This window comes from Microtus oregoni, unplaced genomic scaffold (genome assembly GCF_018167655.1).
Source record: "Microtus oregoni isolate MIOR12 unplaced genomic scaffold, Mior012 000041F_ref0000270, whole genome shotgun sequence".
Classification (NCBI taxonomy): Eukaryota; Metazoa; Chordata; class Mammalia; order Rodentia; family Cricetidae; genus Microtus; species Microtus oregoni.
The window spans coordinates 20,574,325-20,646,413 of record NW_024543208.1 but is presented as its reverse complement, the minus strand read 5'-3'; the positions used below and the strand labels follow the sequence as shown (position 1 = coordinate 20,646,413).

The 72,089-nt window shown below is 38.3% G+C and overlaps 1 protein-coding gene and 2 pseudogenes across 1 annotated transcript; 1 reads left to right on the top strand and 2 right to left on the bottom strand.

Moving 5' to 3' along the window:
• Nucleotides 1-6,417: 6,417 nt before the first annotated feature.
• On the bottom strand, nt 6,418-8,625 carry LOC121433806 (disintegrin and metalloproteinase domain-containing protein 26A-like). The gene has a single exon (XM_041632370.1). The coding sequence runs from the start codon at nt 8,590-8,592 to the stop codon at nt 6,418-6,420; it is 2,175 nt and encodes a 724-aa protein (XP_041488304.1). The 5' UTR covers nt 8,593-8,625.
• Nucleotides 8,626-42,359: 33,734 nt separating this feature from the next.
• On the bottom strand, nt 42,360-45,126 carry LOC121433805 (annotated as a pseudogene).
• Nucleotides 45,127-47,275: 2,149 nt separating this feature from the next.
• LOC121433804 lies at nt 47,276-61,788 on the top strand (annotated as a pseudogene).
• Nucleotides 61,789-72,089: the final 10,301 nt, after the last annotated feature.

Sequence of the window (72,089 nt, the reverse complement as noted above, 5' to 3'; positions counted from 1 at the left end):
ACTTGAATTCTCTGACCTTTGGTTCAGGTAGAGCGTATCCACCTCTATAGTGAAAATACTAATTAACCACACCCTAGGTTAAAAACCATACCTGTTTTTTAACAACTTTAAAAGAACAAAAATAAGCTTGACCTCTCTGACCTCCAGTCAAGGTGGAATAGGTGAATATCTACAGGCCCTTATAATTAGGTTTATTCCTAGATGTTATATTTTCTTTAAGGCTAATGTGAAAAAAAGTGTCTGTTCCAGGAGCCATGGAACATAGTCTCAGATCAGCATCTGACTACCTGTCCAGTGGGTTTCCTTGAGCAAGGAAGCTGTGGAAACAGACTCTCACTTGGTAAGGAGGACTAGTCCACAGAACAGTGTAGGAATTTGCAAAACTGATGCAACTTGCTGGCTCTCTTCTGTCTCATTGTGTTGGTGATTCTTTGGGCAGTTTTTAGTGTTGCTTTGATAGTCACACAAGCAACAGCTGTAATTCGGTTCCTTTTCAAACACTTTCCCCTAAAATTCAGCAGTAGAGGGTTAAGGCTTCTCAAATCTTTTATTTGGAATTACTAACTTCAACATCCAATCCAGGTAACTTTTCTGACCCAAAGGAGGTAGGTAGGTACCTGTGAGAAAGCAACACTTGGAGCATTAACCACACTTCACAGTTCTATAGGGGAGAGTAGGGCATGCATGCACAGAAGAGGGAAAAGGCTTAGGGAATTCACATAGTGCCAACTGTTGAGCGTTAAGTTCCTTGGACACCAAGCATAGAATCATGATGTATTCCTTAAATTAGGATATATTTCTTTTTTTTTGATTTTTCGAGACAGGGTTTCTCCGTAGCTTTTGGTTCCTGTCCTGGAACTAGCTCTTGTAGACCAGGCTGGCCTCGAACTCACAGGAGATCCGCCTACCTCTGCCTCCCGAGTGCTGGGATTAAAGGCGTGCGCCACCACCGCCCGGCTAGGATATACTTCTTAAAGTGAAAGATAGAAGGCAGTTCCTTGCCCAAAGGCCATTTGTGCCAAGAAGAAAACAAACTCAAAGTGGAGTGTCCTCAGTGCTCGACACTTCTTGGGAATAAGTCGGTGCTGACAGTAGGAGTCATGTCTCACATCAACAAAATCCTCAGTTATTTAAAGCCATGTTCTACAGCTCTTTGAAGTGTCCTATCTATGCAAAATACAGTCTTTATGTACCCAAAGAACCTAAGTAGTATGACTAAAAGCATAACAAATATAAATGATTATTGACCTATAAAACTTAATACCTGTATAACTTAATAATTAAGACTTCATATCAGATTATTCAACAATCTGTAAACAACTGTGCAGTAAAGGAGGACAATGACCTCAAAATGTAAACAATATATAAGTATCTTGATCAGAGGTAGAAATGTATAATTCAATATGATAAACATATCCTAAAATCATATCAATATACAAAATGTCTTAAACAGAGGTAGAAACAAGCATGTAGGGGACTGGAGAGATGGCTCAGCAGTTAAGAGCACTGACTGCTCTTCCAGAGGTCCTGAGTTCAATTCCCAGCAACCACATGGTGGTTCACAACCACCTATAATGAGACCTGGTGCCCTTATAGGCAGGATACTGTATAAATAAATAAATAAATCTAAAGAAAAGAAACATGCATGTATATGATTTGACAAAAAACTTGCATAGGTGTGCAAATACTGTAGACAGAAACAGGAGCATATTCAATATAACAATTATAATTTGAACTTGTGTCAATATACAAAAATCTATACCTGTGTAAATTATCCATAAATAATAACTCGCATATATTCACTTTATTGTTCACTATTATTATTAGTGTGAGTAAGTTCACACTAATCTATCTATTATTCCATTCAGTTTTCCCCCGTTTTGACTTTTTAAAAAATGAGACCTCTGGGCCTATATAATTTCCACACACTAACATGGTCTGAAACGTTTGGGGTTGATGTTTGCCATCGACTTTTGGTCCAGATACTTATGTGCCCACACGGGGATAGCAGGGAAATAGCTGAGACCATGCACATGGCTCAGTGTTCCTCCCCACCCCCAGGCAAATGGCAGGATTGGATCTGCTAGGCATGCATAGGTAGAAAACTATGACAGATTCCCACTGCTGTATAAAAAGATACTTCCAGGTTACACAGTGTGGTGCATGACAGATTTAGCTATTACTCAGATAAAAAGGGTTTATTATGTGCTGCATGCTCCTTGTCAGAATTAAAGTGTTGAGTATGGCTTCTACTTGGTGGTCCCAGAGCTGGTGGTAATGGTACCTCTACCATATTGAAAGGTGGAGAGAGGCAGAGCCAGTATCCAGAGCTGCTGCAACCACAGTGCTTACCTTTTTAAAGTGCTTCTGGTCAGACAATAATTACAGATACACAATGAAGACAGATTCAGACACATATAGACCTCTAAATGGGTCACAGTGTTGGATAAATGTACATAGGCTTGGAAGAGAGAAGAAAAAGAGTACTGAGAGTTATAAAAATAAGTAAATCATTTTTTTAAAAAAAGCAAAGTCTTTAAAGAAACAGAGTACAGTCATTGATTAAAAAGGGTAGAGTCTCTTTCCACAGGTGCTTTGCCTTGAAGAAACCCATTGTACAGGTAGTCAAATGCTGATCCAAGACTAGGCTGCCCAACCCCCAAAAGTTTGTGATCTCTTTCTCTGTAAGTTTGACTTTAGTTCATCGGAATGCTGTTGATTTGTACAAAGTGACTCTCTGTCCTACCACAGTGTTGTATTTGTTTATATTCCTAGAAGTATTGAGGTAGAGTTGTTGGTATTTCGAATTATAGTTTATGGCATCAGCAAATACTGCTTGATTTCATATTTCCTCTTTTGTATCCCCTTTAGTTTTCTTCTCTTGCCTTATTGCCCCAGCTTGCACTTTTGTCTATCTTTTTACTCTAAGGCAGTGTCAATCATTAAAACTAAGACTCATTTCTGGTAGGCACAAGATAAGTTGATTTGCTTCTCCAGGAATCCTGTGCTGTATGTGTTAACTGTGGTTATTGTGCTGTTTACTTTGGATGTTAATTGTGTTCTCAATGATACTTTGTGTTATATTTATATCCATAGTCCCAATGCTATGCTCATTCCCTTCTTTTGTCCAAAATATTATTTCTTATATTTTTTTTAAGTTTGGTTTGATGACTATACCTTTCTCTGTTTGTGTCATGGAAAAATTTTCTTTCTCTTTCAATCACAGAATATCACTTCCTAGATATATTATTCAAGATTGTCAGTCATAATATTTTAGGAATTTGAATGCATTGTTCTCAGCACTTCTAATTTTCAGAGTTTCTATTTAGAAATCACCTGTTATTGTTGGATTTTTCTTCATATATGACTTGTTTTTTTTTCTCTTGCAGCTTTCACTACACTTTATTCTTTATAATGTCAGTATTTTAACTAGATATGTCATGGGGATTTTCTTTTCTGCTCTTTTCTATTTTATGTTCAGTATACTTCCTGTAACTGGGTGTGCATTTTCTGACTTTGGGGAAGTTCCCTTCTAAGATTTTCTTAAAGCTCTGGACCATGACATTGACTAGGATTCTACTCCCTCATCTATTCCTGCACTTCAAAGGTTTGGTGTTGTTTTTCTGGTCTCTCATATTTAAAGGCTTTGCATGGCATCTCTCATTTCTTGTGTGTTCCTTTCTTGTATTATGAAATTATGTTTCTTGCTTATTTGGCCTACATCCTCTGCTTTATCTTCAAACTCTGATCATCTCTCCTCTGCTTGATTCATTCTCTCATTTCTTTGAGTTTTGTGGTTGAGTTATTGGGTTTTTCAAAGATACCTTCTTTTCTGCGAATGTCCTCTTTAATGTTTCTATTTCTCAACTGAATTCTCTTTTCAAGTCCTGAATTGTCTTCTTTATATCTGTTAATCTTATGGTTGTGTTTTCTTGGGCATCACTTAAGGGTTTAGTCTCCTTATGTTCTTTCTCTGTAATTTGATTGAGCTGTTTATTCTTGTCTTTTTTTAAAAAAAATCCTCATGTTTTTTAAATGAATTTTATGACTTTTCATTTATATTCTTTATCACAGACTTTATCTAGCCATTTCACATTTACAAAGACTTCTTCAGGGCCTCTAGGATTTGGAGAGACAACAGTGACTTGATCTTTAATGCTGTTGATTCTGTGCCAGTATGATCTGGGCATGTGGACTTCTTTTGTTAGTGTTGAGTTTGTTGTGGCATACTGGTTGAATCTAGATATTGGAAATGGCTTGTAAGGAATGAAATGAGATGGGTAATGGGCTAGTTTCTAGGATGTGCTTTCTCTTCCAAGCTTTGAGTTTGAGATTATTTCTGGCTTCGGGGCAAGTTTAAAAATGTCATGGGAGAGTCATGAAGATTGTAGGATAGGCAGGGAGGTTCCAGGCCAAACTCTAGAGGTTCTTTGCATTTGCTGTGGAACCTAGACAAATCTGATGTGTTGCAGAAAAGGCTTTGATGGGAAATTAGGTGAACTAGCCTAGGCTACAGTCTGGGTAACTTGTGTGGTATTGAGAGTTGGCTCAGATGGGACCAAAGGTTGATTGCAGTAGAGGAGAAGGTCTTTTAAGAAGCCTCAACCTTAAACATAAGGCAGGCTTGTTTGGTCAGATTATGTTGGGCACACAACACGAAATATTGTACTAGGCAGAAATCTAGACACCATCTATTGCATAAGCAGAGGTGTCCAGACTGGGTTTGGCAACTGCTAATGGCACCAGGGCTAGATAAAGCATAATGAAGAAAAATACAAATAGCACAGCCTGAAAGAGTAATTAGGCTAGACTCTTGCTATGGAGTTGTGTTTTGGAGGCAGCCTAGAAAGGGACCTATGGGTAGATGCACATAGGATGGTATTTGGAGAAGCCTAGAGCATGGTTATAGTGCAGGAAGAGTAGTTAGATTAGTCTGCAAACCAGAAACTGGTTTGAGGGCATGCTTTTCTCTGCATGTCATTTAAAAAAAACATTTAATAAGGAATTTTAATTTTATCTCCAAAGAACACAAGATTTGCTTCAATTTATTCAACTGAACACAAATTTGTCAATATCTTCATGACTTTATTTTGTAATGAAGGTGATTAATTGTTGAGCATCAAGATTTACTATTTTTAGTTATAGATTTAAAGGAAATAATAGCCAAGTTTAAATTATCTTTCCATTTTAGTAAAGGGAAATGATAAGAGTCAGCTCTCAACATAGGAATAAAGTGTGGTACCTTTCCATCATTAAAAATAATTATCCTTGTGTTGACAGCACTCTAACTGGATTGTGTGGCTCTCTACACAAGGACTAATGATCAAGTGGAAGTAGATGTGATAGTCATTCATAGTTTTGAATGCTTTCCTTGGCAGTAATTGGCTCAGAAACCAGAATTCTAGGTGTGTTTTTCATAGTTGTGCTAACTCTCTAGAACTGACAATGGCTTTGAGCTGGCTAGATTTATACTAATCTGACACAAGGTATAGTTATCTGAGCAGGAAAACTTGACCGAGAAAATGCCCCCCATAAGATCAAGCTGTAGACAGGTCTGCAGAATATTTTCACATTTACTGATGAATGAAACTGCTCCTTCCCTTTTTTTGGTGGTGCCACTTCTGGGCTGTTGGTACTTGTTTGTATAAGAAAGCTGGCAGTACAAGGCGGGAGGACTAAGCCAGTAAACAACACCCCTCCATGGCTTCTGTCTCAATTCCTGCCTCCAGGATCCTGCCCCTTTAGAGTTCCTGTCCTGACCTCTTCAGATGATGGATAATGATAAGGAAATAAGAGTCAAATGAATCCTTTTTAAACCTGACTTGCTTTGGTAATGGTGTTTCATAATAGCAATAGTAACCTTAACTAGAACAGGACTGTTGGTGAGTTTTCAAACCCGTGTTAACAATCATCTGCCGAATGAGGGCTAATGATACCATCCAGGTGAGAGCTGAGACACCAGCAACCATGCTGAGAACCTCAAACCACTTTCTCAACTTTCAGGTCTCACTCTGGTTCTCCGAAGGGTAGATTCTAGCAGATAGGAATTGCCATGAAAAAAACTGTATTTGGAGATTAGTTCTCTCTAAGTGACAGAGCAGAATGAAAAGGGGAAGGGGTTTAGACCTGACAGAAAGCAAATGCAGAGAAATATATACAGAGGACCTTGGTTGAACATATAATAATCACCAACAGATATTAATTCTATTAAAAATAAGGCAAATATTGATTATAATAAAGAAAAGTATAAGTGTGGTAGATTCTCCTTTTATTTGATGGTGGATTGTTTTGATATTCAAACAAGGAGGTCTCCAGGATTTCTGGTCTGGGAATTTTTACACACAGAGTGATATTTCTATGTTCAGAAGTCAACAAACTAATACATGATAGATTTTCGATAGAGTAAATATTTTGTTATTATTTCTTTTCCTTGGTATCTTTGCTTTTGTCATCAATGCCAGGTTCAGTATTTGAGTATAACATTTCCTTGAGTTTATGGCGGGATTTCTTTGTTGTAATTAGGAAAATCAAGGAAAATAAAACCAAAAAGAAAATCATTAAACCTAGTATGAGCATACCTATGTTGGACTTACGTATCCTCGGAGGTGGTCCACTGTCTATACTACCTCCAAAGCCACTTAGTTGACAGTGTGGTGGCTCCCAGTTGACATCACAATGGCAGTGATGTTTACTGTTACAGACTCCTTTCATATTGCATCGGGATTCTGAACAGTTACTTAACAAATAAGACTTATGGATGCACTTCCTGTTAACACATATAAGATCTTGACCACAACCTGTGCCATCTGTCACTGCTCCACTGTCTGCTAATGTCATTCCAAAATGATAGTCTATACTCCAGCAGTTGACGTTATTGAAGTGAGTCCAATGCACTGTTTCATGGCTTCTCCTACGTGGAATCTGTCTTACATTTTCACACTGAATTCGTCCACAGAGTACATCAGCATTATCGCATCTTCTGTAGTTAGAGCTATCGTTACCACAGTTACCAAAACGGTCACCCTGTTTGTTCATTTTCACGTAGCAATTCTTATTTGCACTCCTGGCTGTTTTGCCAAACAGCCTCTGACAGTGTTCTTCACGTTTAGGACATTTCATTTTATAGCAATAACCATCACCCCTGCAAGGGCTCCCATCTTTCTTGTATACGTCTTCTGGACACTCAGCAGAATTCCCATTGCACCACTCTGGAAGGTCACATTCATTTTTCGGCCTTCTACACACTGTTCCTGGTGGTTTGAACTTGCAGTCTTTGCAGCAAAGCCCTTGAGCACATTCAGCATTGGGTTTGAACACACAGTCTTCACTACAGCATGGATCATGTAGACAGGATGCCAAGGATCCACAGTCACACTGCTCTCCTTCCTCAACCACATAATTCCCACACAAGGTGAGGTTGATGGTTACGACTATATCTGGATCATTATTCAAACAATTTCTCCTGGTAATCGTGGAATACATCTGATTATAACTGCAGTTGCTGAACTTAGGGGAATTAGATTTTGCTGGGGCCATTATACAATTTGATAACCCACATGTACAGTAATTCTCATCATGATTCATACCCAAATTATGACCCATCTCATGTGCTATAATGAATGACAGGTCTGATAATCTATCAGAACTGAAACTGTTAACTGCACAATTAGTTCTTGTGCAAACTGTACCTACAAAAGCTAGCCCTAAAGTTCCACCATATCCTTGCCTGGGTAAAAGATGTGCAAGATCATGTCTAATGCGATTGTGAAAGTGTCTATTCTTCCAATTGCAGAAATCACCTAGGACTTGGCCTATACCTCGTGTTACATTGACTTCGTTTATTTGGGTCCAAACTTGCAGTGTAGTTATAATCACACTAATATCTATTTGAAGATAATAAGCATTTAGTCCGTTGACGATTTCAAACGTTTCTAGCATGCAGGTTGTGACATTATTTGCTCTATAAACATATCGTTGATTATCTATCACCACAAAATATTCAAGATACTTGTGATGGGTCCACCAATTCTCATATTGGCTTTGCATAAGAGTGGAGTCTTTGCTTTCTTGAATCTTCATTTGTCGCGCTATTTCTTCATCGGTTAACCCGCATCTCATAGAATGTAATTCTGAGTCCTCCCTGTCTATTTTGTATATGAGATGTTCAAATGTGGAAGTCTGATTCTTTGGCATGATTTCATAAGCTGTGCCATTTATCTCTAGTATGCCTTGCAAACTCCCTAAACAGGTGTTAATAATGACAGTGGACTCTGGGTCTCCATCTACATGGCCGTGGTAGTAGCAGTCAGTCTGCACAAAAGGCTGCTCTCCACGGAGATCACCTTGCTCAGTGTAAGTGAGCAGTAAGAAGTTTCTGGATATAAAGTATTTCGTGCGTTTCATGGTGATAACGTGTCTCTCTCCTCCAAAGCGCAGGCCATAGGACAGCCACCCTAGAGAACTCTTATGTCTCCCAGTATCAGTGACCCTCATGGGTATCACTACTTCAGGAGGGCAACTGTACTTAGCATGTACAGTTGGTGACCATGCAGGAAGAAATTGCAGCATCCACAGGCAGAACTGAAGGACCATAATCTTATCATGGACCAGGACTTCATCCACAGTCACTATGTTCTATTGGAGAACAAAGGAGGAACAAGAGAAAACCCTGCTCTCCTAGTCCTCAGTTGGTCTGGTTGTGTGCAGCATTGGCCCTTTGTGGTATGTCTTCTGGCAGAGTTGATCCAACAGACCAGCAGGACTAAAAGAAACAGAAAAGAAGGGCAGCCACAGCTGTATGTAAATCAGGATAAAGTCAATAGAGAACAATGGAGTAGAGAACTTGCTAAAATCAATTAGTCTTTGTTCTAAGGTCTTTCAACATTTGCTTGGATTTTTTTCTTTAATTGTGGTAGAATACACTTTGCCCCCGTACAAATATGTTTCTAATACTCTCCTAGCTCTTAGTAATATATTCACAATTTTGAATAACTTGCTCTCATTTTCACATTGTTTCTGAATGTTCTAATTTTTAACCTTTCCTCAACAGCAACTGTGGATTTCCTTAGCTGAACAAATAAGATTGTCTTTGCTTTCATATATATATATATATATATATATATATATATATATATGCCATCTTTCAACACTGTCCTGCTTGTTGAGTACATTTATAAGCTTCTTTCCTTCCTTGCTTTGTCATTCCTGTGGGTGGCAGAAACTTCTTAGGCTAAAAGTTACTCTCATTTGTATTTTCCATTTTTAAAAAATACTGTTGCACATGAGTGTGTACAAAAGTGTGAATAAGAATCCCGTGTGGACGCCAATATATGTTTGGATAGCATAGTTCATCCTGGCTAGTGAGACCTCAGAAAATATTTATCTTCTTTGTGCAGTTCATTCTAATGTTTAGTATTTTTTATTGGATCATTATTTGCTTGCTTGTATTTATTTAAGCATGTGTGTATATATGAATATGTGTTGTGTGTTTGTGTGTGCATGTGTGTCTGTGCTTATAGAAGCTGAGAACTGGCCTTGGATATTATTCCTAGGGCCTTATACATCTTGACTTTTGACACAGAGTTGATCACAGATATGGTACTCATTACAGAGGGAAAATGACTGGCCAGAGAGCCTTAACAGCTTGCATGTTTCTGCCTCCTCATTGCTGGCACTGCAAGCAGAGACCACTGACCTGCCTTTTTATAGAGGCTTCAGGGCTTCATTATCATGCCTATATGCTCTTGGGTCATTGATTTTGCCAAATGTGCAATTTCTCTTCTCAAGGACCATCATCTTTAGTATATGGTTATTTTGAAAATTTAGTTAAGAAATAATATGCATGAACATAGAGTGCTAAGAGCCTATGTAAGTAAAAGCATCCATAAAAGACATTTAAGGACAGTATCATGAAACCATGATTAAAACCCTGACATGTTGGTCACTACCCAAAAATGCTTTGATTTTTATTTGATAATTATTATAGAAAATGTATTTCTCGTGTAGAGAAAAGAGTTATATATTAAAAATGCACCATTGTTGTGATTGTACCAAGAAAAATACATCAGAATTAATGACTAAAACTATAATTGTAGGCAGGTCAAGAAACAAAACTTATAGAAAAAGTGAGCAAGCTGAATCTTGCATTTTTTAAATTGCTGTTTTAAATGTTCTAATATCCAGAACTCTAAAAATGATACAAATTTTTCCTTCAAAATTTGGTACGGGCCCTTTGTTCGCGAGCTAACCAAGCAGCGTGGAGTTTCGATCTGGGCACCAAGTGAAACATCATTGTGGTGAGTGAGTGCTGCGGCAGCTGGGAACATACCTCAGCCTGCCCACACTTCCTGCCCATCCTACAGGGGCTATACTGCCCATACCTGCTCTCTCTTCCTATCCCATTCAGCTTACATCCAGATCCCCCCCACCCCCTGTCTCCCTCCCTCCCTCCCTTCTTGGGCGGCATAGCGCCTCCCTGCTCAGCCTGCTAGGGCGCTGGGACCGAACCCGAACTGTGAGGACAAAGGGGTGGCCGGTAGCTCCGTTGTTCCCATAGCCTGCCCGCACCGAGCAGGGTGGGCCCTTTGTTCGCGAGCCAACCAAGCAGCACAGAGTTTCGATCTGGGCACCAAGTGAAACATCATTGTGGTGAGTGAGTGCTGCGGCAGCTGGGAACATACCTCAGCCCGCCCACACTTCCTGCCCATCCTACAGGGGCTATACTGCCCATACCTGCTCTCTCTTCCTATCCCATTCAGCTTACATCCAGATCCCCCCCACCCCCTGTCTCCCTCCCTCCCTCCCTTCTTGGGTGGCATAGCGCCTCCCTGCTCAGCCTGCTAGGGCGCTGGGACCAAACCCTAACCGGGAGGACAAAGGGGTGGCCGGTAACTCCTTTGTTCCCATAGCCTGCCCGCACCGAGCAGGGTGGGCCCTTTGTTCGCAAGCTAACCAAGCAGCGCGGAGTTTCGATCTGGGCACCAAGTGAAACATCATTGTGGAGAAACATCTCTGGGGAGTGACATCACTGGGCAGGTACATCAGTGGCCAAGAAGACCTGATCCTGTAAAAGAAGATCCAAAGGGGAGTATTGGGAGGAAGAGATGGGCAGACGCCAATGCAGGAATTCTCCCAACAATCTGAAAAACAACACAAAACCACCAGAAGCCAGTGACTTCACAACAGGAGGACATGAACACCTTAATCAAGAAGAAGTAGAAAAAACTGACTTCATGAAAGTGATTGACACCCTTAAACAGCATGTAAAAAAATGCCCTTATAGAAATGGATGAGAAGTATAACAGAAAGTTCGAGGAATTGAGTAAATCAGTGAATGATACCCTAGGAAACCAAGGAAAAACAATCAAGCAGATAATGGAAACAGTTCATGACTTGAAAACTGAAATGGAGGCAAAGAAGAAAACACAAACAGAGGGCCGGCTGGACATGGAAAATCTAGGTAAACGAATAGAGACTACAGAAACAAGCATAACCAGCAGAATACAAGAGATAGAAGAAAGAATCTCAGATTCTGAGGATAACATAGAGAAAATAAACACACTGATCAAAGAAAACAGCAAGTCCAACAAACTCTCATCACAAAACATTCAGGAAATATGGGACACAATAAAAAGACCAAACCTAAGAATAATTGGAGTAGAAGAAGGAGAAGAAGTGCAGCTCAATGGTCCAGAAAATATACTTAATAAAATTATAGAAGAAAACTTTCCCAACCTGAAGAAAGATGTACCTATGAAGGTTCAAGAAGCATACAGAACACCAAATAGGCTGGATCAAAAAAAAAAAAAAAACATCCCCTTGCCATATAATAATCAAAACACAAAGCATACAGAATAAAGAAAGAATATTAAGAGCCGCAAAGGAAAAAGGCCAAGTTACTTATAAAGGTAAACCTATCAGACTTACACCTGACTTCTCTATGGAAACCATGAAAGCCAGAAGGTCCTGGATAGATGTACTCCAAAAACTAGGAGACCATGGATGCAAACCCAGACTACTATATCCAGCCAAGCTTTCGTTCACTATAAATGGAGAAAACAAAATTTTCCAGGATAAAAACAAATTTAAACAATACGTAGCCACAAATCCAGCCTTACAGAAAATAATAGAAGGAAAATCACTAACCAAGGAGTCCAACAATGACCACAATAACTCAGACACCTAGAGACCCTTCACCAGCACAACTCAAAGAAGGGAAACACACAAACCCTGCTACTAAAAAAGTGACCGGAGTTAACAACCAATGGTCATTAATATCACTTAATGTCAATTGGCTCAACTCACCTATAAAAAGGAACAGGCTAAGAGATTGGATACGAAAACAGGATCCAACATTCTGCTGTTTACAAGAAACACACCTCAACCACAAAGACAGGCACCTACTCAGAGTAAAGGGCTGGGAAAAGGCTTATCAAGCAAATGGACCTAAGAAACAAGCAGGTGTGGCCATACTAATTTCTAACAAAGTTGACTTCAAACTTAAATCAATCAGAAGAGATGGAGAGGGGCATTTTATACTCATAACAGGAACAATTCATCAGGAAGAAGTCTCAATCCTGAACATCTATGCCCCTAATATAAAAGCACCCATGTACGTAAAAGAAACATTACTAAAACTCAAGGCAGCCATCAAACCGCACACAGTAATAGTAAGCCATCAAACCACACACAGTAATAGTAAGAGACTTCAACACTCCTCTCTCACCAATGGACAGGTCAATCAGACAGAAACCTAACAGAGAAATTAGAGAATTAATGGAGGTAATCAATCAAATGGACTTAACAGACATCTATAGATTATTCCACCCAAAGAGGAAAGAATATACCTTCTTCTCTGCAGCTCATGGAACCTTCTCGAAAATTGACCACATACTCGGTAACAAAGCTAACTTGCACAGTTACAAAAAAATATTAGTAATCACCTGTGTCTTATCAGATCACCACGGATTAAAGTTAGAATTCAACAACAATGCTACCCCCAGAAAGCCTACAAACTCATGGAAACTGAACAGTCGACTGCTGAACCATACCTGGATTAAGGAAGAAATAAAGAAAGAAATTAAAGTCTTCCTTGAATTCAATGAAAATAAAGAAACAACATACTCGAACTTATGGGACACTATGAAAGCAGTCCTAAGAGGAAAGTTCATAGCACTAAGTGTCCACTTAAAGAAAACAGAGAAAGCACATATTGGAGACTTAACAGCCCACCTGAAAGGTCTAGAAAAAAAAGAAGCAGACTCACCTAGGAGGAGTAGAAGACTGGAAATAATCAAACTGAGGGCTGAAATCAACAAAATAGAAACACAGAAAACAATCCAAGGAATCAATGAAACAAAAAGCTGTTTCCTGGAGAAAATCAACAATATTGATAAACCCCTATCCAAACTAATCAAATGACAGAGAGAGAACACGCAAATTAATAAGATCAGAAATGAAAAGGGGGACATAACCACAGATACAGAGGAAATTCAGAGAGTCATTAGATCTTACTACAAAAGCCTGAATGCCACAAAACTGGAAAATGTAAAAGAAATGGACATTTTCTTAGATAAATACCATTTACCAAAATTAAACCAGGACCAGGTGAACAATCTAAACAGACCTGTCAGTTGCGAAGAATTAGAAGCTGTTATCAAAAACCTCCCTACCACAAAAAGCCCAGGACCAGATGGTTTCAATGCGGAATTCTACCAGAACTTCCAAGAAGACCTAATACCTATACTCCTTAATGTATTCCACAATATAGAATCAGAAGGGTCATTACCAAATTCCTTTTATGAAGCTACAGTTACTCTGATACCAAAACCACACAAAGACTCAACCAGGAGAGAGAATTACAGGCCAATCTCACTCATGAATATCGACGCAAAAATCCTCAACAAAATACTGGCAAACTGAATCCAAGAACACATCCGAAAAATTATCCATTATGATCAAGTAGGCTTCATTCCTCAGATGCAGGGCTGGTTCAACATACGAAAATCTATCAATGTAATCCACCATATAAATAAACTGAAAGAAAAAAACCATATGATCATTTCATTAGATGCTGAAAAAGCATTTGACAAAATTCAACATCCATTTATGTTAAAAGTCTTGGAGAGAATATGGATACAAGGGTCATACCTAAATATAATAAAAGCTATTTACAGCAAGCCGACAGCTAACATCAAATTAAACGGAGAGAAACTCAAAGCCATCCCACTTAACGCAGGAACACGACAAGGCTGTCCACTCTCGCCATACCTCTTCAATATAGTGATTGAAGTTCTAGCAATAGCAATAAGACAACATAATGGGATCAAGGGGATTCGAATTGGAAAGGAAGAAGTTAAACTTTCGTTATTTGCAGATGATATGATAGTGTACATAAGCGACCCCCAAAACTCCACCAAAGAACTTATACAGCTGATAAACAGCTTTAGTAATGTGGCAGGATACAAGATCAACTCCAAAAAATCAGTCACCCTCTTATACACAAAGGATATGGAAGTAGAGAGGGAAATCAGAGAAGCTTCACCATTCACGATAGCCACAAACAGCATAAAATATCTTGGGGTAAATCTAACCAAGGAAGTGAAAGATCTATTTGACAAGAACTTTAAGGCATTAAAGAAAGAAATTGAAGAGGATACAAAAAAATGGATGGACCTCCCTTGCTCTTGGATTGGGAGGATCAACATAGTAAAAATGGCAATTCTACCAAAGGCAATTTATAGATTCAATGCAATCCCCATCAAGATCCCATCAAAATTCTTCACAGATCTGGAGAGGACAATAATCAACTTTATATGGAAAAACAAAAAACCCAGGATAGCCAAAACAATCCTATACAATAAAGAATCTTCTGGAGGCATTACCATCCCTGACTTCAAACTCTATTACAGAGCTACACTAATGAAAACAGTGTGGTACTGGCATAAAAACAGAGACGTCGACCAATGGAATCGTATAGAAGCCCAGGATTTTATCCCACAAACCTATGAACATCTCATTTTCGATACAGGAGCTAAAAATATACAATGGAAGAAAGAAAGCATCTTCAACAAATGGTGCTGGCATAACTGGATGTCAACGTGTAGAAGAATGAAAATAGATCCATATCTATCACCATGCACAAAACTCAAGTCCAAATGCATTAAAGACCTCAATATCAGCCCGTACACAGTGAACCTGATAGAAGAGAAAGTGGGAAGTACCCTACAACAGATGGGCACAGGAGATCGCTTCCTTTGTATAACCCCAGAAGCACAGACATTAAAGGCAACATTGAATAAATGGGACCTACTTAAACTGAGAAGCTTCTGTAAAGCAAAGGACATTGTCACTAAGACACAAAGGCAACCTACTGACTGGGAGAAGATCTTCACCAACCCCGCAACAGACAAAGGTCTGATCTCCAAAATATATAGAGAACTCAAGAAACTAGACTTTAAAATGCTAATTAACCCAATTAAAAAATGGGGCACTGAGCTGAACAGAGAATTCTCAACAGAAGAAGTTCAAATGGCCAAAAGACACTTAAGGTCGTGCTCAACTTCCTTAGCAATCAGGGAAATGCAAATCAAAACAACCTGAGATATCATCTTACACCTGTCAGAATGGCTAAAGTCAAAAACACCAAGGATAACCTTTGCTGGAGAGGCTGTGGAGGAACAGGTACCCTCATCCATTGCTGGTGGGAATGCAATCTTGTGCAACCACTGTGGAAGTCAGTGTTTCGGTTTCTCAGGAAATTCGGGATCATCTTACCCCTGGACCCAGCAATACCACTCTTGGGAATATACCCAAGAGATGCTCTATCATATGACAAAAGCCATTTGTTCAACTATGTTCATAGCAGTATTATTTGTAATAGCCAGAACCTGGAAACAACCTAGATGCCCTTCAATGGAAGAATGGATGAAGATAGTATGGAATATATACACGCTAGAGTACTACGCTGCGGTAAAAAACAATGACTTCTCGAATTATGCATGCAAATGGTTGGAAATAGAAAACACTATCCTGAGTGAGGTGTCTCAGACCCAAAAAGATGAATATGGGATGTGCTCACTCATAATTGGTTTCTAGCCATAAATAAGGGCCACGGAGTCTACAATAGGTGAACCTAAAGATGCTAAGTAAGAAGGTGAACCCAAGGAAAAACATACAGTTATCCTCTTGGCTAAGGGAAGTAGACCAAATTGCCGGGGAGAAAATGGGATCTTGGGGGTGGGGTGGGATGGGGGTAAGGGGAGATAGGGAGAGAAAAGGTAGAAGGGAAGGAGGGGGGACCTGGGGAAACAGGAGAATTGGGATAAAGGAAAGGTGGATAGGGGAGCACGGAACCACAATTCTTAGTTAAGGGAGCCACTTTAGGGTGGGCAAGAGACTTGACCCTAGAGGGGCTCCCAAGTGCCCAAGATGAGGTTCCCAGTTAGTTCCTTGGGCACCTGAGGATTGGTAACCTGAAATGACCCTATCCTAGAGCAATACTGACGAATATCTTGCATATCATCATAGAATCTTCATCTGGTGATGGATAGAGATAGAGACAGAGACCCACACAGGAGCACTGGACTGAGCTCCCAAGGTCCCAATGAGGAGCAGAAGGAGGGAGAACATGAGCAAAGAAGTCGGGACCACGAGGGGTGCATCCACCCACTGAGACAGTGGGGCTGATCTACTGGGAGCTCACCAAGGCCAGCTGGACTGTGACCGAAAAAGCATGGGATAAAACTGGACTCTCTGAACATGGCGAACAATGAGGGCTGATGAGAAGCCAAGGACAATGGCACGGGGTTGTGATCCTACGTAATGTGATGGCTTTGTGGGAGCCTAGCCAGTTTGGATGTTCACCTTCCTAGATATGGACGGAGGGGGGAGGACCTAGGACTTACCACAGGCAGGGAACCCGGTCTGCTCTGTGAACTGGAGAGGGAGGGAGAGAGGAGTGGGGGGAGGGGGAGAGGGTGGGAGGAGGGAGAGAAAGGTGGGAGGAGGGGGAGGGAAATGGGAAAAAAATAAGAAAAAAAATGAAGAAAAAAAAAGAAGAAAAGTAGAGTGATACAGACATTTATGTCTGCTATGTTGGCTTCAGATCAAATACTATATTTATGGTGGCCTGTCACTTTTTTTGTTGTTCACTCCTCCCTGAGGAGTGTGTAACAGTGTGGCCTGATCTGATGGTCTCCATTGTTTAATATCTAAAGTCTCCTATCACCTCAAGGAAATATTTCATTTTATTTATAGCACAGGGACTGTCACATCAATCTTAAATTCAAAGAATTATCCTTTGTGATGCAGATTTTACTTACTTTCAAGGCAATTAGATACAGTCATTACTGGTGGTTTTCTGCCTGCATGTGAAGGTGTGCCTATACTCAAGACATTTGAAGATTATTGAAAACAACAGTGGATTTAAGGAAAGAAGTTTATTGACAGGCAGCCTGTCTGCCAGAAGCCTGTAATCTTGAAGATACCTGGCAATCTATAGTACCTAAGTCATTCATCCTGCAATGATCACTTTCTCACAAAGGAAAGCACCTAGAGAAGTTTGGAAATGGCACAGATTTATCAAAACCAAGCCCAACAAGAAGATGGGAATTTGCCATGTCGACAAGAATTAAATGGAAAGACTGACTTCTTGAAGTCCTTTGTGTACTGCTCCAATCTTTTAAGTCAACAACTTAACAAAACAGTTGGAAATCCTTTGGACTAATCAAGTAAATAAAGCTATGCAAAACTGAAAAAAAAATTTGGTACGGCAATAACAATCTAGATTTTATGTTATCTTCTTTTTCTTCCCTAAGCCTCAAATCGTCACTAGCTAAGCAATTTACTACCATAGCTCTATAATTTAACATGTATTAATCACACTAAAAACTCTAGAATCTTTATAATGAAGTAGAAGAAATTTGAAAATATCTAAAGGACATTCCATATCCAATTATGAATAGTTGCCTAGAAATTATGGGAGGTATGCATTCACCTCTTAAATATTTGTGCTTCTGTCCCTTGAAAAATCTTCTGAAGACTCACCATCAGGTGAAGAGATGCCCGTGTTCCTTCCCGGTTATGGTCTTTTTCACAAAACATTTAAAAAACCCATCTTAGGAACAAAGGTTTTTGTTTGAGAATGAACAAGGGAACATACATCCATTATTTGTTAGAATAAGTTCTAGATTCATGAACCTAGCAACAGGAGTCTCTCATTTAACAGAACCTGGCAACTGATGAGATTCTTCCCAACAGTTCCTCATCCACTTCAACCAAGGTTATTTGGATTTTCTCTTCCACATCAGTTTCACTTCCTTAACATCATTTGTTATGGTCCAGTATCTCCAGGGTGAGTAAACTCCTTTTCCTAACTTACAGGTTTTCCCACACACTGTAAAATCAGCTGAACACTCCTATTTTTGTTCATATTGTAATCATGTTTCCATTTATTTACTCTAACAAGGAATACTCAAAACACAACAAATTCCAGAAAATAATTCCACTCATTTGAAAAACGCTCCTAGGAAAAGAGTGTCTGCTATAAGTTGTTCTATGGTCAATGAGTATTTCAGATACATAAACCACCTCACGTGTGGATTTATTATATATTTTATACAACAGTTATTAAACTAACACCTGAAATTAATTTAGGAGGAATGAAGAACAGTGTATGGTAAATTTCTATAGCAGTGAACTAGCTGTTAATTGATAAAACATCAATCTGAAAGCCATGCACTTCATATTTGATGAGGGAAAACGGGGAACATGTTTATTTGCTAATTAAGGTTAATATTTGGTGGACAATTTTTCTGATGTGTTCTTGGATTTGAGTTACACTATCTACACTGTGCTCCTCTTTGGATTTTTACATCATTTTAATCTAGACATCCTAACAACTTGTTTCTCAGCAGCACAAATTTGATCTGCTGTTTTCTGCTCTTGGATATTTTTCTAAGATATTCATAATTAGTAATACAAAGTGACTGCATTAAATAACATAAATGTATTGCCTGGCATATTTGGAGTACAGAAACTCGATAACATGATTTCTTCATAACCACCCTTCCTTGTTGCTAAGGAATGATTAACTTCAGCAGGCTTCTTCCTTCTGGTGGTTCTCTGAGCTGAGAATCATTGTGTTATTTGTTACCTACCATTGTATTTGTGCAAATTTTACTTCAATTAACGCACTGTGAATTATAGTGTAAAATGTGGTTACCATTCAAAAATATCTATTTTTAGAGCAAAAGTTGTGCATGTCAGTTTCATCATTATTGATTGAGCAGTTGTTGCTGTACGTAGTTGCTGTATCTAATTGCTGGCTACTATGAATAGAGTAGCAAAAGACATGGGTTAGCAAGTATCTCTGCAGGATAAAGGAGAGTCCTTTGGGTATCTGCCCAAGAGTGGTATAGAGAGATATTGCTATTAATTGATTCTCAGATGTTTAGAAACATTGGCTTCTTTAGTGATGTATACTCTGTCTTTCTTAGATTGCCCCTGCTGGGAAAACACACCTTGATCAAGGCAATTTCATGATAGAAGGCTTATTTCTGCTTATAGACTTAAGTCCCAGACCATCACAGAGGGAAGTCGGGAAAAGAACTGCCATGGGGTAAAAAGCTGGAGGCAGGAACTGAAGCAGGAACCATGGAAAGCGTTGTTTAGAGGCTTGCACCTCATGGCTTGTTCATCCTAAATTCTTACAGCATGCAGGACCACCACCTGTCAGGTAGGACTGCCCAGGTGAGTTGTGTCTTTCCTCGTCAATCTTTAATCATCCCCATGAAGCAAAAATCATCTGTACAACAAAGAAAGCCATCATTTTTAAGCAAAAGAGGCATCAACAGAAAAGGCAAAAACTCTTTTTCAATTGTATATCTGTCAAAAAAAAAAAAATACTGACTATCCAAAAAACTCATCTCCCAAGTAAAAATGGGTTACAGGACTAAAAAGAGAATTCTCAAAAGATGAAACAAAACTGGTTGTGAAATTTAAGCCACATAGCCACCAGGGAAATGCAAATGAGGTCTACTTAGACAATTCGTCTTACTAATATCAGTATGGCCAAGTTTAATAAAGCAGCAGCATGTGCTATGGAGGGTTCTGGGTAAATTCTAGCTCTTATTCACTACTAGTTGGAGCACAAACTGATAGATGCGCTATGGAAACCAGTATGAAGGTTTCTCAGTCCCAAAAATGATTAACTATAAGATCCAGATCTACCAAATGTCAACATCTACCCGAAAGCACAAGGCATCTCTCTACAGAATTACATGATTTTTCCATATCCATTGACATATTCTATTTATAATAGCCAGAAAGTATAAAAAGTCAAGATGTCCTCTGACTGAGGAATAGATGATGAAAATGTGGTATATGTCTGTGTGTAATATTGTTCAACTCCAAAAAATGAAAGTTTGAAATTTTCAAGTAGTTCTAGGTAGAGACAACCATCCTGACTGAAGAGTCACCAAAGCAAACATTGTTTCTTCATCCTTGTGGTTGGTGTCTTTTAAACTTTAGCAGTAGTTGTTTTATTTGGTCTATCCACGTAAGTTAGGTGGTTAGTAATGGCTTAGTAAGGAGGAGGAAGGTATCTTCCATGAAGCAAGGAATGGAACACATTGTTATGAAAGGATAAAGATGAATTCTGAATGGATGGAATAATTGGAGTGAGTATGGGAGAATCTTGGAAGGGATAACTAATAATAAAGGCCTTTTAAAAACGTATGCAGAAACTAACTATAGACATGTCCTAAATTTGTACATACACAAATGGAATTTAAGTAGACTTACTATATAAATAGGAATTTAGTGCCTGAAATAGACATTATATTTTTCTAAATTACACTCCCAGCATCAAGGAAGGATTACACCCTTTTGAACTAATGTCTAAAAGCCTCTCCTCCCTCCTCCCCGTATTATCAGCTATTGGGTTTGAAGTCTGTTTTGTCAGATATTAAAATGCCTACACTAGCTTGATTCTTAGATCCACTGGGTTGGAGTAATGTTTTTTTTTTCCCATTCTTTTACCCTAAGGTGATTTCTATCCTTGATGTGAAGGTGTGTTTCTTGGAGGTAGTAGAAGGAAGAATCGTGTTCACATCTATTGTTTCAGTCTGTGTTTTTCCTGGGGAGTCGAAAGCCTTGATCCTGAGACGTGTCTAAAGAGCAGCGCTTGGTGATTTGTGTTTTTCCTGGGGAGTCGAAAGCCTTGATCCTGAGACGTGTCTAAAGAGCAGCGTTTGGTGATTTGTGTTATTTTGCTGTTGTCATGTATGTGTGCATTTCTTTCTTCTGATTTGATGGTCTGGGGTTATTTATTTCCTGGGTCTTCTTGGGTGTGGTTTACCTCTTTAAGTGGGAGGTTTTCTTCTAATTCCTTCTATAGGGCTCGGTTTATACATAAATGTTGCTTAAACTTGGTTTTGTCTTTGAATCTTTTATTTTCTCCATCTACTGTGTTTGAAAGTCTTTCTGGGAATAGCAGTCTGGACTAATGTCTGTAATTTCTTAAAGTCTATAGAAGGGATTTTTAAGTCAAAGAGAAATTGCAGTACTATAGTCTCCACAACAGGCCTGTGTCAACGAAAGACTGATATAATTAATCCAATAAGGAGTCTTGAAAATGCAGTTTACTGAAATAAAACAGTACTTGAAGGAAACAAATAAGCAAGCAAGCAAGCAAACAACAAACAAAAACAAAACAAAACTGTAACTGAGAAGGTCATAGGCCATAGGGAAACATCTACTTCTGGTTTTTTGCTAATTGTAAGTGTAAACAAGCTACATGTTTATCTTTCTACACGCAAATTCGTGCTGTTCATTATCTTCTTCAATAAATTCCCTTTGCAGTGGGTGGCAGTTAACACAGGCTCACAACTGGTCAAAGTGAGAATAAGGAACATTTTTAGTGTTTATACACAATGAGACATATCTATCCTCTCCTCCCAGTCTTAGGGAACATAAAGAATATCCTAATAAAGTGAATGTGAAAAATAAGAACCTAAGAATGGGAGTGAACACTCTTTTGTAGACTACTTGGCATGTAATCATCCCACACTATGTCTGTAGTTTGTAAGCAACACTTACAAACAGTTCAGGCCATCATCATTTCATTGTGGATGGTGTGTGTGGGGGGGTGGTCTCAGTAATCCATGCTCTTTCCTAAGGAGATACTGACAGTCAACGGATGTTAGTAGAGGAGAAGTCCTTTTCTTCATTAGCGTAGACATCAGTAAGTTTCCTGTCATTTAGCAACTAACACTCAACTCTTGCTCATGTATTCAACACGAATGAAACTCAGAGGGCCACAGAAACACAGAAACACATGAATGCAAGATGGGTATTCATGCCTTAGAAGAACTGAGTCTGTGTGAGAGGATAAAGGAGGGTATTTAGAGAGGAAATATGATCAAATTACTTTGGATATATGAATTAAATTATCTTCGCATACCTAATCTACAAACCTAGTCTCGTGTGGGACGTAGAGAACTAATTTTCTCTCCAAAGTAGAGGTCCACTTTGATTGATGGAACGCTCATCCTCAGCTCGCATGCAGTGCTCATCTAGTGCTACAGAGGAAAGAATGCAGGGTACTTCATTTTATTTCTTTATTTGAAATATTTGTTATTTCATAATTGCCTTGCTCATTGGTTCTCCGTTACCTTTTAAATCTTATTTTTAAAGTTTAATTGAAGTTTGTTTTTATTTTCAAAGAAAACATGATTAGCTAAAGTGTATTCTTTTTTTTTTTTTTAATTTATTTATTTATTAAGGATTTCTGCCTCGTCCCCACAACCGCTTCCCATTTCCCTCCCCCTCCCCCCGATCAAGTCCCCCTCCCTCATCTGCTCGAAGAGCAATCAGGGTTCCCTGACCTGTGGGAAGCCCAAGGACTGCCCACCTCTATCCAGGTCTCGTAAGGTGAGCATTCAAACTGCCTAGGCTCCCACAAAGCCAGTACGTGCAGTAGGATCAAAAACCCACTGCAATTGTTCTTGAATTCTCAGTATTCCTCATTGTCCGCTATGTTCAGCTAGTCCGGATTTATCCCATGCTTTTTCAGACCTAGGCCAGCTGGCCTTGGTGAGATCCCAATAGAACATCCCCATTGTCTTAGTGTGTGGGTGCACCCCTTGTGGTCCTGAGTTCCTTGCTCGTGCTCCGTCTCCTTCTGCTCCTGATTTGGACCTTGAGATTTCTGTCCGGTGCTCCCGTGTGGGTCTCTGTCTCTGTCTCCTTTCATCGCCTGATGAAGGTTAATATTCCTGAGGATGCCTATGTGTTTGTCTTTGGATTCGCCTTATTTAGCTTCTCTAGGAACATGAATTATAAGCTCAATGTCCTTTATTTATGGCTAGAAACCAAATATGAGTGAGTACATCCCATGTTCCTCTTTTTGGGTCTGGCTTACCTCACTCAGGATAGTGTTTTCTATTTCCATCCATTTGTATGCAAAATTCAAGAAGTCCTTGTTTTTTACTGCTGAGTAATACTCTAATATGTATATATTCCATACTTTATTCATCCATTCTTCCGTTGAAGGGCATCTAGGTTGTTTCCAGGTTCTGGCTATTACAAACAATGCTGCCATGAACATAGTTGAGCATATACTTTTGTTGTATGATAGGGCCTCTCTTGGGTATATTCCCAAGAGTGGTATTGCTGGATCCAGGGGTAGGTTGATCCCGAATTTCCTGAGAAACCGAAACACTGCTTTCCAGAGTGGTTGCACAAGTTTGCATTCCCACCAGCAATGGGTGAGTGTACCCCTTTCTCCACAACCTCTCCAGCAAAGGCTATCATTGGTGTTTTTTATTTTAGCCATTCTGACAGGTGTAAGGTGGTATCTTAAAGTTGTCTTGATTTGCATTTCCCTGATCGCTAAGGAAGTTGAGCATGACCTTAAGTATCTTTTGGCCATTTGAAGTTCTTCTGTTGAGAATTCTCTGTTCAGCTCAGTGCCCCATTTTATAATTGGGTTGATTAGCCTTTTACGGTCTAGTTTCTTGAGTTCTTTATATATTTTGGAGATCAAACCTTTGTCAGTTGCAGGGTTGGTGAAGATCTTCTCCCAGTCAGTGGGTTGTCTTTTTGTCTTAGTGACAGTGTCCTTTGCTTTACAGAAGCTTCTCAGCCTCAGGAAGTCCCATTTATTCAATGATGCCCTTAGTGTCTGTGCTGCTGGGGTTATACATAGAAAGTGGTCTCCTGTGCCCATTTGCTGTAGAGTACTTCCCACTTTCTCTTCTATCAGGTTCAGTGTGTTCGGACTGATATTGAGGTCTTTAATCCATTTGGATTTGAGTTTTGTGCATGGTGATAGATATGGATCTATTTTCATTCTTCTACAGATTGACATCCAGTTTTGCCAGCACCATTTGTTGAAGATGCTCTCTTTTTTCCATTGTATACTTTTGGCTCCTTTATCGAAGATCAGGTGTTCATAGGTTTGTGGGTTAATGTCAGGGTCTTCTATTCGATTCCATTGGTCGACTTCTCTGTTTTTATGCCAATACCAAGCTGTTTTCAATACTGTAGCTCTGTAATAGAGTTTGAAGTCAGGGATGGTAATGCCTCCAGACAATCCTTTATTGTATAAGATTGTTTTGGCTATCCTGGGTTTTTTGTTTTTCCATATAAAGTTAATTATTGTCTTCTCCAGATCTGTGAAGAATTTTGATGGGATTTTGATGGGGATTGCATTGAATCTATAGATTGCTTTTGGTAGAATTGCCATTTTTACTATGTTGATCCTCCCAATCCAAGAGCAAGGGAGGTCTTTCCATTTTCTGGTGTCTTCTTCAATTTCTTTCTTCAAAGACTTATAGTTCTTGTCAAGTAGATCTTTCACTTCCTTGGTCAGGGTTACCCCAAGGTATTTTATGCTATTTGTGGCTATCGTGAAAGGTGATGCTTCTCTGATTTCCCTCTCTGCTTCCTTATCCTTAGTGTATAGGAACGCAACTGATTTTTTGGAGTTGATCTTGTATCCTGCCACATTACTAAAGCTGTTTATCAGCTGTAGGAGTTCTTTGGTAGAATTTTTGGGGTCGCTTATGTACACTATCATATCATCTGCAAATAATGAAAGCTTAACTTCTTCCTTTCCAATACGAATCCCCTTGATCTCCTTATGTTGTCTTATTGCTATTGCTAGAATTTCAAGCACTATATTGAAGAGATATGGAGAGAGTGGACATCCTTGTCGTGTTCCTGATTTTAGTGGGATGGCTTTGAGTTTTTCTCCGTTTAATTTAATGTTAGCTGTTGGCTTGCTGTAAATAGCTTTTATTATATTTAGGTAGGACCCTTGTATCCCTATTCTCTCCAAGACCTTTATCATAAAGGGGTGTTGAATTTTGTCGAATGCTTTTTCAGCATCTAGTGAAATGATCATATGGTTTTTTTCTTTCAGTTTATTTATATGGTGGATTACATTGATAGATTTGCGTATGTTGAACCAGCCCTGCATCTCTGGGATGAAGCCTACTTGATCATAATGGATAATTTTTCTTATGTGTTCTTGGATTCGGTTTGCCAGTATTTTATTGAAAATTTTTGCGTCGATGTTCATGAGTGAGATCGGTCTGTAATTCTCTTTCTTGGTTGGGTCTTTTTGTGGTTTTGGTATCAGGGTAACTGTAGCTTCATAAAAGGAATTTGGCAATGACTCTTCTGATTCTATATTGTGAAATACCTTAAGGAGTATAGGTATTAATTCTTCTTGGAAGTTCTGGTAGAATTCTGCATTGAAACCATCTGGTCCTGGGCTTTTTTTCGAAGGGAGATTTTTGATAACCATTTCTAATTCTTCGCGAGAAACCGGTCTATTTAGATCTTTCACCTGGTCTTGGTTTAGCTTTGGTATATGATACTTATTTAAAAAAATGTCCATTTCTTTTGTATTTTCCAGTTTTGTGGCATACAGGCTTTTGTAGTAAGATCTAATGATTCTCTGAATTTCCTCTGTGTCTGTGGTTATGTCCCCCTTTTCATTTCTGATCTTATTTATTTGCGTGTTCTCTCTCTGTCGTTTAATTAGTTTGGATAGGGGTTTGTCGATCTTGTTGATTTTCTCCAAGAACCAGCTTTTTGTTTCATTGATTCTTTGGACTGTTTTCTGTGTTTCTATTTTGTTGATTTCAGCCCTCAGTTTTATTATTTCCAGTCTTCTACTTCTCCTGGGCGCGTCTGCTTCTTTTTTTTCTAGAGCTTTCAGGTGTGTTTTTAAGTCCCCAATGCATGCATTCTCCGTTTTCTTTAAGTGGGCACTTAGTGCTATGAACTTTCCTCTTAGCACTGCTTTCATTGTGTCCCATAGGTTTGAGTATGTTGTCCCTTTATTTTCATTAAATTCAAGGAAGACTTTAATTTCTTTCTTGATTTCTTCCTTGACCCAGGTGTGGTTCAGTAGTTGACTGTTCAGTTTCCATGAGTTTGTCGGTTTTTTGGGGGCAGCGTGGTTGTTGCCTTCTAACTTTAATCCGTGATGATCTGATAAGACACAGGTGGACACTGATATTTTTTTGTATCTGTGGAGGTTTCCTTTGTTACCAAGTATGTGGTCAATTTTTGAGAAGGTTCCATGAGCTGCAGAGAAGAAGGTATATTCTTTCCTATTTGGGTGGAATGTTCTATAGATGTCTGTTAAGTCCATTTGCTTCATTACCTCCAATAATTCTCTTAATTCTCTATTAGGTTTCTGTCTGATTGACCTGTCCCTTGGAGAGAGAGGTGTGTTGAAGTCTCCTACTACTAGTGTGTGTGGTTTGATGTCTGCCTTGAGTTCTAGTAATATTTCTTTTACATAAGTAGGTGCTTTTATATTGGGGGCGTATATATTCAGGATTGAGACGTCCTCCTGATGAATTGTTCCTGTTATGAGTATAAAGTGACCGTCTCGGTCTCTTCTGATTGATTTTAGTTTGAAGTCAGTTTTGTTAGAAATTAGTATGGCCACACCTGCTTTTTTCTTAGGACCATTTGCTTGAAACACCTTTTCCCAACCCTTTACTCTGAGTAGGTGCCTGTCTTTGTGGTTGAGATGTGTTTCTTGCAAACAGCAGAATGTTGGATCCTGTTTTCGTATCCAATCTTTTAGCCTGTGCCTTTTTATAGGTGAATTGAGCCCATTAATATTAAGTGATATTAATGACCAGTGGTTGTTTACTCCGGTTATTCTTATTGCTTTTGGTAGTAGAGATTGTGTGTCTCCCTTCTTTGAGATGTGCTCGTGAAGGGTCATTAGATGCCTGGGTTATTGTAGGCAGTGTTGGCAGTGTTGGATTCCTTGGGTTGCGATTTTCCTTCTATTACTTTCTGTAGGGCTGGATTTGTGGCTACGTATTGTTTAAATTTGTTCTTATCCTGGAATGTCTTGTTTTCTCCATTGATAATGAATGATAGCTTGGCTGGGTATAGTAGTTTGGGTTTGCATCCATGGTCTCTTAGCTTCTGCAGAACCTCTATCCAGGACCTTCTGGCTTTCATAGTTTCCATAGAGAAGTCAGGTGTAAGTCTGATCGGTTTACCTTTATAAGTTACTTGCCCCTTTTCTTTTGCAGCTCTTAATATTCTTTCTTTAACCTGTATATTTTGTGTTTTGATTATTATATGGCGAGGAGATGTTTTTCTTTGATCCAGTCTGTTTGGTGTTCTGTATGCTTCTTGAATATTTAAATGAATATCTTTCTTTAAGTTGGGAAAGTTTTCTTCCATAATTTTGTTGAAAATATTTTCTGGGCCTTTGAGCTGTGACTCTTCTCCTTCTTCTATTCCTATTATTCTTAGGTTTGGTTTTTTTATTGTGTCCCATAGTTCCTGAATGTTTTGTGTTGAGAATTTGTTGGCTTTGCTGTTTTCTTTGATCTGTTCGTTTATTTTCTCTATGGTGTCCTCAGCATCTGAGAGTCTTTCTTCTAGCTCTTGTATTCTATTGATTATGCTTGTTTCTGTAGACTCTGCTCGTTGGCCTAGATTTTCCATATCCAGCTGGTCCTCAGTTTGTATTTTCTTCTTTGCCTTCATTTCAGTTTTCAATTCTTGAACTGTTTCCATTACCTGCTTGATGGTTTTTTCTTGGTTTCCCAGGGTATCATGTACATATTTACTCATTTCTTCAAACTTTTTGTTATACTTCTCATCCATTTCTATAAGGGCATTTTTTACATGTTGTTTAAGGGACTCTATTATCTTCATAAAGTCGATTTTTTCCACTTCTTCTGTGTTAGGTTGTTCAAATACTTCTGTTGTAAGATCATTGGGTTCTGATGTTTTCATGTTGTTATTCGGATTATTGGGTGAATTCTTGCCTTGGCGCCTGCCCATTTCCTCCTATTGATCCTATCCAATGGGTCCTTTAAAAACCGGATCAGGTTTCCCTGCTGGCCAAGGGCTCCGCTTACAAAATGCCCTCACTCTCTTTCGTGGTTCCTGCTGCAGGCCAAGAACCCTCTCACCCCTCCGAAGGATCTTCAGGACAGGACCAGGCTCCCCTTGTGCCAGTGACCTGGCCAACCAAAAGCCTACCTCTTTGATTCAATTGTAGTAGGGCGAACTGCTCTCCTTATTGCATGCCTGTCCCCGCTGCTTGGGTCTGCCGCTGCGCTGGTCCCCTAAAGCCTCTTCCTGTATGTGGTGTTGCTCTGCCGCCTCTGGCCGCCGCGCCGCTCCGCCTCTGCGCGTCTGGCCGCCGCGCCGCTCCGCCTCTGCGCCAGCTAAAGTGTATTCTATCTGACATAAAATTTCACTATATTCATGCCATCATTTTATGTATGTTTACCTGTGTATATATGTATTAAATTATGTCTTTGTACATTTATTCATTTATACTTTCAGAGAGCCATGCATGTAGCTCTCCCTGATTCCTTTGGGGAGCTCAAAGACATTCAGGGGTCAGTTCTCTTCTTCTGCTATGTGAGTTTGAGAGATTAAATTCCGTTCATTAGGCATGTGTGAAAATGGCCTACTAGATTTCTAGCCAGCCCCATGAATCCATTTTACAAGTAAAGTTGATAAAGGCCTGATTTGGAAGGCCTATTATTTTCTGTTGACAGATTTAATGAAATTCTACTTAAGCTTATATCATGTCCACATAACTTTAAAAGGCCTTGATAAAACTCTGACACCATCCTAAGTCATCAACTGAGACATAGGAAAGCCTGCATCATCCAGCTCACTTCCAGAATGAGAAAAACACATCCCTGAGATAACCAAGAGTGCCAAACTAGATTGAGTAGCTTTGTCCACTGGGATGACAGATAAAAGGGGATAGTCAACCATGGCTCTGGAATTTGTCTTATAGATCTAGAACATAAGAACCTAGAAGTCCCTTAGGCAAGGGTATTGTAAGCCCCTGTCTCTGGCCTCCATCTTTGGAGGCCCTGTCCCTGTGCCCGCCAAGCTTTGACCCCTCCCTGGAGGAGGGTCAAGACAGCCCACCAAAATCTTGACCACTCCCCAGTCTATATAAACTGCTCCCCTGCTAAGTCTCTTTGTGGTCTCTTTCTTCTCCCCTCAGTGGTTGTGTTTGCGGCTTCCCGGTTCACCCTCAGGGCCACCTGATAGTTCAGAAATCCCATTAAACCTGGATTTTTTTTTTAAATTTGGCTTGTTGTGATTTGGCTTTTTGGGATTTCTGCATCGTCAGAGAACTTGCATTAGGAAAATTCCTAATATTTTAGAGGTCCCACCGGGTAGTGTGGCCGTTCTGCGTGGACAAAGGCAACATGTTGAAAACCCTCTAGTTTACAATCTGAGCTCTCCATGCCATGCTAAAACAGGCTCCCAGGCTCTCTCTTTATATATAATTTTCAAACTTAACATCATGTTAGTTAGATTTTCTAGATATATAGAGATACATTTTAGATGGCTAGGCAATCTTCAAATACTTCAAAGACCTCCAGAATATAGATGGCATTTAAAATGTTTTTAGAATTTACACATTTTTCAACAGTGAGTCATGTCTGCTTCTGGTGGCTCCAGTCTATTTCAAGATGACAATGGGCATCGAAGAGGCTCTTTATGGAGTTTGCTAACCATTTGAACAAGAAACTTCTCTTGCTTTCTCTTGCCTAGTTTGCTTGAGAGTATTCTGTATAAACTAGACATGCAGGACCCATGGGAAAATGACTGCTGAATTTGCCAAAAGAAAGTGGGATAATCCTTTAATTTTCCTGGTTCATGAGCCTGTTAGGCATTGTACAGGACACAAAAGAAAGTGACTGACAAACTGACAATATAGATGAGACTGTCTTTCAAATATCTTGTTTCAAGAAAAGTTTGCTAAATAATATTGTCCTAAAGGTTGAAGAAGCATGCCCCAATGTTAGAAAAGAACTTTGGGTGACTTTCCAGGCAGTAAGATATCTCTGTCAATTCTAGAGTTTTGGAAGTTGTTTGCAATGAAGTTCCTGTTTATTTAGGTAGTATTATATCCTTCTGGGGTTTTTGATGGAGTTGAAGACAGATAGTTCTAGTTTTCCTTAGTTATAATAAAATATAATATAATAAAAGATAAATAAGATACAAACTTTAGATTCACAAAGAAAAGATAAATGGTAGAATATTTTTTCAATTTTTATCTAATACAAATAGACTAAATGTTATTAACATAATTTGATAACTGTTTTGTTATATGTAATTTTACTGTGTTAGAGTGAAAAGCTTCTTTTTAATTAGACAGAAAAGTAGACATGAAGTGAGATGCCCTTCTGTATATGTGTTGCTTTTATTGGTTGATGAAGCAGGCTGTTTCAGCCAATGACTTAGCAGAGTAAAGCTAGGCAGAAAGTCCAAGCAAAGATACAGAGAGAGAGAGAGAGAGAGAGAGAGAGAGAGAGAGAAAGTGGAGTTGAGGAAACACCATATAGCTGTCAAAGGAATAACATGCTACACTGGTAAGACACAGCCTTGTAGCAATACACAGATTAATAGAAATGTGTTAATTTAATAGTTAGAACTAACAAGTAAGAACCCTCAGACACTGCCCAAACAATTATAGCTGATAATAAGCCTCAGAGTGGTTATTTCACAAATGGTTACAGGAACTAGTGAGAAAAGCCTTCTGTTTTCATGGACCACTGTTAACACTATCTCCACTACCCTTTGTGATGAGTGACCCTTTAGGCAGTTACAAAACATGATGGCAAAACTCAATATGGAAAGGAAAGGGTATATTTCACCTTGTAGTTTATAGCCCATTTTTCAGGAAATCTGGGTAGGAACTCAAGGCAGGTACTTGGAGCCAGGACCTGATGAAGAAGTTTTGGAGGAATGCTCCTGAGTTCAACCTAAATCATAGCTAATCCATGCCATTGAGTCAAACATTTACCTTTGAATATGTATATGCCGATAGAATCACAATACTGCTCCTACATGGGCTAGGATCAATATATCATATGAATGCTTTACAAGCATATGTACAACAATATAGCAAGTGTGCTTATAGGGTCATCTTTCTTTATTGATAAAATTTTACCAGGACCTAATGACCTGTTTTATACATGATTCAACTACATAGAATGCTTTTCATTCTAGATCTGATAGCCAAGTATAATCTTATCAATGAGTATTGATAATATGAAAAACAATGAGCATTCAGTAAGTTTATAATGACGCTTAAATTTTCTTTGTACATGAGACATTACATCCTCAGAGTTGCCTAATTGTGAGGTGATGATGTCAGAGATTAAAAGTAATGAGTTTAAGAAAATTTACTGAATTGGAAGTGAAAAATAATATGCTCATCAGAAGAAAACTAACAATGACAACAATGTAGAAAATAAAAAAATTTTCGATAGATGTTGTAATCAGATTACTGGCCAGGAAAAAAGGATTTCCATCTAGAAAAGACTCCTGAGTTCAGCTCCTGAACCACAGTTCATGAATAGAACCCACTTTCTAAAGCTATCCCTTAATCTCCATATTCATCATCCCACGCACGTGCTATGAGTCACTTACACAGGTGACTCAGGCCAATCCACTTCCACAAAGAACAGCAAACACAAGATGCTTTATAGTGAAAGAAAAAAAGAATATATGGGAGATAAAAAACAAATCCAAAAGACAAATAAATTGGAAATTATAGCAGAGAAAATCTAGTGCAGAACTCATCAGGCCAAAACATAATCTGTGACGTAGAAGATGCGCAGCTCAGAACACAGAGGAGACAGGGAGAATGAAAAGGAAGAAGATTGCCTTATGAGCTTTCTGTGATGTCATCAAGAGACCTGTCCATTATTTGGGACCAAGGAAGACTGGAGAACTATCATTGCATGAAGGATTTATTCAAACAAATATTAAGAAAACTTCTTGCATACTAAAACAAAAACAAAAACCCAAACTGATGTAAGCTGTGAAAAATCACCAATAAAATTGAAACAAGGTAGCCTCCTCACACATAGTATTCAAGGATGCAACATTCACAGAAAGAAGGAATGCTGAATGAAGAGAAAAATGGGGCCAAGGACCAAAGTGCTTGGAAGCAGATTTCTCACCAGGAATAAAAGAAAAGGAATGCCAGATGAAACAGTTGGTGTGCTAGTGAGTAGTCAATTACCAACCAAGATTATTGTGACCAGGAAAGTCATGTTTATTAGACAGAAGTTACGGGGTGAGGAAGGAATTTCCAGACATAATAGAAGTAAGGGAATTCAATGCAAACGGATCTCCCTTCCAAGAAATGCTGACAGGATTGTTTGCTCTGAAACAAGAGAGCGGTAGTGTGCGATATGAGATTACCTGTAAGTGTAACGGAGGTGCCAGTAAGTGTCCTAGGAAGTTCAACATGCTGTGTAGTCATTGAGGAGGGGCATGATCATCTGCATTTTTAGTGGGAGTCCTAGAAATAAACTTTGTAGAATAATAGTGATTGCAAAATTTTGTTACAGGATATGAATTATGGAGAGTAGTAAACTTGTAAAGAAATTCTAAACTCATGGGAAGAATGGAGGCAAGAGTAAAGTGATTTTTAACCATAAAGTTTGGTATCAGAACTGAGTTTCATCAGGTAAAAATAGCTATTAAAATCATGATATGCTCTCTTTTTAAAAAAATATATTTTTCTGCCCCTACAGTAAAACCATTTTGGTCTTATTTCTACATATTTTTTTTGCATTATGTTTGTGTGACTGTGTGTGCATGTGTGTGTGTTTATGTATATTTGTGTGTGTGTGTGTCTGTGTCTGCCTGTGTTCTTATATGTGTCAGGGTTTGTGCTACAGGACACCCATGGAAATTAAGGGACAACTGAGCCTCAGGTGTATCTTTCCACAATGTAAGTTTGAAGGATAAAACCTAAATTCTCAGCCTTGACAGCAAAAGCCTCTATACCTTTATTTTGCAGAATACACAGAAACTTTTGATAGAAAATTCCATGAGCATTGAAAAAGATAAAGTATGTAAAAATAGAAAACACATTTCATATATAATTAAATGCATTGTATTAGTTGGGGTTTTTATTGCCACGACAGAGTATCATGACCAATGGCAACTTGGGGAGGAAAGGGTTTATTTCTTCTTACAGTTTACAGTCTATCATCCAGGAAAGTCAGAGTAGGCACTGAGGTCAGAAACCTGCAAACAGGAACTGAAGAAGAAACATGGAACAGTACTATTCATTGGCTTGCTCTTAGTGGTTTGCTTGGCCCGCTGTTGACAGCGATCAGGACCACCTGCCCACATTGGCTAGACTCTGTCATACCATTCCTTAACCAAGGAAATAAATTACACATATTTCTACTGGCCAAACTTGTGAAGGCGTTACCTCATCTGAGAGTCCCTGTTCCCAAAGGACTCTAGCTGGTGTCAAGCTGACAGAAAATTAGCCAGCATAGTTGATCAGCTTTCAACTTGACAAATGCATACATTGCCATGCAGGTGTTTTTAGTTTCTTTCTTGTTTGGATGATGGCATGTTAGAATTAGTATCACAATATAAAACATTCTGCTTTTAAAAGTCTCACAGTCTGCAAGTTTCAGTCACTTTGAACATATTTCCAGTTCTTTAACTTACACAAAATCTCTTTCAAAGTTCAAAGTGTTTCTCTAATTCCAGTTTCTTAACTGTGGGCATCTGTAAAATAATAAAAATAATCACTTCTTATTTCAAACTGGAAGAGTAAGAAAATATTAATAATTCGATTAAAGCGAAACCAAGAACCAACAATGGAAAGAGTTTAGAGCTTGGTGTCTGAGACCCACTCACAATGTTCTGGGGTCCAAAGGTCCTTGGCAGCTAGCCATCAATAGCACATGCAGCTTCTTTGACATTTTCAGACAGTGCCACTTCATGACTGCTGCTGCCCTTGCTGGCCATCCCTTGGCACTGGCATTTCCAAAATGTTGGGGTCTCCTGCTGCAGATGGCCTATACTTATTCCAGTATCCTTTCATGGGTTCTCTTCAGGGACTCTGACCTCATTATATGATTCCATTTCTTGAGGATCCCTTCAATCCTGCAGCTTCTACCACAACTGAGCCTACACGTCTCCTCTGCCCACAGCCTCTCAACATGCCCATTCTCAGCTGCTCTCTTTCACTCCTTCAGAACAAGATTCACCAGCTGACTCTTAATGTACCAAGGTTGGCTGCCAGCATGAACTGCAGCCTTAGCCTCTCTGGACCACAGACTTGGTATGCTAACTGTAAGGAAATGTACAGGAAATTTTACCTCAATTATGCTGATCTCATTTTTTTTCTGGAAAAAAAACAATGATTTGCTTAATTTTTCCTTAGGGAAATACAATTTATTTGTATATGTCTATTCTTCTCTCACATATCACAATCTGGCCTTTTTCTTCTTCCATTTTGAAAACAGTTATTTTTAATTTTGTGAGAGTATAAGAAAACTACATAATTTCCCCTTCCCTTTCCTTCTTCCCAAACCTCTTTTATTATCTTCCTTGATCTCTTTCCAGCTCCTGGACCCATTTTTCAATGTTATTACATGCATACATGTGTGTATACATACATACATATATATGTATATGTATATATTGCTTATATAAATAAGTGATTTGTGATATATTCCTAAATATGACATGCACAGATGATAATAATATTATTATGTATGATTTCAGGAATTGCCATTTGCTGTTGATTACAAATTGGTCTGCTTTTCTCTGGTAAAGGCCATTTCCTCCATTCTTACCATTTATTGTTTGCCTAAAGTTTTCTGTATAAGGATGAGGCCTCTTGGGCTTTCTCTCCATCTGTTTTGGCATGCCTATTGATGTTGTCCTTGTTCTATTCATGTTTGGTCAGTCACAGTGATAAGACTTTATACGTGTCGCTTATGAGATTACTAGGAGGCACACTTCCACCACAAATCTCCCCAATTCTCTGGCCCTTACATTCATTCAGCCCTCTCTCTAACAATGTTTTCTTTAACCTGAGCCTTAGGTATACGAATAGTTTTATCAATATATCCATTGAGACTGGGTTTCATAACTCTCCATTTTAATTGATGATGGTTTTCTGTAATACCATCTGTGGCAAAGGTATATCTTTTGTGGGTATAAGCAAGGATATTTGGAGTATGGTTAGGAATTATACTGACTTACTAAAGTGGTGGTTGTAAGTTTTCCTTTAAGATCCATGATTTCACTATCCCTGGATAGTTTGCAAGATTTCCAGAACCAGACATGATTTTCCTCTCATTGAGAAGTTGTTAAGCACAATCAGAGACTTTGTTTACAGCCAAGCTATGAATGCCACTATGGCATCCTTAGGATTATCATGGCATGCTAGTTCTTTTTGTGGTTCCTAAGACTCACAGCTAGATAGTACTTGTGGGTCTCTCGCTCCTTTGAAACTTTCTTGGTACCTTCGTGTCCCCATGAAAAGCATTCCTTGGAGAAGAGGTTGTCAAGTCAGTTCCTGTCCAGGAGCCTCTGAGCCCTGCGTTTCAACACTTGAAAGAAACAAAACAGGGTACAGTAGATGATGGTCCCACTTCCCCATACACCAATACTTTAATAGAGGGACTCACCGGCAGATGGATGACACCAAATGACTAGTTTCAGGTGCTGAGAGCTTGCTTAACAGCAGGGAACTTCCTCTTATGGAAGGTAGAATATGAAGAGTTGGCTAAAAACGAGGCGCCTAGTTCAGCTGAAAGAATAGAGAAAATTACAGCTATTGTATGTATGACTGATAAAGTAAAACTAAAAACCATCCAAAGAATGACCAATATAGTGTGAGAGAAAAAAGCCTGCAAGTTCCTACACTGTCTGATGGGTCATTGCCAAGTGAGAGTCTGTTTCTAGTGGTGTTTTACCTTGAGGTTACATTCTCTTTTTCAAGTGAATGATTATAATGAATACAAGTAAAAAAAAAACAATATGTTTTCCATATCCCTTACATGATTAAACATTTTACATATTGCAGGTGATAAACAAATTATTCCCAGGATCCCATCTACACTCATGTCCAAGCAACTTGCTATAGATTAACAAAGTGTAAACAAGCAAGGTATTTTTCTCAGCCAGTTCTTTTTCTGGCAGGATACATTTTACAATTAAGGTAGAGTTGTTGGTATTTTTAATGTATAGTTTATGACATCTGCAAACCCTGTTTCAGTTCTTCTTTCCTCTTTCTGTATCTCTTTAATTTGCTTCTCTTGCTTCATTGCCCCAGCAGGCGCTTCAGGCATAATGTTGAAAAGGAACGGGGAGAGGAGGAATCTGTTTTATTTCTGACTTCAGAGGGATTGATTTATTTTTTTCTCCATTTAGGTTGATGTTCACTGCAGGGTTCTCATACACAGACTTTCGTGTGTTGAGCTGTGTTCCCTTCATCCTACATTCTCTAAGACTTTCATCATAAAATCATGTTGGGTTTAGTCAAAGGCATTTTCTGTTACATGAAGATGATCATGTAATTTTGTGTAAAATCAAATAATGGCTTTATTACATTTATTCAACTGTATATGTTGATCCTTGCATGCATTTCAGGAATAAAGATAACTTGTTCCTCTAACATGGTATTTGTGATGTATGTCTGTATTCTGTTTTCAAGTATTTTATTGAGCATCTTGAGTTTAAATATATCATGGCTATTGGCTTGTAGGTTTGTTCTTATTGTACCATGCTTTGGTTTTATGCTGTTATTGGTTTCTTAGGAGTTTGTGTGTTTTCCTTCTTTTACTATGTCCTTGAATGTTTGAGAATGATGGGCTATAAACCTTTTTTGAATGTCTGTTAGAATTCTGTTGTGAATTCAACTGGCATTGTACCATTTTTTTAAAGCTGGAATGCCTTTTATTACTATTTCAATCTCACAAATTTTATGAATCTCTTTAGATTGTTAATTTATATTGATAACCTTTCCCCTTCCTTTCTTTTTCTTTCAGGTTTTGCAGCTTAATAGAGTACTATCTTTTTTAATTTTCTTTCTTTTATTTATTTTTTGTGCCTTTCACATCATGCATCTCTAACCCATTAATTTCCCTGCCCCCTTTGCAAACTATCCCCAAAATAAAATAAAATAAAAAAGTGAAGAAAAAGGAGAAAAAAAAAGAAAAATCAGTAACGAAGATATGACACAATGTATTATCTGATCTCTTTGAATTTCTAATTATTTGCTTTGTGCTTCCCAAATGTGTTCTATTTTAGAAAAGCTTCAGCAACCTGAATCTGCACAAATGAGGGTATCAAACTGCAAGGTTTCAGTGAGGGAGAACCATGGATAAGAAAACGAACAGCCAGGTGGTAGTGGCTCACACCTTTAATTCCAACACTTGGAAGGAGGCAGGTGGATCTCTGTAATTTCAAGGCCAGCCTGCACTACCGAGTGAGTTCCAGGACAGGCTCCAAAGCTACACCGAGAAACCGTGTTTCAAAAAAAAAAAAGAACAGGACAGAATGCTGGGGTCAGGACTACGTATTCTGATTACTCAGGCCTGCGCATTTATTCAGCAGCACTATTTGAGGTACACGGACAGAGTCAGCAGGAAACTCTCACAGAATGGGACAGAGTCAGCAGGAAGATTATCAAGCAATGTAGTGTAAAGGGAACACAGGCTATGTCAAGTGTGTCACAGAGCAAGCACACAGAATCTTGATACTGATTACCACAGACATTCAGGGGAAAAGTCCAGTTTCCAGGAACTGAAAACTTGACACCCTCAAGTTTTATCCAGCCCAGCTGGATAAAGACCAAGAACTAGTTCCTGTTATCCTTCATAAAGACCTGTGAGACATCCTTTGATTAGCCTTGTCCCCAATGCTTTCATGTGCTGATGAAAAGAATGTATATATTCTGTTGTGTTTGGGTGCAATATTCTGTAGCTAATATCAAGCCCATTATGATTCATGATGCCAATTATTTTTGTTTTTCTTTGTACAATTCTTGTTTAGGTCACATATGTCCTGGAGAAAGGAGTATTGAAATCATCTTCTATTAATGGATTGATGTTAATCTGTCCCTTAAGCCCAGTCGCAAATTCTTTTATGATACAAAGTGTAGCAGAATATGGTGCATGTATGCTGAAGACACTAAGGTCTTCTTGATTAACTTGGTAAGAATGGAGTATCCCTCTTTATCTCTTCTGGATAGATTTATTTTGTCAGATATTGTGAAAGTTAAGCCTGTTTGTTTCCTGGTCTCATTTGATTGAAATACTTTTGTCCACCATTTTACTTTGAGGCAGTCTCTATCCTTAAAACTATGATTCATTTCTAGTAGACACCAGATAAGTAGATTTGTTTCCTGATCTATCCAGTCACTCTGTGCTGTATGTGTTAACTGTGGTTATTGTGTTGTTGCTTTTGGATGTTGTTAATTATGTTCTCAGCGACACTTTGTGTTATATTTATATTCATAGTCTCAGTGCTATGCTCATTCTCTTTTTTTTAAATTTATTTATTTATTCAGGATTTCTGCCTCCTCCCTGCAACCGCTTCCCATTTCCCTCCCCCGATCAAGTCCCCCTCCCTCATCTGCTCGAAGAGCAATCAGGGTTCCCTGACCTGTGGGAAGCCCAAGGACCGCCCACCTCTATCCAGGTCTTGTAGGAGCACGAGCAAGGAACTCAGGACCACGAGGGGTGCACACACACACTGAGACAATGGGGATGTTCTGTCGGGAACTCACCAAGGCCAGCTGGCCCAGGTCTGAAAAAGGATGGGATAAATCCGGACTAGCTGAACATAGCAAAAAATGAGGACTACTGAGAGCTCATTCTCTTCATTTGCCCAAAATATTGTTCCCTATATTTCCTTTAGGTTTGGTTTGATGAGTATATATTTCTTAGTCTGTTTGTGTCATGGAAAAAATTTTCTTCCTCTGTCAATCACAAAAATCACTTTCTGGATAAACTATTCAAGATTGGCAGTCAGAATATTTTAGAAATTGTAATGCATTGTTCTTGGAAATTGTAGTTTTCAAGATTTCTATTTAGAAATCAACTGTTACTCTGTTGGATTTTTCTTTATATATGACATGTTTTTTTTTCTCTTGCTGCTTTCAATACTTTTCCTTTATTCTTTATTATGTCAGTGTTTTAACTAGATATGCCATAGGGTTTTTCTTTTCTTGTCTTGTCTATTTTGTGTTCAGTGAGCTTCTGTGTCTGTGTGTGTCTTTCCTCAATTTGCAGAAGTTCACTTCTATGATTTTCTTGAATCTCTGGACTATGACATTGACATAGAACTCACCCCCCTCATCTATGCATGTAATTTAAAGGTTTGGTGGTTTTCATGGTCTCTCACATTTGAAGGCTTTGCATGGCTATTCTCATTTCTTGTGTGTTCCTTTCTTGCATTAAAAAATTATGCTTCTTGATTATTTGGTCTACATCCTCTGCTTTATCTTCAAACCCTGATCATCTTCCCTCTGCTTGATTCATTCTCTAAGTAAGACTTTTCTTTGAGTTTTGTTGTTGAGCTATTGGGGTTTTCAAGGATACCTTCATTTCTGCTAATGTCTTCTTTATTGTTTCTATTTCTCAATTGAATTCTGTTCTCAAGTCCTGAATTTTCTCCTTCAGATCTGTTAATCTTGTTTGTGTTTTATTGGGCATTACTTAGGGGTTTAACATCCTTATATTATTTCTCTGTAATTTGATTGAGCTGTTTACTTATGTCTTTTCTCAACGTTTGAGTTCTTTAATGAGGTTTATGCTTTTTCTTTTATATTATTACAAAGTTCATCTGGCCAATTCAAATTTACAAACACTTCTTTAGGACCTGAAGGATTTGAAGAAAAGATAGTGACTTGATCTTTAATGCTGTTGATATTGTGCCAATATGATCTGGGCATTTGGACTTCTTTTGTTAGTTTTGAGATTCTTCTGGATATAGTGGTTGTATCTAGATTTTGTAAATGGCTTGTAAGGAATGAAATGGGGTGGACAGTGGATAATGGGCTAGTTTCCAGGATGTGCTTTCTCTTCCAAGCCTTGAGTTTGAGGGTATTTCTGGCTTCAGAGCAAGTTTCAGTCTGGCATGGGAGACTCACAAGGATTGTAGGATAAGCAGGGAGGACACAGGCCCAACTCTAAAGATTCTTTGCACTTGCTGTGGATCCTAAACAAACCTTACATGTTGCAGAAAAAGTGTGGATGAGAGGGTAGGTGAAATCTCTAGGCTACAGTCTGGAAGAGGAGTCTAGGTACCTTGTGTGGTATTGAGAGTTTGCTCAGATGCGACAGGAGCCTTGACCTGAAATGTAGTGAGGGCTTGTTTGGTCAGATTAGGTTGGAGCATGCAATATGAGATGAGGACTCACCAAAAGTTTAGAGACCATCTATTGCATAGGTAGTGGTATCCAGATTGGGTTTGGCTGTTGGAGGAGGGCCTGCTTGTTTGTCCTGGCCACCTGGCTAGCTTAGCCCCAAAATAAGCACACATAAACTGTATTAACTAAATCCCTGCTTAGCTCTAGTTTCTTATTGGTTAATTCTTACATCTTAATTTAACCCATTTCTATTATTCTATTTACTGCCACATGGCAGTGACTTCCCGAGTAAAATTCCCAGAGTCTATCTCCGGTGAATCTATGGCGTCTCTTTTCACTCTGCTTTCTTCCTCCAAGAATTCAGTTCTGTCTTCTCTGCCTACCTAAGTTCTGCCCTATCAGGCCAAGGCAGTTTCTTTATTTACTAACCAATACAAGCAACATACGGAGGGGATGCCCACATCATTTGGCAACTGGCGATGGGGCCAGAAATAGATAAAACGGATTGCAGAAAATGTGGATGACATGATCCAGAATTGTCTTTAGGCTAGACCCTTGGTAAAGAACCATATAATGGAGGAAGCAGGGAATGGACCTATTTGGGGAAGCCTAAGCATAACTGCAGTGCATGATGGGTTAGTTTAGGTTGGAGACCAGAAGCTAGTTTGAGCACAGACTTCTCTCTGCATCTAAAATTTGTTCTTTTAAACATTTAATGGGAATTTTGATTTTATTTCCAAAGAATACTAGATTTGCTTCTATTTATTTAACTTGACACAAATTTATCAATATCTTCGTGATTTAATTTTGTAATGAAGGTGATTAATTGTTGAGCATCAGGGTTTACCATTTCTCATTATAGACTTAAAGGAAATAATAACCAAGCAAAAATTATCTTTCCTTATTAGTAAAGGGAAGTGAAGAGATTCAGATTTCAGCATAGGAATAAAGCGTGGCATCTTTCCATAATTAGAAACACTCATCCTTGAGTTGATCAAGCATCCTAACTGGATTGTGTGGCTCTACACTAGTACTAGAGATCAAAGGGAAGTAGATGTGCATAGTCAATCATAGCTTTGAAGGCTGTTCCCCAACTGTGGGAGGATAATCTGAAAGGAGATAATTGGGACAGTCATGTCTGGAGATAGTAGATGGCTTAGAGAGCAGAGATCAGAATTCCGAGCGTGATGTTTCATAGTTGTGCTGACTGTCTACATCTGACAAAGGTTTTTTGCTGGCTTGATTTATGCTAACTGATACAGGGTATAGGCACCTGAGCAGAGGAAACATTGACTGAGAAAATGCCCCCAGAAGATTAGGCGGTAGACAGCTCTGCAGAACATTTTCTTATTTACTGACTGATAGAGAGGTCCCTGTCCCCCCCCCCCTTTTGGTGATTCCACTTCTGGCTGTTGATCCTTGGTTGTAAAGGAAAGAACACAGAGCAAGGCAGAAGGACTAAGTGAGTAAACAGCCCCTCTCCATGGCCTCTGCCTTAATCCCTGCTTCCAGGTTCCTGCCCCTTTAGAGTTCCTGTCCTGATCTCCTCAGATGACAGATAGTGATAAGGAAATAAGAGTCAAATGAATTCTTTCCAACCTGACTTGCTGCGGTAATGGTGTTTCATAATAGCAATAGTAACCTTAACTAGGACAGATATTTTGCTGAGTTTTCAAATCCATGTTAAAATTATCTGTGGAGTGACGTCACCTTCCAGGTGAGAGCGGAGACTTGCAGCAACAATGCCAGGAACCACAAAACCATTCTCTCGAGTTTCAAATCTCACTGCGGCTTCCCAAGTGTCAAATTCTAGCCTACAGGAATTGCCATGAGGAAATGGTATTTGGAAATTCCTTTTCTCTATGTGACAGAGCAAAATGAAAAGAAGAAGGGGTTTAGAGCTGAGAAAAAAAAAACAAATGCAAAGAAACACAGACATGAGACCATTGGTTAGACCCATGCTAATGGCCAACAGACATCAATTCCATTAAAAATAAGGCAACAAACTGATTAAACTAAAGAAAAGGGTGAGTTGTGGTAGGCCCTTCTTTTATTTGGTAATGAATGGTTTTGAAAATCAAGCACAGAGGTCTCCAGAATTTCTGGTCTGGGATTTCTTACACACACAGTAATATTTCTATGTTCAGAAGTCAACAAACTAATACATGATGGATTTATGATAGAGTAAATACTTTCTTATTATTTCTTTCCTTTTTTCTTTTAACTTTTGTCAACATTCTGAGGTAAACCGTCAGGTAAAACTTCAATGAGGGGTTGAGGTTCTGGCTCTAGCATTTCTCCTAGTTTGTGCTGTGATATTTTTTTTTTTGTAATTAGGAAAATCAAGGAAACTAACAAAACTAAAAACAGAATTAAAAAACCTAGCATGAGCTTACCCACCTTGGACTTCTTAGGATATATTTTTGGAGGTGGTCCACTGTCTATACTACCTCCAAAGCCACTTAGTTGACAGTCTGGTGGCTTCCAGTCGACATCACAATGGCAGTGATGTTTACTGTTACAGACTCCTTTCATATTGCATCGGAATGCTGAACAGTTACTTAACAAATAAGACTTATGGATGCACTTCCTGTTAACACATATAAGATCTTGACCACAATCTGTGCCATTTGTCACTGCTCCACTGTCTGCTAATGTCATTCCAAAATGATAGTCTATACCCCAGCAGTTGATGTTATTGAAGTGAGTCCAATGCACTGTTTCATGGCTTCTCCTACGTGGAATCTGTCTTACATTTTCACACTGAATTCGTCCACAGAGTACATGAGCATTATCGCATCTTCTGTAGTTAGAACTATCGTTACCACAGTTACCAAAATGGTCACCCTGTTTGTTCATTTTCACGTAGCAATTCTTATTTGCACTCCTGGCTGTTTTGCCAAACAGCCTCTGACAGTGTTCTTCACGTTTAGGACATTTTATTTTATAGCAATAACCATCATCCCTGCAAGGGCTCCCATTTTTCTTGTATACGTCTTCTGGACACTCAGCAGAATTCCCATTGCACCACTCTGGAAGGTCACATTCGTTTTTCGGTCTTCTACACACTGTTCCTGGTGGTTTGAACTTGCACTCTTTGCAGCAAAGCCCTTGAGCACATTCAGCATTGGGTTTGAACACACAGTCTTCACTACAGCATGGATCATGTAGACAGGATGCCAAGGATCCACAGTCACACTGCTCTCCTTCCTCAACCACATAATTCCCACACAAGGTGAGGTTGATGGTTACGACTATATCTGGATCATTATTCAAACAATTTCTCCTGGTAATTGTGGAATACATCTGCTGATAACTGTAGTTGCTTAACTTAGGGGAATCAGATTTTTCTGGGGCCATTATACAATTTGATAACCCACATGTACAGTATTTCTCGTCATGATCCATACCCAAATTATGACCCATCTCATGTGCTATGATGAATGCCATGTCTGTTGTTTTATCAAACATGAAACGGTTAACTGCACAATTTTATGATGTGCAAACTGTACCTACATAAGCTAGCCCTAAAGTTCCACCATAATTTTGCCTGGCAGAAAGATGTGCAATATCATTTGTAAAGTGATTGTCAACATTTTTTTTCCAGTCACAGAAATTAGTTAGGACATCATCTATGGATCTTGTTACACTGATTTTGTTTGTTTGGGTTCAAACTTCCAGTGTTGTTAAAACCACGTGAATATCTATCTGAAGATAATATCCATTTATTCCGCTGACAATTTGCAACATTTCTTGCGTACAGGTTGTGACATCATTTGCCCTATAAACATATTATTGATTATCTATTACCACATAATATTCAAGATACTTATGGTGGGTCCACCAATTCTCATATTGGCTTTGCATAAGTATGGAGTCTTTGCTTTCTTGAATCTTCATTCGTCGAGCTATTTCCTCTTCTGTTAACCCGCATCTTCTAGAAAATAATTCTGAGTCCTCCCTATTTTGTATATGAGATGTTCAAATGTGGAAGTCAGATTCTTTGGCACGATTTCATAAGCTGTGCCATTTATCTCTAGTATGCCTTGCAAACTCCCTAAACAGGTGTTAATAATGATGGTGGAATCTGGGTCTCCATCTGCATAGCCATGGTAGTAGCAGACACTTCTCACAAAAGTTTGTTCTACAAGGAGGTTACCTTTGTCACTGTAGGTGACCAGTAGGAAGTTTCAGGATATAAAGTATTTCGTGTGTTTCATGGTGATAATATGTCTCCTTCCTCCAAAGCACAGGCTATAGGATAGCCAATCTGGGGAAATATCATGTCTAGTAGTGTCAGTGACCCTCAAGGGTATCACTACTTCTGGAGTACTGCTGTACTTAGCATGTGCAGTTGGGAACCATGTGGAAAGTAAGAGCAACATCCACAGGCAGTGCTGAAGGACCATGATCCTCTCATGGACCACGGCCTCACCCACAGACAGCAGATGTCTTTGCTCTTTTAGTTTGCACTTTGTCTGGGTGCATGCACTTGTCTTTAATAGTATGTCTTTGGTGGAGTTGGTCAATCAGAGCATCAGGGCTAAAGAAAACAGTTAAACAATGAGCATGCATAAGTAACTCATAATGAAGTCAGTTTAGAAAATAAGATAGCAAAAACTGGGCTCAAATCAATTAATTTTCCAGAGTGTGTCAGCAGTGATCATGGATTTTCTGTTTAATTGTGGTAAAGTATGCTTGTTACTGTGCAAATATGTTTCTAATACACTCCCAGCTATTAATAAATTGTCCTTTTCCCCACATTATTTCTGAATGTTTTATTTTTCAACATTTTCTCAAAAGCAATGAGTTTATAAGCTGAAAATTAACATTATCTTTGCTATCTTTGATATTATTAGCTCAATGATATCAATTTAAAGCCAGACCCAAAAATAGGAGCATGGGATGTACTCACTCATATTTGGTTTCTAGCCATAAACAAAGGACATTGAGCCTATAATTAGTGATCCTAGAGAAGCTAAATAAGGAGAACCCAAAGAAAAACATATAGGCATCCTCCTGAATATTAACCTTCAGCAAGCAATGAAAGGAGACAGAGACAGAGACCCACATTGGAGCACAGGACTGAAATCTCAAGGTCCAAATCAGGAGCAGAAGGAGAGAGAGCATGAGCAAGGATCTCAGGACCGCAAGGGGTGCACCCACACACTGAGACAATGGGGATGTTCTTTCTATTGGGAACTCACCAAGGCCAGTTGGCCTGGGGCTGAAAAAGCCTGGGATAAAACCAGATTCACTGAACATAGCGGACAATGAGGACTACTGAGAACTTAAGAACAATGGCAGTGGGTTTTTGATCCTACTGCCCGTACTGGCTTTGTGGGAGCCTAGGCAGTTTGGATGCTCACCTTACTAGACCTGAATGGAGGTGGGGGTTCCTTGGACTTCCCACAGGGCAGGGAACCCTGATTGCTCTTTGGGCTGACGAGGGAGGGGGACTTGATTGGGGGAGAGGGAGGGAAATGGGAGGCGGTGGCGGGGAAGAGATAGAAATCTTTAATAAATAAATAAATTTATAAAAAAATTAGATTATATAACACAACAGTTTCCTGCTTATTGAGTACAGTTATGGTCTTTTCCATCATTGCCTTGGCATGGCCATGGGTGTCAGAAGCTTCTCTCTCTCTGAAAAATTTTCCCATGTGTATTCTTCATTTTCTTTCTTTGTTATTATCATTAGTGCATGTGAGTGTGTACACTAGTGTTAATATTAAGCTTAAATTCCTGTTAATATATATGTGAAGTCCATAGCTCACCCTAAAGTGGGTCCTCAGAAACCATACACCTTTTAATGCATGTATTTTCTACATTTTAATATTTTATCCATTTAGTATATGTTTGTATTGATATGAGTGTATGAGTGCATGTGTGTGTGTGTGTGTGTGTGTGTGTGTGTGTGTGTTTATGTAGAGGCCAAGAATTAACTATCCTTGAATATCTTTCCTAAGTCACTATCCACTTTGGCTTTTTACACAAAGTTCTTCTCTAACATAGCCCTCACTGAAGAGTCCCCTTCAACAGTGCTTTTAGTAACCTGCATATCTCTTCCTCTCCATTGCTGGCATTGCAAGTATCAAACCAGGCTTTTTGTATTGGTGCCGAGGATAATGCTCACATTTCTATGCTTGGAAGCATTCACTTTACCAACCAACCCATCTACCCTATCCTGTATCCTCATCTTAGTGTACAATCTAGTGAAAAAAAGTAATCAAGTAAGGAACAAACTGTGTTACCAAATACAAGGCCAATAGCCTACATACGAAAAATAGTTTATAAATACATGTAAGGACAATGTAAGGAAATTATGATTAGAATCCTGACATGAGAACTCATTACCTGTCAGTGTTTTAATTTAGATTTGATAATTCTTATAATATGTAGGTTGGTGGTATGTGGAAAGGAATTGTTTAATACTAATACAGTCATATTGAGATTGCCCCAAGAAATATGTCACAATTAATGACTAAAATTACAGTAATGTACAGAAGGTTGAGAAAAACACATTAAGGAATAATTGAGCAAGCATAGTCTTGCCTTAATTCAATCACTATTAGCGATAATTATAGCATGCAGAACTATGGAGAAAAGATATCATTTTCATCCAAAATACGGTACATCTATTACAACAGCGATTTCAAGTTGAGTACTAGATATCATCTTTTACCTTTTTTCTCCCCATAACTTCATCAATAGCTAATCATTTACCATACAAGCTCTCCATAATTTAGAATGTATTTATTACACTAAAAATTCTAGAGTAATGATGAGAAAATTGAAGATATTGGAAATAATGAAGGGCAATGCCATCCCCAGATCAGAACAATTGGCAAGTAATTAAGGGATGTGTATGCCCACCTCATATTTTTTTCTTCCAACCTTTACAATTAATCTCCTTACTTACCACCAGATGCTGTGATGCCCATGGTCCCTTCTAGTTATATCTTTGCTCATGAAGCCCATCACTATAGCAGATTTTTTTTTCTGTTCTTTTTCTTTTGTTTGAGAAAGCATAGAGGAATATGAATTTTCCCCTTTCTTTGTCTCTCATGGAGAAAGTTTTAGGTTCCTCATTTGACAGAATCTACAACTGATGATGTTCTTCCCAACTGAGCCTCTACCACTTTAACCTGTTATTTGTTTTCCTCTTCTATGCAAGTAATTCTGATTTTCTTCCCCTTATATGTTAGGTTCTACTATCTCCAGAGGGAATGTACCTCATCTCCTTACTTAGTACATTTTTTCATACACTGTAAGATCAACTAAACTTGGTGTTTTTATTTATATTGTAAATGTTGTTCTTATTTATTTACACCGTATAAAAGCTAATACAGAATATTCAAATACTTTCAATCCTAGAAAGTAATTCCATTACTCTCTAAGGCACCAGATACTAAGGAGGTTGTGGGTAATGGGTAACACTCACTAATTGCTGCGTGGAGAATAAATGACAGAGCCACTTTGGAAATCAGTCTGAAGTTTTCTCTAAAAGCTGAGGATTTTCGTCCACAAGATCCAGTTCTACCACCCCACAACACCTACTTAAATCAGTTGGTATATTTCTATAGCTATACCTGCTCATCTATGCTCACAGAAGTTCTACTCATAATAGTCAAAAAAAGAAACAACCCAGATTATATATTATCCAGCTATTACGAAAATGAAATTATGCAATTTGCAGTTAAGTGATTGGAGCTAGAGACAATCATCTTGTTTGAAGCATCTCAAACCCAGTAAAATAATAAAATTGCATATTGTCTCTTCCTTACGGATGATACTTTTTATGCCTTAACAGTGTTTGTTTCATTTGGACTATACATAAGTTAGATAGCTAGTAAAGAACTAGAGAGGAGTACAAGGGGTGCTTCCAAGGAGGGGGAAGAAAACATAATGTTATAATTGAATATGGAAGAAATCATAGTAGAAGGAAGAAACAGTGAGAAGGATACAAGGAGGGATATGAGGAAGGATATGGGGAGGGGCAACTAACACGAATGGCCTTTTGAAAATCTACATGGAAATCCACTACAAAAGCTTCCTAAAAATTGTATAAAGTTTATATACAGTTAGCATATAATGAGGGACACAATGCCCAAAATAGTAATTTTGTTCCAATTACACTTTCAGTGCCAGCAATAAATTTTATCATTTTGAATTTTTGCTGTCTAGTATAGATCCATAGAAAACTCAAATATTACAGACTATTTCCAGTGCTATTGTTATCTTTCACAACCTAACAGTAAGAACTATTGCTGGAGATAAAGCATGCTCACGTAACAAGAAAAGGAGAAATGTTCAACTAGAATCTTTCTTTCTTTCTTTTGACTCTTGTTCATAGTGCTGGAAGTCACCAATTTTACCAACTATGTACCTTGTAAACTCGAATAGCAAACTCCTGGCATAATATATCCTCTGATACAAGAGAGTCACAAATATTGTAGGTGTAAACCACCCAAGTTTTTATTGCTTTTAAGGCTCACTTCATGAGAAGTCCTCATATGGTAACTCTACATAAGCTTTACAAATCTCTGACACCATAAATGTCAAAATCCATGACTAGATTGGTCATGAGGCCACAGGGAAATTCCATTACAAATATTATGTTTAAAGAACAGAGCAATAAAATACTTCTAATGATACTCTGCTGTGCTTGTAGATCACTACATAACTGAATTCTCATCAGAGAAGCTTCTTCTTGTAATTAACAGAGAGACCCATGGTTGAACCTGATGCAGACAGTACAAGACTTTGAGCACATAGCTCTAGGTGGGATGTCTTTATCATTCCTCTATCCTCAATGTTCAGGGAACTGTATGGAAGAGAGGGCAGAGAGACTGTAAGAACTAGAGGTGGTGAATGCCTCCAAGGACTCATCAGTTTATAGACACAGCTGGGCTGGTGCACACAGGAGCTTACAGAGATGGAGATAGCATACCAAAATTCTATGCAACTTCAAATAAACCAGATATCAGCAGGGATAATGGAAAATGAGTACAAAGTTTCACCCCTACCCAGAAAACTATTTGTAATTAATAGCTTCTGGGCGAAAGAAAATATTCTCTTTCAATAGAATGACACTGTGCACATCAGTTACCATCCACAAAAGAGCAAATGCTCAGGAATAGCTGGACAATACCAAATATACTGCAGAGTTTTCTTTGGTTTGGTTTTGTGTGTGTGTGTGAGAGACGGGGGGGGGGTTAATGATGACTGATATTTTATGACAAAAATAAGAATTTAAATATGTGTCAGGGAATCTGGAAGTAGTTTTTGTAAGGGGAACTACAGGACCAAAATATATTGTATGAGTAATTATAAAAGAGAAAGCAAGAACCCTCACCAAGAGTAGGGGCTGTGGATGAAGTGTTTGCAACATCAACACATCACTAAAAGCTACACCTGAATTCAATGTCCAGAGCCGAGACAAGAAGCTGGAAATGGTAGAAGTGACTTTAACACTAGTTTTCTGAAGCGAGGGGAATCAAGCAGATTCTGTGGGTTTCTTGTCAGCAACTCTAGCAGAAGTGGTGTGCATAAAGTTCTCTGAGAGATCATGCCTCAAAACTTAACAGGAAATGTTGCAGAGGAATACTCAACAGACTTCAAGAGGACTTGTGAAAACAAAACAAAGTAAAATAAATACTTTCTCCCACCCCAAAATACTTGGATTGTAATGGGGTGTACATCAGAGAAAATATTGAGAAAAACAGAAGATTTCTATCTATCCGTACCTCCCATAATTATGGATTGAAATACTTAATAAGATGAATTATCACCTAATCAAAATTCTTCTACAAACTCAATTCAGCTATAATTAAAATTCTGTGAAATTTTACATAGAATCAGGAAAAGAATATTAAAATTGATATGGAAGCACAGTAGAGCCTGGGTGACCAAACAATATGGCCTGAGGTACCACTATGCCTAGTTTAAAACTACATCACAGAGACAGAGTAACAAAACCACCTTGTTGATGAAAGAGAAACAGAGTTTTATACTACGAGCACAGGAGACTCAAAAATGTGTTCCCACAACTACAGACACTTGATTTTGAAACAGATGCCCAACTCACAGCATTGGAGAAAAGCCAGAATGCTTAAGAAATTATGATGACAGCAACAGATATATTTTTATAGGATGGGAAAATATCCTTATGTCCCATGTTGCATTTAAATAAAACCCAAAATACAATACTCCAAATGGACCAAAGTTTTCCTGGAGGGTCTAAAACTCAGCAACTAATAGAAAACACAAAGAGTAATCTTTCAAACACAGGCATTGTGTTAAGGACTTTGTAAATTAGATTGACTACTCAGAAAATAATGCCAGCAGTAGACCTATATGGCCCCATTTTAAAAGGTGAGTTCCAGGACAGCCAACATTACATAGAGAAACCCTGTCTTGAAAAACTCAAGAAAAAGCTTTTATATAATAAAGTATCAGTCAAATTTCTATCGAATAGGAGAAATATTTTGTGAGTTCTTCATTTGACAGAGGGTTACTGTTCAAGTGATGCAAATAGTTCAAGAAACTAAACACCCACAGAAGAAACCCTTCAATCAAAAATTATCCCTTAGAGTCTGGGTAAGAATGCAGATCAGAATCCCCAGTATAGAAACTTCATGTAAGAAAATAAAGAAGATAATGCATGCAAATGTTTTCATTGCAAGAAGCAGGATCTGTAAATGAACTTTCCAAGCCAGTGGAGAAATATGTGCAAAAAGAGTAAACTAAGAATCCACACTCATCTAGAAGAACTCTATTTAACAGTAAGTATAGTCATTGGAGACAAAAAAGAAATAAGTTAAAACATTATTCCAAAGTCTATGGTAGGTAATGGAAGCCATCCTAAAAGAAAGTATAGGGTTGTAACTGCATGTATTATGAAAGCAGACAGGCTATAGTTAGAGAAGCCCTAGCCCATGGAGACACATCCCATGCCCTACCATTACCCAGTAAAACCCCAGAGATTTGGGAGCAGCCTTCCCAGATGCCCAGCCATCCACCATGGCAACTGAGACCCTCAGAACCTTGGCCCCACCTATGCTTGGAGGAGCCCCAGAGCCATAACAGCTTCCACCTAAGCCACAGGCCACACATGCACCCACTTGAGGAAGAGATAGGCAGCCAGCAGTGTAAGAACACATTCAACAACATAAAGAGCAATATGATACAACCAGAAATAAGTGGTTCTACATCAGTAAGACTTGAACAATGCAGATGAAGCAGAAGAGAAGGACCTTAAAAATAATTTTATAAAGATGATAGAGGCCCTTAAAGAGGAAGTGAAAAATTGAACATGGGTCTGATTGACAGACTGCATGGCTGCTTCCCCTCAGTGCAAGGCCCAGTGGATGAGAATCACAAGATGGCCACATTTCTGCAGCATGCCACAGGATTCTTACGTGGGATGTGTACCCTATGCTTTGCTGTGACTGGAAGGTCCTGCAGCATATTTGACAATAATCACCCGGACCCCACAGGGCTGACAGCTGCTCTTCAGGCCACAGACTTGGCTGGAGTTCTACACATGCTCTACTGTATCCTCTTCCACGGCACCATCTCAGACCCCAGCTCTGCCAGTCCCAAGGAGAGCTACACCCAGAACACCATCCAAGTAGCCATTCAGAGTTTGTGTTTCTTGAACAGTTTCACAGTTCTTGATTTGCCTGCTTTTCAGTCTATTTTAGGGGCAGAGGGCTTGTCCCTTGCATTCCGTCACATGGCTAGCTCCTTGCTGGGCCACTGCAACCAAGTCTCCTGTGAAAGCCTTCTTCATGAAGTCATTGTCTGTGTGGGCTACTTCACTGTCAACCACCCAGATAATCAGGTAATTGTACAGTCTGGCCGCCACCCAACGGTGCTACAGAAACTCTGCCAGCTGCCCTTCCAGCATTTCAGTGACCCAAGGCTCATCAAAGTGTTGTTCCCTTCGCTTGTCGCTGCAAGCTACAGCAACCTTCAGAACAAGATCATCCTGGACCAAGAAATGAGCTGAGTTTTACTGGCCATATTCATCCAGGACTTTGCACAGACTCCAAGTCACGTGGATAACCAGTCTTCTTACCCCAAAGGAAAATTCGGGAACCTCAGGGACTGCCTGGAGCTCGCTAACAGATTTCCTCAGCAGGCCTGGGAAGAAGCCTGGCAATTTTTCTTGAAAAAAGAGAAAAAAATAAATGTTTTTTTTTTTTTTTTTTTAGTTAATTCTAAAAAAAAAGTGGGGGAAAAGACAAAAAATCGGAAGAAACAAACAAATCCCTTAATGAAGGCAAAGAAAGCTAAGAAAAAACAAACAGGTGAAATAAATGGCTCAAGACTTGAGAACTAAAATAGAGTCAATAAAGGAAACATGAACCAAAGGAATTCTGGAAATGGAAAATCTGGGTAAACAAACAGGAACTACAAGCATAACCAACAGAGTACAATAGATGAAAAAGAAAATCTCAGACACTGGAGATATGATAGAGGAAATAAATTCACTGGTCAAAGAAAATTATAAATCTAACAAACTCTTAACACAAAATATCCAGGAAATTGGGGCCACCATGAAAAGACCAAACATAAGATTTATAGGCATGGAAGAATGAGAAGAACTCTAGCTCAAAGACACAGAAAATATAATCAACAAAATCAAAGAAGAAAACTTTCCCAGCCTAAAGAAGGACATACCTATGAAAATACAAGAAGCTTACAGAACACCAAATAGACTGGACCAAATTAGATATGAGAAAGCTTACAGATATGAGATAAATAATAATAAAACACTTGAAATATATTTTATTTATACCAGATTTTGTTCAGTTCAGAACTCAGCTCTACCTAAAAATACAACAAAATCCCTAATTGAACATAATGGATACTCATTCCATTGATAACTGTAAATACTTGATTATGGTCAGTTGTAATGCTTCCCATGTAAACCAATTCTACATTACCTAATACTACAAAATACTCAATAATCCTTTTATGAACCCACCAGTTCTTATAACTGTTTTGTCTCACGTTGAAAGTATGAATGACAGACGCACAGAGGCGGAGCGGCGGCGCGGCCAGACGCGGCAGAGCAACACCGCATACAGGAAGAGGCTTTCGGGGACCGGCGAGGCGGCAGACCCAAGCGGCGGGGACAGGCGTGCAATAAGGAGAGCAGATCGCCCTACTACAATTGAATCAAAGAGGTAGGCCTTTGGTTGGCCAGGTCACTGGCACAAGGGGAGCCTGGTCCTGTCCTGAAGATCCTTCGGAGGGGTGAGAGGGTTCTTGGCCTGCAGCAGGAACCACGAAAGAGAGTGAGGGCATTCTGTAAGCGGAGCCCTTGGCCAGCAGGGAAACCTGATCCAGTTTTTAAAGGACCCATTGGATAGGATCAATAGGAGGAGATGGGCAGGCGCCAAGGCAAGAACTCACCCAATAATCCGAAAAACAACATGAAAACACCAGAACCCAATGATCTTACAACAGAAGTATTTGAACAACCTAACACAGAAGAAGTGGGAAAAAATCGACTTTATGAAGATAATAGAGTCCCTTAAACAACATGTAAAAAATGCCCTTATAGAAATGGATGAGAAGTATAACAAAAAGTTTGAAGAAATGAGTAAATACGTACATGATACCCTGGGAAACCAAGAAAAAATGATCAAACAGGTAATGGAAACAGTTCAAGAATTGAAAACTGAAATGAAGGCAAAGAAGAAAATACAAACTGAGGACCAGCTGGATATGGAAAATCTAGGCCAACGAGCAGAATCTACAGAAACAAGCATAATCAATAGAATACAAGAGCTAGAAGAAAGAATCTCAGATGCTGAGGACACCATAGAGAAAATAAACGAACAGATCAAAGAAAACAGCAAAGCCAACAAATTCTCAACACAAAACATTCAGGAACTATGGGACACAATAAAAAAACCAAACCTAAGAATAATTGGAATAGAAGAAGGAGAAGAGTCACAGCTCAAAGGCCCAGAAAATATTTTCAACAAAATTATGGAAGAAAACTTTCCCAACTTAAAGAAAGATATTCATTTAAATATTCAAGAAGCATACAGAACACCAAACAGACTGGATCAAAGAAAAACATCTCCTCGCCATATAATAATCAAAACACAAAATATACAGGTTAAAGAAAGAATATTAAGAGCTGCAAAAGAAAAAAGGCAAGTAACTTATAAAGGTAAACCGATCAGACTTACACCTGACTTCTCTATGGAAACTATGAAAGCCAGAAGGTCCTGGATAGAGGTTCTGCAGAAGCTAAGAGACCATGGATGTAAACCCAAACTACTATACCCAGCCAAGCTATCATTCATTATCAATGGAGAAAACAAGACATTCCAGGATAAGAACAAATTTAAACAATACGTAGCCACAAATCCAGCCCTACAGAAAGTAATAGAAGGAAAATCGCAACCCAAGGAATCCAACACTGCCAACACTGCCTACAATAACCCAGGCATCTAATGACCCTTCATGAGCACATCTCAAAGAAGGGAGACACACAATCTCTACTACCAAAAGCAATAAGAATAACCGGAGTAAACAACCACTGGTCATTAATATCACTTAATATTAATGGACTCAATTCACCTATAAAAAGGCACAGACTAAGAGATTGAATTTCTGCTGTTTACAAGAAACACATCTCAACCACAAAGACAGGCATCTACTCAGAGTAAAGGGTTAGGAAAAAGGTTTTTTCAAGCAAATGGTCCTAAGAAACAAGCAGGCGTGCCCATACTAATTTCTAACAAAACTGACTTCAAACTAAAATCAATCAGAAGAGATAGAGATGGACATTTTATATGCATAACAGGAACAATTTATCAGGATGAAGTCTCAATCCTGAATATCTACGCCCCTAATATAAAAGCACGCACGTACATAAAAGAAACATTACTAAAACTCAAGGCTGCCATCAAACCGCACACACTAATAGTAGGGGACATCAACACTCCTCTCTCACCAATGGACAGGTCAATCAGACAGAAACCTAATAGAGAATTAAGAGAATTATTGGAGGTAATGAAGCAAATGGACTTAACAGACATCTATAGAACATTCCACCCAAATAGGAAAGAATATACCTTCTTCTCTGCAGCTCATGGAACCTTCTCGAAAATTGACCACATACTCGGAAACAAAGGAAACCTCCACAGATACAAAAAAATATCAGTGTCCACCTGTGTCTTATCAGATCATCACGGATTAAAGTTAGAAGGCAACAACCACGCTGCCCCCAAAAAACCGACAAACTCATGGAAACTGAACAATCAACTACTGAACCACACCTGGGTCAAGGAAGAAATCAAGAAAGAAATTAAAGTCTTCCTTGAATTTAATGAAAATAAAGGGACAGCATACTCAAACCTATGGGACACAATGAAAGCAGTGCTAAGAGGAAAGTTCATAGCACTAAGTGCCCACTTAAAGAAAACGGAGAATGCATGCATTGGGGACTTAAAAACACACCTGAAAGCTCTAGAAAAAAAAGAAGCAGACGCGCCCAGGAGAAGTAGAAGACGGGAAATAATAAAACTGAGGGCTGAAATCAACAAAATAGAAACACAGAAAACAATTCAAAGAATCAATGAAACAAAAAGCTGGTTCTTGGAGAAAATCAACAAGATCGACAATCCCCTATCCAAACTAATTAAACGACAGAGAGAGAACACGTAAATAAATAAGATCAGAAATGAAAAGGGGGATATAACCACAGACACAGAGGAAATTCAGAGAATCATTAGATCTTACTAAAAAAGCCTGTAAGCCACAAAACTGGAAAATACAAAAGAAATGGACATTTTTTTAAATAAGTACCATATACCAAAGCTAAACCAAGACCAGGTGAATGATCTAAATAGACCGGTTACTCGCGAAGAATTAGAAATGGTTATCAAAAATCTCCCTTCGAAAAAAAGCCCAGGACCAGATGGTTTCAATGCAGAATTCTACCAGAACTTCCAAGAAGAACTAATACCTGTACTCCTAAATGTATTTCACAATATAGAAACAGAAGAGTCAATGCCAAATTCCTTTTATGAAGCTACAGTTACCCTGATACCAAAACCACAAAAAGACCCAACCAAGAAAGAGAATTACAGACCGATCTCACTCATGAACATCGACGCAAAAATTTTCAATAAAATACTGGCAAACCGAATCCAAGAACACATAAGAAAAATTATCCATTATGATCAAGTAGGCTTCATCCCAGAGATGCAGGGCTGGTTCAACATACGCAAATCTATCAATGTAATCCACCATATAAATAAACTGAAAGAAAAAAACCATATGATCGTTTCATTAGATGCTGAAAAAGCATTCGACAAAATTCAACACCCCTTTATGATAAAGGTCTTGGAGAGAATAGGGATACAAGGGTCCTACCTAAATATAATAAAAGCTATTTACAGCAAGCCGTCAGCTAACATTAAATTAAACGGAGAAAAACTCAAAGCCATCCCACTAAAATCAGGAACACGACAAGGATGTCCACTCTCTCCAGACCTCTTCAACATAGTGCTTGAAATTCTAGCAATAGCAATAAGACAACATAAGGAGATCAAGGGGATTCGTATTGGAAAGGAAGAAGTTAAGCTTTCATTATTTGCAGATGATATGATAGTGTACATAAGCGACCCCAAAAATTCTACCAAAGAACTCCTACAGCTGATAAACACCTTTAGTAATGTGGCAGGATACAAGATCAACTCCAAAAAATCAGTTGCCTTCCTATACACTAAGGATACGGAAGCAGAGAGGGAAATCAGAGAAGCATCACCTTTCACGGTAGCCACAAATAGCATAAAATATCTTGGGGTAACTCTGACCAAGGAAGTGAAAGATCTACTTGACAAGAACTATAAGTCTTTGAAGAAAGAAATTGAAGAAGACACCAGAAAATGGAAAGACCTCCCTTGCTCTTGGATTGGGAGGATCAACATAGTAAAAATGGCAATTCTACCAAAAGCAATCTATAGATTCAATGCAATCCCCATCAAAATCCCATCAAAATTCTTCACAGATCTGGAGAGGACAATAATCAACTTTATATGGAAAAACAAAAAACCCAGGATAGCCAAAACAATCTTATACAATAAAGGATTGTCTGGAGGCATTGCCATCCCTGACTTCAAACTCTATTACAGAGCTACAGTATTGAAAACAGCTTGGTATTGGCATAAAAACAGAGAAGTCGACCAATGGAATCGAATAGAAGACCCTGACATTAACCCACAAACCTATGAACACCTGATCTTCGATAAAGGAGCTAAAAGTATACAATGGAAAAAAGAGAGCATCTTCAACAAATGGTGCTGGCAAAACTGGATGTCAATCTGTAGAAGAATGAAAATAGATCCATATCTATCACCATGCACAAAACTCAAGTCCAAATGGATTAAAGACCTCAATATCAGTCTGAACACACTGAACCTGATAGAAGAGAAAGTGGGAAGTACTCTACAGCACATGGGCACAGGAGACCACTTCCTACGTATAACCCCAGCAGCACAGACACTAAGGGCATCATTGAATAAATGGGACTTCCTGAGGCTGAGAAGCTTCTGTAAAGCAAAGGACACTGTCACTAAGACAAAAAGGCAACCCACTGACTGGGAGAAGATCTTCACCAACCCTGCAACTGACAAAGGTTTGATCTCCAAAATATATAAAGAACTCAAGAAACTAGACCGCAAATGGCCAATCAACCCAATTATAAAATGGGGCACTGATCTGAACAGAGAATTCTCAACAGAAGAACTTCAAATGGCCAAAAGACACTTAAGGTCATGCTCAACTTCCTTTGCGATCAGGGAAATGCAAATCAAGACAACTTTAAGATACCACCTTACACCTGTCAGAATGGCTAAAATAAAAAACACCAATGATAGCCTCTGCTGGAGAGGTTGTGGAGAAAGGGGTACACTCACCCATTGCTGGTGGGAATGCAAACTTGTGCAACCACTCTGGAAAGCAGTGTTTCGGTTTCTCAGGAAATTCGGGATCAACCTACTCCTGGATCCAGCAATACCACTCTTGGGAATATACCCAAGAGAGGCCCTATCATACAACAAAAGTATATGCTCAACTATGTTCATGGCAGCATTGTTTGTAATAGCCAGAACCTGGAAACAACCTAGATGCCCTTCAACGGAAGAATGGATGAAGAAAGTATGGAATATATACATATTAGAGTATTACTCAGCAGTAAAAAACAAGGACTTCTTGAATTTTGCATACAAATGGATGGAAATAGAAAACACTATCCTGAGTGAGGTAAGCCAGACCCAAAAAGAGGAACATGGGATGTACTCACTCATATTTGGTTTCTAGCCATAAGTAAAGGACATTGAGCTTATAATTCATGTTACTAGAGAAGCTAAATAAGAAGGTGAATCCAAAGACAAACACATAGGCATCCTCCTGAATATTAACCTTCATCAGGCGATGAAAGGAGACAGAGACAGAGACCCACACGGGAGCACCGGACAGAAATCTCAAGGTCCAAATCAGGAGCAGAAGGAGACGGAGCACGAGCAAGGAACTCAGGACCACGTGGGGTGCACCCACACACTAAGACAATGGGGATGTTCTATTGGGATCTCACCAAGGCCAGCTGGCCTAGGTCTGAAAAAGCATGGGATAAATCCGGACTAGCTGAACATAGCAGACAATGAGGAATAGTGAGAATTCAAGAACAATTGCAGTGGATTTTTGATCCTACTGCACGTACTGGCTTTGTGGGAGCCTAGGCAGTTTGGATGCTCACCTTACTAGACCTGGATAGAGGTGGGCAGTCCTTGGGCTTCCCACAGGTCAGGGAACCCTGATTGCTCTTTGAGCAGATGAGGGAGGGGGACTTGATCGGGGGAGGGGGAGGGAAATGGGAAGCGGTTGTGGGGACAAGGCAGAAATCCTTAATAAATAAATAAATTTAAATAAAAAAAAGAAAGTATGAATGAAAGGCTCTTGGGCATGATGTCATGATGTCATAAATAGAGCCCTTTATGTCTAGAATGCCTTGAAAAGCTCCCAAGCAGATATTTAGAACAACCATTGATTCTGGGTTTCCATCACATAGACATGGCAAAAGCAGTCATTCTGTGCTAAGGTTGTTCTTTGAGGACATAACTTTGGTCAGTGGAGGGAAACAGTGAGATGTGTATGGGTAGCAAGTCAATTTGGGGCTTCATGGTTGACAATGAGTCTCTGGCCTCCAAAGTACAGAGTATAAGACAGAGTGCCTGTAAAGTTCTGTCTCTATTCATGTTAATGACCCTCAAGAGTATATAACCACTTCTGGGAAGAGGGTGTTTCATTGACCATGTACAGCTTTTTTCTTTTAAAAAAAATTATTTTTAGACACAGGGTTTCTCTATGCTGCTTTGGAGCCATGCTTGGAACTAACTCTTGTAGACCAGACTGACCTCAAACTCACAAAAATCTGCCTGCTTCTGCCTCTGGAGTACTGGCATTAAAGGCCTGAGCCACTACCACCCAGTTTCTTTGATCATATCCTGCTTTTAACCAGAAAGGAAAAGCAGACTCTATAGACAAAACTGCAGGCAAGTTATCCTCTTAGGCACCAGAGTCTCACCCAGAATGACCACATCCTGTGAGAGAACAAATAAGAAGCAAAAGTACCAGGAGTCTATGTCCTCATATTATTCATTTTTCGTGCTTTCTTGGCATTTATTATTCCAAAGTTTATCTATCAGAGCATCATGATTAGAAGAAATAGGGAAAAGAAAGGCAGATGTACAGTAAAACCATGAACAAATCAGGTAGGCAAAAATTGTACAGTATGGGCTAAAATGGATTAGATTTTAGTGCAAGGTATATGAACAGTGTGCTTGCATTTTCTGTTAAGTTTAGCAAAAGTATTCTTGTTCATACAGAGGTATCTTTCTCATACACTCCCAATTTTTTAAATTATTTTACCTTTCCATGTTGTTTCTAAATGTTATTATCATTTTACAGTTTTCCCATAACAACAGGTAGAACTCTCATCTAAAATTGGTGTTGTCTATTTTTTTTTGTTTTTAGTTTTATTATTAAATTTCTGTCATGGTGATTTGTAGCAGGATTTCTTGGACTGCCAGCCTCCACATTATGACACAGAAACTTACTATTCATTATGAAGCCTTAGCTTATGTTTGTTTCTAACTAGTTCTTATGATTTAAATTAACCCATTTCTATTAAGCTACATGTTGCCACATAGCTTGTGGATTTTCCCTCTCCTCTTGCGTGTTGTATGGATTGTGTGCATGTTCATAGTACAAGGACTTCTCTCTGTGTATGGAGAGCAGAGTTAATTTTAAACTGCTGGTACTTTGGAGGCATATACATTGATTCTATATTTTACTTTTTACACTTTTGTATTTTTTGGTTTTGAGTGTTTGTGTGTTTCTTTTTTTTAATTTATTTATTTATTAAAGATTTCTGTCTCTTCCCCGCCACCGCCTCCCATTTCCCCCCTCCCCCAATTAAGTCCCCCCCCCAGCCTGAAGAGCAATCAGGGTTCCCTGCCCTGTGGGAAGTTCAAGGAACCCCCCACCTCCATTCAGGTCTAGTAAGGTGAGCATCCAAACTGCGTAGGCTCCCCCAAAGCCAGTGCGTGCAATAGGATCAGAAACCCATTGCCATTGTTCTCGAGTTCTCAGTAGTCCTCATTGTCCGCTATGTTCAGCGAGTCGGGTTTTATCCCAGGCTTTTTCAGACCCAGGCCAGCTGGCCTTGGTGAGTTCCCAATAGAAAGAACATCCCCATTGTCTCAGTGTGTGGGTACACCCCTCGCGGTCCTGAGTTCCTTTAGATATGTGTGTGTCTATGTGTGGGTATGTTTCTATGGTGTGCAGGGTGGGTGTTTGTGTGAGTGAGAAAGAGAAGAAGAAGAGGGAGCACAAATTTAGAACTACCTTTAGGGAGCATTTCAAAGTCACTGTCCACCCTGCGTTTTGACACAGAGACCGACATCGACTTAGAGCTCACTAAAGAGTGTCAGCGGGATGGAGAGTCAGTCCCAGCAATTCTCTTGTCTCTGCTGCTATTCCAAGCCCATGCTGCTAATGTCTGACTATGAAGAATATGCTGGTGTTCAAACTCAGGTCTTCATGATTATGATGCATATTCTTTACCAACTCAGTTATCTCTTCCATCCAGCATGGTCATTTTTATAGGAACAAGAGGGTCCTATTGCTGAGGAAAACTAAGAGAAAATGAGAACTGCTACACAGTGCCAGAAGGCCATAGAAGATAATCCTTCTGTGAAATAGATTTTGAAGACAGTCTTGAACTTAAAGCTTGATGTGCTAGGCCACTGTCCATTATAGTTTTGATTCACATTTCATAATTATCAGAGTCAATAGATTTACATTGTACCAAAAAATTATGCATTTTTAGTGTACCACTGTTAAAATTATACAAATATGAGCCTCAGGATCTCCTATGAAAAAGACATTACATACCTGGAAAGAATACTTGTGCAAGTTTTACTTTGGATTCATTAAATTATTGTATACAATGATTCTCGAGCCCAGAGGGCTTTGAGAAAATAGAATACTGTTATTGAAAATCTGGTGCAGTAAAAATCTTAACAGAATCTTCCAGAAAGCCACCAAATGCTATCTTTCACCCATTGCTTTCTCCCCTATATTTTCCTCAAATTTATCAATAACTAGAAACTTACCATTCAGGCTCTCTGTCATTTAAAGAATAATAAATCACATTAAAAACACCACGTAGTATTATAAACCTTGCACAGGCAATATACCAACTTACAAGTAAGCTGTGCTTCTTTTCCTGAGGTCTATAATTTCAGCATTCAAGAGCTAGAGGCAAGAGGACCAGTAGCTCAAAACTACATAGCAAGCGCAGGACCAGCCTGAACTACAAGAAACCTGGTTTAAAAACAAACATCTTTGGGTTCTTCTTATTTAGCTTCTCTAGGATCACTAATTATAGGCTCAATGTCCTTTATTTATGGCTAGAAACCAAATATGACTGAGTACATCCCATGTTCCTCTTTTTGGCTCTGGCTTACTTCACTCAGGATAGTGTTTTCTATTTCCATCCATTTTCATGCAAAATTCAAGAAGTCCTTTTTTCTTACTGCTGAGTAGTACTCTAATATGTATATATTCCATATTTTCTTTATCCATTCTTCCATTGAAGGGCATCTAGGTTGTTTCCAGGTTCTGGCTATTACAAACACTGCTGCTATGAACATAGTTGAGCATATACTTTTGTTGTATGATAGGGCATCTCTTCGGTATATTCCCAAGAGTGGTATTGCTGGGTCCAGGGGTAGCACCTGACAGAAATCTCAAGGTCCAAATCAGGAGCAGAAGGAGAGAGAGCAGGAGCAAGGAACTTAGGACCGAGAGGGGTGCACCCACACACTGAGACAAAAGGGATGTTCTATTTGGAACTCACCAAGGCCAGCGTGCCTGGGTCTGAAAAAGCCTGGGATAAAACCAGATTCGCTGAACATAGCGGACAATGAGGACTACTGAGAACTCAAGAACAATGGCAATGGGTTTTTGATCCTACTGCACGTACTGGCTTTGTGGGAGCCTAGGCAGTTTGGATGCTCAACTTACTAGACCTGGATGGAGGTGGGGGTTCCTTGGACTTCCCACAGGGCAGGGAACCCTGATTGCTCTTTGGGCTGACAAGGGAAGGGGACTTTATTGGGGGAGGGGGAGGGAAATGGGAGGCGGTGGCAGGGAAGAGACAGAAATCTTTAATAAATAAATAAATAATAAATAAATTTTAAAAAATAAAATACAGAAAAAAACAAACATCTTCCGTCTAAATGTAGGAAATACTCTCACAAACTTCAGCACTTCCATGAAAATTCAAAACAATTTGATGAAACTCAGATGACCTAGCAGTTTCCTTGATACATATATTCAATATCAAGCATTATATATAATGGAAAAAATATTTTTTAAATGAGCATGCGTTTTAACATCCATATAAAATAATATTGCAGGTGTTCGTATGAGTAGAGCTGTCTACCTCAATGCCAGCTGTCACGACAAACTACAAGGAAAGAGACAAACACTCTACTGAGACAACAAAGAGAGAAAAGTAGAAAATTTTAAAAGGAAATGCCATCCTCCAAATTTTAAACAACTGGTAAAGAATTGTGTGTGTGTGTGTGTGTGTGTGTGTGTGTATTCACTGGTAATCCTCTGACCTTCTGTCCTTTAAAATGGAACTCCTGAAAGACTTACCATGATCCAGTGATGCACAGAGCTCTAGTTCTGGCTCTGTTACAGAATCATTTGTAACACTCGTCTTCTAAGACCACACATGATAATGAGAACTCAGGGCTCTCCTTTGTATCTAATGGACGAAGTTCTAGAACCCTGTGCCTAGCAACAGAAGCCTCCCAGTCAACAGAACCTGGAAAATGATGAGGTTCTTCCCAACTTTCCTCAGCCATCTCAACCAAACTTACTAGGAATTATTCCATGTGAGTAAATCTGCTCTCTCACCTTCATTTAATATGTTCCAGTATCTCTAGTGTAGACAACCCCATTTCATTACATTTATTTTATTTTATTATGTATGAATAGTAAAATCAACTGAACTCTGAACTCTGTACTTTTTTTTATATTGCAAACTTTTTCACAGATTATGGAAGACTCTTAAATAATAACTCAAATCCACAGGGATTTTTCTACCTCTTTTATAATATAGCCTAAGAAATTGAGTGTTTGTCATTTCTTGCCTTTCAATGGTTATGAATATATCAGATACTGCATCTGCTCATGAAGATGCTTTAATCTATGCCATTAACTGTCATAAAAATAAGGCTTAAGGAGATCTTAGCACAGAAGACATGAATAAAATAGCAGAATAGGGATAAGTCTTGTTCGTAGTTAACTAATTGATTCTTGGGAAAAGATCAACCTGTCACAAGTATTTCTAATGGGATGGCTTGGATAAGTGCTAGAAACAAATCTATTTACTAAATAAAGTTGTCTTGGCCCCTTGATGCTTCTATCTTCAGGACACTCCTTCAGCCTTTCGTAGTTGCCAGGCTTTGCACCACAGCCCTTTTTGTCAGCTGCTATGCTCTGTTTTTAATTTTTACACAATTTATAAGAGCCAACTAATAAGTGGAAATTCCAGTTCAACAGTCAAGGTCATATATGTTGAAAATGTCAGGTATTTGGTATACTTGAAAAGTTTTAAATATATATTATATATATATATATATATATATATATATATATATATATATATATATATAATTTCAGGATACATAAGTATACTAAGCAGATATTGTGAGATCAATATATATATTTTAGGTTGCTTCAAGATCCTACTTTCACCAACAGATTGACTATGCAAAGAGAAAGCCAATGGCCAAACATTTACATATTTGAACAACCATATAGAGTGATTTTACAATAACTTATTTTCTATTTTATGAAAAACTAGAAGAGTTGAAAATTTTGTGTACCAAAGAAATAATAAAAATTCTTATGTGAATAATCATGACAATTGCCCTGAATTGTCATCAAACTTTATAAATGAATAAATCAGTTTACCATAAACACCCACAAGAATGTACTGCTCTGTGGCAGTATAAAAATGACAAATTCCAGTGTATAAAAGAAAATTAATAAATTTATTTGATTTTAAATTTTAAAAAGAAATGTGTAATTAAAAATAGCTAAGATATTAACTTATTTCTAATTGCTAATGTATTTCCTTGTATAGTTACTTATACTTAATAATATTAGTATAAAATTAGTAAAGGAATAATAATCTCAGTGTAGTTACTTATACTTAATAATATTAATATAACATTAGTAAAGGAATAATAATCTCATTTGATCACGTTTAATTAGTGTATCATTCACAATAATTGATTTTATTATTTCATTTTCATATATCTGTACCATCATAGTTTGTTGTCATTCGTTGTTCACCCAATATCTTTATTTTTTTGGTGTTTTTTAATTGATTTTTTTTTGAGCTCTATATTTTTCTCTGCTTCCCTCCCTGCCTCTCCCCTCCCTTTTCAACCCTCCCTCAAAGTCCCCATGCTCCCAATTTACTTAGGAGATTTTGTCTTTTTCTACTTCCCATGTAGATTAGATCTATGTAAGTCTCTCTTAATGTCCTCATTGTTGTCTAAGTTTTCTGGGATTGTGATTCGTAGGCTGGTTTTCTTTTCTTTATGTTTAAAAACAATATATTTATTAAAATGTCCTTTGTAAAGATCCAGTTTTGCCAATGACAAGCTTGATTAGGAATATTTTGCTAACATTTTTACTATAATATGTATAATTTATTAAATATTACATGACTTATAGAGTTTATTTTACAAATAATTTTATTATTAAATATAATATTATAAATATAATAATTTATAATCCAATAACTAGGCCACTAACCTAATGACTGCTAATTGTCTTCCTCCCTGTGTAAAGTTTAACTAAAACACACCCTATACTGTCAGATATCCCACACTCCAGTAGATCTCAGGCCATGTATAGCCACACTCAGAAGCCTTGGCAGAGGTCTATAGAGTCAGTTCCCACTTCCGGCCTGCTTGCCTATCTGTCATAACATACCATGCAGATATGGGGCTGCTTGGTTTCAGAAGCCTGGATGCAAACCAGAACTTGTAGTAAGCAATCCTAGATCTCGTTCTCAGTGACCCTACTGTCAGCCACCCCTCTCACCTCTGGGCCCTAGGTCAATTGGATGCATTCCCTCGAACCTACTAAAATACTCCCAGATAGAGTCCTATAGGCTAGGCACCATCTGCTCATCATACAAAACCATCTTCATCTATCTGGGACAGTTTGGAATGTAAACCTAAAGACTAAATCTGAAATTCAGGAAGGAACTTTCAGAGCCAACCCACCTCCAGACTCTTAGACATTTCTTCCTTCTTCTTGCTGCTAGAATCAAGAATAGCATGGACATCAACCCAGAATCCCAGTTACAGATATGCAATGTAAACTTCTTCCTACACGTCTGGTCCTCTCCCAAACATTCTACTTCTTATCCTAAATTGAGACAGCTAAGAAATCTGAACCCAGTAACCCAGAGTGTCTTCCAACTGAAAATCAAGTACCATTTAGCTGATACACAATTTGACATGTTGGGGCAATATTAAATAATTATCTGAACACCCACCCAACAAAGGCAAGTTTGGATATTCACATGAATAAAGATCACAAATGTCCTAACTCTTGATGCCTACACCCCACAACCCAAACCCAAACATCATTTAAGATAACATGCATCTTCCAGAAGCCAGCAACTAATTTAATATTCCTTTAGAAAAGTGAAGCCAAAGTTCAGAACAAAGACTTCAAAATAACAAATGTAAGTGTGTTCATGGAGTTCAAGGATATGACCGTGAAAGAGAAACAGTTGGTTGAAATAATGGAAAACAATTCAAGGTTTGAAAGTTGATTTAATAAAGAAATAGAGTCTCTGAAGAAAAGCTAAACTGAAATGAAAAATTCAGGAAGTTAAACAAAAAGCTCAGAGGAAAGCCTCCACCACAAATTGGATGAAGAGGAAGAAAGAACATGATGTTAAAAAAAAAAAAACTTGAATAAATCGATTACCAACTTAAATCTACAAAACTCAGACACACAACATCCAGGATGTAGGGGGCACTATGAAAAGAACAAGCCTTCAAATAAGTTTAGAGGAGAGAGAAGAAACCAAAGTAAAAGAACATAAATATTTTAAATGAAATAATAGATGAAAAATTTATTTCCCATTTGTAAAAAAAGAGATTTATCAAGGTGCATGACTCATACAGAACACCAAGTAGCAGAACCAAAAAATAAACTCTCTGTGGCTAATAATAATCAAACCATTAAATGTATAGATAAAGAAAAGAATATTAAAAGTTCCAAAGAAACCTAAGTCCCAAAGGCAGATCCATTAGAATAACACCCAACATTATAATGGAGATGCTAAATGCCAGAAGGAAGCCTGGACTGATATTCTACAAGCTCTGAATGACCATATATGCCATATAAGAATATTACCAGGAAATATAACTAAGAAAATCACTATCAATAATAATTCAAACATATAGAAAAGATTTCATAATAAAAATGTAAGGAATTTATTCCCACTGAGACAACTTTACAGGGAGTACTAAAAGTATTATTTCGGTCTGAAAAAAAGGCTTTTTACACCCACAAGGACACTAGGCATAAATAATTTCCAAAGAGTTAAGCAAAGTAAATATATATATGACCCAAAATCAAATAACTAAAATTAATAAATATTTAAAAATACTAACATCAATAGTAATATTCTCATTTCTCCATAAAAGCACACAGAATAACAAAATAAATTCATATTTCTGCTGCCTCCAAGAAAGACACCTTACCATCAAGAAAAGAAAAAGAAAGAAAGAAAGAAAGAAAGAAAAAAGCCTGGTCTACAAGAGCTAGTTCCAGGATAGGCTCCAAAACTACTGAGAAACCCTGTCTCGAAAAAACCACACAAAGAAAGAAAGAAGAAAAAAATAAAAGAATTCTTTGTTTAGAGCTGAACCCCATTTTTAATTGGATTATTTTGCGGTTTTTTGAAATCCAGCTTCTTGAGTTCTTTATATATTTTGGATATTAGTCCTCTGTTGGATGTGGAGTTAATAAAAATCTTTTCCATTTTGTAGGCTGCCGTTTTATCCAATTGATGGACTCCTTTGCTTTCACAGAAGTTTTTCAGTTTCATGACGTTATTAGTTGTTATCTTAGCACCTATACTATCAGTGTCTTTTTCAGATAGTTGTCTCCAGTGCCAATGTGTTTGAAATTATTCTCTACTTTCTCTTCTGCCACGTTCAGTGTGTCTGCTTTTATGTTGAGGTCTTTGATCCACGTGGACTTGAGTTTTGTGCAGGATGATAAGTATGGATCTATTTGCATTCTTTTACATGCAGACAACCAGTGTGGCAAATACCATTTCTTGAAGACATTTTCTTTTATTCCAGTCTATTATTAAAAATTTTGTACTTTATCAAAAATAATTTGTACTAGGAGTGTGAATTTATGCACAAGGAATTTTAAACTTTACATACCTTTCACATATAGGGCTTGAAATCTTAGAGCAATAAGGCAAAACAGAGTGAAGGAATAAAAACAGGAAAAGAAGTCAAAGTATTCTTAATGATCGATGGTACATCTTTATATCCAAAACATCCTAAAGACTACCTCAGAAAATTTCTAAGCTGATAAAAGATTGACCAATGTGGAAGGATTCAAAACACTAAAATTGGTAACCTTCCTATATACAAATGACAAAAATACAGAAAAAGACATCAGGAAACCTATGCCTTTTATAGTAGTGTCAGAAATGACTTTGAACAAGTCAAACTTGGCAGTGACTAAATTCTATAATAAAAATGTTAAGAAGTTGAAGATGGAAATTGAGACATAAGAAGTTGGAAAGACTGCTCATGGTTAACACTGTTCAAATTAATATTCACAAATTCAACACCATGCTAAACACAGACTACAGATTTGATGCAAACCTCAATAAATTTTAACACAATGGTTCACAGAAATTGAAAACTAATCTTAAACTCCATATGGAAACACATGCACACAATAAAACTCAAGATTGCTAAAACAGTCCTCAAAGATGGAAGGACTCCTGGAAATATAACCCTTCCTGATATTAAGCTACACTACAGAGACACAGTAATAAAAAAACAAGAGAGTAATAAAAATACTCTCGTGGCATTTCATGCAGGCAGGCAAACAAAGAATAAAATTTAAGCCTTAATGTAAGTTCATACACTTAAAAATCACCCAGGTTTTGTCATTAAGACAAACGTTAACACTGAGGAAAAGACAGCACCTTCAGCAAAGGTGCTAGTCAAAGTGAATATATATATTTAGAAGCAGGGCGTGAGTTCTGTATCCCTCACTCTGCACGATTCTTATTCATCCAGAAAACACCAATTAGAACTACTTTGTGATTTCATCCTATGCTTGACAGTACATCCAAGATGTACTGAAGGAACTAATGAAAACAGCACTAATGGTGCTGGTGAGGATGTGGACAAAGGACAGCATTTATTCACTGTTGGTGGGATTGTGGTGGAGTACAGCTACTATAGAAATCAGGGTGAAGGACCCTCAAAAGCTAACCTAGTTCTACGACAAGACCCACCTATATCACTCCTAGGCAAATGCCCAAAGGGCAGCTCACTATAGAGATACTTGCTCATCTATATTATTCCTGTTGTCACAATAATAAGAGCCAAAAATTAGTTGATGAAAGGATATGAAAATGTGATACGTTTACATAATGGAATATTATTCCACTGCTATGAAAATTGAAATTTTAAAATTTACAGGAAAATTAGTTGAGCTAGAAACAACTCAGTTGAATAAAGTACCCTTGGTCTAGGATGACAAACATGTATGTTTTCTTTCAGCTGTAGATGTTAGCATTTATATTTAGATATATATGTTTAATTTAGACTATCCATGGAGTTTAAGCAGATGATAAGGGACTAATAGAGAGGCAGGAATTTTCTGAGAAGTGAGTGATAGAACACAGTCCTATAAAGGGATAAAGAAGAAACTATATCAGGAAATTAAATGGGGCAGGAAGAGAGGGCTAAGTTAGAAAGGGAATATGGATGGAGATAAGTAACAATAAAAGCCATTTGAAAAGGGCACATTATAACACACACACACACAAAAGGAGATTAAATGGAATTACCATATATTGGGGGGAGGACAATATCTTACATAACCATTATATGGAGAGAGAAAATGAATGAACTACTCAGAGAAAAAATAAATTGCTTTTAAAGAGAGAACAAAACAGCTACAAAGCAAACCACAACACTTGACAAATGGTTTCAGGATGACTTTTCTATACCAATAGTTGCTTCAAATGACAAAGGTAAAGTTCTCTGTCAAAACATAGAGTCTAAAATTGCAACTTTAAAAGTATAAAGACATCTGCGTCTTTACATTCATATGTATATGCTGACTTCAAGAGAGCCTTTTTGGTTGTGAACATACAGACTGAAGACAAATTAAAAAAAAAAATCTCATGTCAATACAAACCAAAGAAAACATATATTTGTATCAGAGAGAAAAGATTTTATTTAAATGATTATTAGAGGTACAAAATGGTAATGATATAATGATAAAAGATTCAAGAGGGTATGATAATTTATTGTGTAAAATTCCAGTATTAGAACATCTAAAAAAGATACTGCAAGTCTCAGCCACCTTGAGACTTGGTGGCTGGGGTTGTGATGTCAATGTACACAGTGTAGACAAGTACTCCACAATAATTGTTCTCTGAATTCTGCCCAGTGTGACTTTCTGTAGTGGTTCCCATCTACTACAAATAGAAACCTCTTTGTTGAAGGGTGACAGCTTCTTATCTAAGGATATAAGGACCTGGGATGCTTAGGATAATTTTTTTCTAGCTCAACTAATTTAACTGAAAATTTAAAATTTTATTTTTTCATAACAGCAGAATAATATCTCATTGTGTAAATGTGTCATATTTTGATAATTCTTTCATCAACTGATGGATATTTGGGCTGTTTCAAATTTTTGGCTTTTATTATTTTTTATTGAGACTATTATAAGTATAATTATCACTAGTAGAAAGTAAATCTTAGAACAACATTAAAATATAATAACCATGGTTAAAATGAATTCTGTCTATCTGTGATTTCTAAGTCAGTCATTTGAAAAAGTGAAAAGTAAGTGATACTTTAGTAAACCGTGGATTAATTTCCCCTCCCTGGTCTTGCCTTGGAATTGTCATGGTTCCAACTGAGGATTTGCATCCTTCTGCCCCCTCAGCTTGAGATGATTATTCTGTTTAAGCTTCTTCACCAAAAGATTCACAGTGTAATGTATTAATCACATACAACACACACACATTCAAATTATTTTCTTTTCATAAAATAAATTTATTCATTTATTTAATTTCCATCCAAGCCACAGTTTCTCCTCCTTTCTTTCCTCCCAATCCCTCCCCTAATCCTTTCTGTTACTGCCCCCCCAATCCACTGCTCTGTTTAGGAAAGGACAGGTCTTTCATGAGTATCATCAAAATATGGCTTATAAAGTTTCAGTAAGACTAAGCACCTTACTATGTATTAAGGCTGGGCAAGGCGACCCAGTATGGGCGGAAGGGTGATAACAGACTCTAAGAGTCAGAGACAGCTCCTATTTAAACTGTTGGGAGTCTCACCAGACGATCAAACTACACACTGTAACATATCTGCAGATTGCCTAGGTCAGTTCCATGTAGGCTTCCTAGTTGGTGGTTCAATCCTTGTGAACCTAGGTTAGTTGATCTGTGAATTTTCTTTTAGTGTCCTTGACC

Bases quoted from the DNA above. Each gene is read 5' to 3' on its own strand.
- LOC121433806 (XM_041632370.1), bottom strand. From the start codon at position 8,592: ATGGTCCTTCAGTTCTGCCTGTGGATGCTGCAATTTCTTCCTGCATGG.